The sequence below is a fragment of the Struthio camelus genome, chromosome Z (assembly GCF_040807025.1).
Source record: "Struthio camelus isolate bStrCam1 chromosome Z, bStrCam1.hap1, whole genome shotgun sequence".
NCBI classification, from domain to species: Eukaryota; Metazoa; Chordata; class Aves; order Struthioniformes; family Struthionidae; genus Struthio; species Struthio camelus.
The window spans coordinates 13,392,284-13,464,372 of record NC_090982.1 but is presented as its reverse complement, the minus strand read 5'-3'; the positions used below and the strand labels follow the sequence as shown (position 1 = coordinate 13,464,372).

At 40.7% G+C, this 72,089-nt stretch overlaps 2 protein-coding genes across 13 annotated transcripts; both read right to left on the bottom strand.

Annotated features, from left to right (window-relative positions):
- Nucleotides 1-12,202: 12,202 nt before the first annotated feature.
- On the bottom strand, nt 12,203-33,603 carry FKTN (fukutin). Of its 10 annotated transcripts, none has more exons than XR_011137904.1 (12): nt 33,526-33,603; nt 33,240-33,423; nt 32,011-32,070; nt 27,287-27,490; nt 24,838-25,115; nt 23,343-23,475; nt 21,587-21,716; nt 20,337-20,470; nt 18,751-18,878; nt 15,020-15,128; nt 14,419-14,699; nt 12,203-14,320 (listed from the first exon to the last, which is right to left on the bottom strand). XR_011137904.1 is itself a non-coding variant. In XM_068928305.1 (11 exons), exons 2-10 carry the CDS (start codon nt 33,342-33,344, stop codon nt 14,486-14,488), a joined length of 1,386 nt encoding a protein of 461 aa, XP_068784406.1. In that variant the 5' UTR covers nt 33,345-33,423; nt 33,526-33,603; the 3' UTR covers nt 12,203-14,345; nt 14,458-14,485. The 10 variants fall into 10 exon arrangements, 5 of the variants coding, with proteins under 5 accessions (XP_068784406.1, XP_068784405.1, XP_068784410.1 ...); XR_011137903.1 differs by having other exon boundaries at nt 14,458-14,699; XR_011137900.1 differs by lacking the exon at nt 15,020-15,128 and having other exon boundaries at nt 12,203-13,005; nt 14,213-14,320; nt 14,458-14,699.
- Nucleotides 33,604-33,896: 293 nt separating this feature from the next.
- On the bottom strand, nt 33,897-70,111 carry FSD1L (fibronectin type III and SPRY domain containing 1 like). Of its 3 annotated transcripts, XM_068927933.1 has the most exons (14): nt 69,975-70,111; nt 65,251-65,346; nt 64,171-64,302; nt 58,100-58,201; nt 55,111-55,133; nt 52,582-52,703; nt 49,481-49,690; nt 49,059-49,157; nt 47,428-47,554; nt 45,304-45,336; nt 41,280-41,377; nt 40,593-40,844; nt 40,155-40,243; nt 33,897-38,342 (listed from the first exon to the last, which is right to left on the bottom strand). In XM_068927933.1, the coding sequence occupies exons 1-14, from the start codon at nt 69,987-69,989 to the stop codon at nt 38,220-38,222; spliced, it is 1,521 nt and encodes a 506-aa protein (XP_068784034.1). In that variant the 5' UTR covers nt 69,990-70,111; the 3' UTR covers nt 33,897-38,219. The 3 variants fall into 3 exon arrangements, with proteins under 3 accessions (XP_068784034.1, XP_068784035.1, XP_068784036.1); XM_068927934.1 differs by lacking the exon at nt 45,304-45,336; XM_068927935.1 differs by lacking the exon at nt 45,304-45,336 and having other exon boundaries at nt 41,280-41,374.
- Nucleotides 70,112-72,089: the final 1,978 nt, after the last annotated feature.

Genomic DNA, 72,089 nt, shown 5'->3' with positions numbered 1-72,089 from the left:
CATGGGGGTAGTTCAGCTGGGCCTATCCAGAGCTGCCGCAGAAATGAGTTGGGCAGAAGGGTCCTACACATGCAGGAACAAAATGTTTCACCTGTGCTCACCAGTACCAAGCTCTGCCGGGAGCTAACCTGACCCTACTCCCTGCTCTAACATCACCAAAGAGCTTCTCAGGCGACAGCCCGCAATTCTCCCCCAACTCCAGGGGCAATGCAGTGATGTGAGGACAAGCACTCTGAGCGCTTGTGAAGTCTCGCGCCCAGTCTTATGTCTCCCCACAAGCTGCCACGCGGTCTAGTTATCCAGGGATTTGGCTGAGGTGGCAACTGTGTGAAGAGCAGTACGGCCTCTCCAGGCCATCCACCTGCTCAGAAGAGGAATCAGCCTGTAAAACAGCTCAGCCACAATCATCATCCAAGAACCTCACGTTCAGGAGAGCAGTGAATACACAGCAGGCAGGCTAAAAACCCCACGGATATGGGGCCAGAGGGGCAAAAGCGAGATCCAGCAACAGTTTATAGATACCGGAGCAAGGCCACAAAGGACGACACTTTGCAGAAGAAACAATTCTTTGTGTAACAGCAAGTCCTGGGACTGTGGGTTGCCTCAGGATGCATGTCTGAGTCCCTGTCAGGTCTCAGCCACCTCAAGCAAAATGGCTTTTAAGATAGGATGACTTAAGGCCTGGTTTCTTCTAAGAGTGTATATACTTAGAAGGACTAAGTTGTTTCTGCTCCTTGCCCACAAAGTCAGGCAAGGACAGCAGCTCCAGAGGACGTGCAGAGATTAAGCATGTGAACATGTGATGGTGGCTCAAGAGGCAAAGTGGGGTGCTCAGCAGTCTGGGACAGCCTAGGACACATGGACAGTCTCACTCCATGGTGAAGAAGTGCAAGAAAGAGACTCAAGCTGTGTTGATCATGTCTAAGGATTTTGAGTCAAGAGAGAGGAGGAGGAATACCCCAGCCCTTCCAACATACTTGAAAACTCTGCAATGCGTAACTGCATTGATCGGGGCAGAGTCAAACTGCCCCAAAAGGCAGGAGAGATGGATGAAATCCAGGTCCTGACAAGGCAGGAGTAAGTTCAGCTGCTGGCTTCAACAAAGCCAGATCTGTGCCCTAAACGTCCACTCACAATGAAGAGGTGAAAATCCAAACGGAGAAGGCTATGTTTTAGTGCAAAATGGAAAGAAATTAGGAAGGAAATCTCCAGATTAGGACAAATACCAGGCAGCATGAACTCGATCCTCCCAGACACATTCACTTCAATACCACAGAAAGAGGAAGGACTTGGACGTTTTTCCATCGTACATAGGGAACCCTATAGGGCCAAGCAACTGTAAGAGTCTTGAGTCATCCAAACAAAAAAAAAACTAGATTCAAAAGAAGAAAAAAGGCACAATTAAATTTAATCCTCCAGTAGAGCTGCTCCCATATAATCACCCAAGACTAATTGCGAGCCTTTGTTTCCAGGAGCACACTCCATCCTTGCAGCTAGGAGGTCTGGAGATGCTGCTGTTCCTTTACACATTCACTTGCTCCTGCTTTATTTGTCTAGGGGTCTCTGAAGGCCTGCATGGCAGCTGTTGTTCACAGATATCACCTAAACAGATTTGCAGTGCCATTTATCTTTCTCACTCCTATCAAAAGCAGCGTGAACAAATCATACTACATAATGGTCTGGTTAAATGGGGAGACTGCTGCAGAGTCACCATGCCTGTTGGCTTCTACAATTTCTCCTCCTTTTCGGACGGAAGAATGGGAATCCACTTCTGACTTTCAGGGAAGATGCAACAGAGCAAAATCTGGGAAGCACTAGATGTGATTTTGCATGTGCTGACAGCAAATGCAAACTCATCTATGGTGTTTTTTGAGGTGGGGAGCTGCAATACAGAGATCTGCTCTTTCATTGTATGTTACACTGATAGCAGGGTTCACACCTTAGTGCCACCTTGAGACAGTAACTGCTGCTGAATGATGCTGATGTGACTTGGCTTACATAAAGTGCAAGGTCAGCTAGCAATTGTACCTTCTGAATGTAGTATGTCACACAAGACACCCAAGTCACCATATGGTAGAGATATCTCCATGCTAGAGATATCGCCAAGATATCTCCATGCTCTGATGTAATTCATATCCCTGGATTTAGCAGTTAACTAGTGTCCATACAAGGGGATAAACTGCATGCCTGGATCCCCATACCCTCTTGCTTTGAGGAAGGTTCATCTCTTTTGCAAAACCAAAGCATCATACTGGTATCTGCCCAGATGCCAAGAGAAAGGAGAAACTAACAGCACTTCCACGTGCTGCATTCGTCCAGCATTTCACTATGCTGCATGCTGCGGGAATCTTGCTTGGTAAAAAGCCTTACTTGTTCAAGTGCAATTAGCATGGTAAGGTCCCATTGCACTGATTGCTGAGCATAAACATGAAGGAGATTGACATTTGCCTCCTGAGCAGGGGAAAAAAAAAAAAAAAACATTCAGAAGGGAAAGAGCGAAAACAGACACAAGGGAACTTGCACTTGGTGGAGAGAATTCAGGCCCCTTCTTCCCTAGGCCTTGATCCTTTAGAACAAACCCCTCTTTTTTTTTCAAAGTAAAGGGCAAGATCCTGGCAAAGAGCATCTCATGGATGTCCCGGGAATGGAGAACATCTCTGCTGATCACAGACACAGAGAGACAGCAGCAGCATCTGTTTGCTCGATCCTGTATTCCCAGAGATGGACTTCTACATATTTTCTCCAGAGCTCAGCCAGAACAATAAAATTTCCTCACAGCTGCTATCACTCTCTTCCATGCTTTTGTCCCTGGAAAAGGCAGATCTATTTATCTGCAATCCATTCACCAGGTACACAAACTTGACCCACAGGAAGTATGGAAAACACATATACAGAACGAGCAGAATGGGAAGAAAAAAGCTTCCCTCGAGCAGCGGGCACTTTTCTCACCATAAATCTTAAACTTACAAATAGCAGCCGCTTCTCCCCAGCACATGCACACCAGGCAAAGCTATGGAGCAAAAAGCATGCCAAGGAAACACATTCAATGTCCGGCCCCAGGTTCACTTTGGCTTTGGATAGACAATGTTTAGAGTGAGAGTGGGTCTATGAGTGAGGAGATTTTAAACACAGTCTTCTTAACATAGACTTTAAACATAGTCTTCTTCTCAGAAGGATACCACACACCAGTGTGTGTGTCCTCTTTTCGCTTGCCAGTCCTGCTCCCCGTACCCTCCCCCAGACTTAGGCTCTGTGCGCAGCTGAACAACTGTTTCAAAATACAGGACAGTTCAGTTCTGAAGCCCTTGTGTTATTTATGAGTTTGGAAATCAGAGCCATTCGGTTCACTGCCAGTAAATGGCAATGACTGGAAGGAGGGAGGGGTAGGCTTGTGTTCAGCTCTTCATTCTCTATTCATTGTGAGAAGGGGATCACTCCAGCTAACTGGCCCACGGAGATAAGGATTTGAGACAATCTGCATTAGCCTGATAAGCCAGGTTTGCATTGCAGAAAGATTATTTGTTAAGAACCTCAGTAAAATAAAATACTGTCAGAAGGCTTATCAGCACAACTCATTTCCACTCACACCCCTCTGCCTACCCCTCCCCGGCCCCGCTGACATTTTTTTTCTATAAATAAAGCCTCCTGCTTGCATCTCAGCTCTCCAGGATGGAGCATAGACTGAGGAGCAGTGGGGGAGGGCAGGGGAGGTAAAACAAGAACAGCCTGAAACCTCCCATCTGCAACTGAACTGAACTGTGGTCCTGATCCCGATATTTGGAAGGGTAGCAACGTCCACCTAGTAGGTAGTTTGATTTTGCCCCTTCTGGTGTAAACCAGCAAAAAAGTTGGCTGGAATCAGCAGCCTTACCTCTTTGTACCTGTTAAGGATCAGATCAGGAATAATAAGGTTATCCATGTTTTTCTCTGTTTCGTGTTTTCCCGCTTTCCTCACACACAACATCTAGTCTCTAATGTGCAAGCCGCTCTCTTTCCTCTACAAATCAGCATTGTCAGAAGGCTTCTCTTTAGTCCGGAGTTTTGCTATAAACCAACCTCCCTGAATAATGGACAGCTATTAGAACAGCCCCTTATACTCCCCCTACTCCCCTTTCACCTCAACAGCTTCTACATGAGCAAGGACAGCACCAGATGCCATCTGATCTGTCAGATCCATGCCAGGACAATTCTGCTCAGGCAGTGCTAAGTTTCCAGGAGGCGTATACTAATTTCTATACAGACCACGGGCATTACTCAGATATCACAGAGCTAATTCAAATTAAGTCCCTCTCCATTCCATGAGAATACACTCTGCGTCCTAGGAGAAAGGCCCCCACTAAATACAAACTATCAACACTGCTCTACATTTTTCCAGCCAGAGTAACTACAAAGTCATTTAACATATGTGATCTGTCATCTCCAGCTATCACTGCTGCACACACTTTCGTTAGGGGACCACTGGCAGAAAAACCCCAGCAAGCCGGCAAGTCTACTAGCAGGGCTTAGCATTTCTCCCTTAATGCTTGCTAATGTCATTGTAATACACCAGTTAGTACTACAAGTATAAACACCTCTGTTTTTATGCATTTAAGGACTCCAGACCCCTCTGTAAGCACTAGTGAACAAGCATGCAAGTTGCATTAGCTCCATTTCACAAACGGATAAAGAATCCTCTGCTTCAGATCTGTTCATATGTGAATTCTGGTCTTACGTGGCCCTGGTGACAGAGCACTGGCTCTACTTCAATATAAATTCTGCTGGAAATCCTTGTTTTAAGATGAGAAGTAGTGCATGTGGCAGTCTTGCCACCACTCCAGATAAAAATTAAGTCCCTGCCAAAGCGTCCAGCTCCAGGTGTCAACCGGCTCCATGTCAGTCTGTCCAGGTGAGATATTCCTGAGGGCTGGTTAGCACTCAGAAGGCTCTGAAAACATACCAGGGAAGCTATGGAAGACAAGGATGATCAAAAAAGAACATGCAATGCTATATTTTTGGGCCCTTCAGTGGCCTGCTCAGGAAGTACTGCTGACCATTACTCCTATGTTTGAGCAGTTCTCCAGCACAAGAGTGAAAGGAAGGTCTGAGGAGGGCCAAGGGGCAGCAGAGTGACTGACTGGCTTTATTAAATGCTTGTAACTAAGTGGCAGTAAAAGACCAGTAACGAAGACATTAATGATGGCCCCAGCACATAGTTTCTTAGCACTTAGTTTGCTCTCAGTAGCTCAGAGCAGATACTTTTTTTGAAGTACCTGCAACGCATTACAAACGCAGTTAGCTAAGAGAAGTTGCTACAGCAGGCAGTCAGAGGGTGCTAAAGGCATCAGCAGTGCAAGAAGGTCACCGGAGACAGCTACAGACTTCACATCCTGAGGCCTCTGCTGGAGATGGGGCTCCAAGCTACAATACCGATAGCGACCCCTTGGTCCCAGGGATGTGGCACGCCTTGGATAGGCTCACAGAGCAAAACATGAACACCCAAAAACATGGCAAATTCTCCTCTGACTCCCAGGCAAAAATCCTGCCCATACCCCTTTTCCCTGTCTTCGCTAGGATAACAAATCACAGAACTGCGCATTTTCTTGCGAGGTGGGGATCAGAAAACTATGCTCCTAGGCTGGTGTTTCTAGTCAGGGTACAGGCTATATTCCACTGCTGAAAAACAAGCCAGGCCCCGGTGGCTGGCAAGGGACTACCACGAAAAATGCTTCCTCATCTCCAAAATAATCCATCCAAACCCACTGCATCGCCTTATATTTCACAGTAGTATAATCTGTACCAGTGTAACTCATCCACTATAGCCAGGAATGTGGGTTCAAATTACAGGCATGTGCATGGTTTATTCCCTTTCCTGCTAAAGAATATCTGCTCTGGTATAAATGCTGCATGCCAGCATAATTACAGGCACAGTCGGTACGCTTGGGAATACTGTTGCTTAGTTCAAGTAGTACCTTTTCATGCATAGACAAGTCCTCGGGATTTCTGTGTGTTTGCTGTATAATACAGCTGGAAAGGAATGTGTAAAAATAAGTTTACATGGAGTTCATGTTTATAAATAAAGACAAGCAGTTTCCCGAGGAGATAATGCACCATATGTCTGATCAGTCATGGAGCTGAGCCTGGGGCACTTCTCCTATGCAAAATACATATATTGGCTTCCCACAATAAAATAATAATAATAAAAAAAAAGCTCTAGCCTGGCTCCTCTCTTTACCAACTGTCAACTTTGTAATCTGCTCTCCCTTTCCATGTTTGTCCAGAAGCCCCTCTTTTTCAGTGCAGCTGGGAAGGTTGTTACTAACGGGTGACCAAGCCTGAATGCTGACAATGTGAGATGATTACAACTGTCCAAAGAGCAAACACACAGACTTTTCATCAGAAGATGCTCCTGCTGCCCTAACAGGATTCTGCGATACAGCCCCAGACAGAGGCAGTGATAAATGGGGGCTAGTGTCAACTCAAGAGGAGAGGCCACAGAGTTCAACAGTAGCTCTATGGGGAGGCAGCTATACTCAAGAGTTTTGACTTTCCTGACCAGAGGTGACTGGGTAAAAGGAGCTGTAATTGGTTTATTTATGTCAAGACAGGCCACTTAGCTTATTTTTGAAGTGGTAACAACAGTAATTGCTGAGTTAGTGAAAAGCCTGAACCGTGAAGCACCAGGACTTTTCAAAGGGTGTATTTTGTAGCATTCCAAGACAGCAGACCAGTCTAAGGGCCTCTAACATAAACTGCAACAAAGTCATCGTAAAACATCCTTGAACTGCAGTGGATTTCGGAACAGAATCTAAATCTATGGAACATGGCTCACCGTGCCCGAGTATGTTGTTTCCCTCTTCTGTGCAGTTGCATGTCTCAAGTTAGAAAGCCATACCTATCGGTAACCTTTTATCCTACTGCTACCTGGCAAACCTAGACCTCCTGAAATCAGTGCTATTAATCACTCTTAGGAGAGCAAACAAAGTTTTCAAACAATAGCAAAGCCTAGCGCGTTAATACTAACCACATCTCCCGAGATAAAGATGTTCTGCTGGGTGTTCTCAGCAGCCTGCCACAAGAATCAAAGAAAATAAGGCTGAAAAACAATTCCTAGACTCAATTAAGAGTAAGATAAGGGCAGGAACACGTGCAACCATGTCATTCCTGTACGTTCTTGAAGACCACGAGAGACGGAGACTATGCCCCTCATCAGAATATTCCCCGCTCCTTACAGTTGGAAAAACTTTCCCTACAATCCAGTCTGGTCTTCCTTGCTGGAATTCAAGCTTATCATTTCTCGCACCATCAACCAAGGGAACAGACCGGAGTATCTGCCATATGCAAACCACAACCTCAGTAGCCTCAACAACCTCAGTTCTTTCAACATCTCCTTGCAGATTGTTCTCCATAGCCTTCCATTTTCCTCAGGACTTTCTCCAACCAGTCCACCTCCTCCTAAACATGTTGAGGCCCAGCACTCATCCCTATACTCCAGCTAAAATCCTGAGCATAACAGAATTTTATTCTACTCTTCCTGAAGACGCTAGTACTTTTTCTACATCCCAGCTTATTTTCTTTTGTCACACCAACATCTTTTGTTAACATGTATTCAACTTATTATCAATTACAACTCTAAACTGCTTTCAGTTTCAGAGCTAACCTGAATTTCTCGGCACAGAATGGTACTGTCAGATGTGTTACTGCTCTGAGTGATACCCACTGTCATATACCCCTACAGTCTGAAATACAGAAAAAACACGCCAAAATATGCAGCATACAAGCATTCATGTTCAGTCTGTATTCACTGAGGATTACTGATACCATGGTTTTCCTGAAAAAAGCACTCTCATCTTGTTTTTCACAGTTTCTAGATCACTGAATGTACATAATTCAAATTTCAGACTGGGTTCAACACCAACAAACATTCCGTCTTCTGCTCGTGAGCTAGAATTATGATACATTAGCAATAAACAGGGCTACACATGAAGTGTGACTGAGCCTGCAGCTACCTGGATAACATATTACTTCTTGTATTGTGCTTCTCTTATTAAGAGTATTTTTAAAAAAACGCTATACCAAGTTTCCCCAGCAAGTGTTAACTATTTATTTATATTTTGGTTACCTCTACATTGTGCTAGGCAGAAACAAATAGTAACACAGATATCATTTTGAAGAATTTAAAATTTGGGTATCTGAGATACAAAAAGGCCCCCTCAAGGAGATACATGTGAAGAGCTTTGCCCAAAGACAAAGACCCAGGCAGTACCAAGAACTATTCCACAACTACCACAGTCTTTCCTAAGATGGACAGTCCAGACGAGTTCCAGCCCTGGTTAGCTCACAAGCGAAACAATGACTTTGGAAATAATATTCGCATATCCAACCGCCCCCCTCAGTCCCTGCTGCAAAATTTCCTCATGCGGAGGGTCCCAGGATAACAAGGAAGCTGGCTGGGTTCAGGCTGGGAAGCTGGGCTGGGAGCATCCAAAAAGGCACAAGCTTCACCCAGAAAGCCACAGTTCCTTTAACTAAAGTAACCCACTCTCTCCTTCAGACGAACCCACACAGGGATTTTACTCCACATCACTGAAGTCATCTGTTTGCTTGGAGGCAGGTTCTGTTTAAATAGGTAGGAAAACACTAGCAAGACCTTTGGATGCCAAATTCTCCCAAGAAGTTGTGTTACGAATGACTTTGACTCACAGTCATAGAGCTACGCTGTTATGTAAGAGACAGAAGAGACTGCTGGAGTACTAGCAGAATCGCTCAGGATTTCATCTTGGGACCATTTCGAACATAATCTTACAAAATTCAGCCCTGTGGTATCACTTACTGTGATTATCTTAGTAACTGTGTCTTGGGCGGGTAGGCATGTAGATCATGTTTAAGCTTATTTGCAGTGTCTTCACAAATTACTGCAACTTGAGAAGTGTAATCTGTAGCACATTCTTAAAGCATTCACTCAGTTTTTTTTATTTTAAAATGATGCAAGAGCTGTTCTCTAACTACTCAATAAACACCACTTTGATGAGAGTAGCTTCGTAAGACTGCAATTCAGCATAGCCAAATATTCATTTGGAATTGTAAAGGTTTTTTTTTTTTTTTTTTTAAATTTCAAATAAAAAGATTTCTGCTCTACAAATACAGTAAGAGAAATCCAGCACAGATCCTGAAAACAGTAATTCAGTCACTGGCCAAGTTGTCCTAGAATCTCGGACACGTTTTCTTTACATCACACTCATTAACATTCAAGCTAATTATTATGATAATAGAAGGTATTCAGACATTTTAAGGATGGAAGGGGAACACTATGAGCATGTAACACGCTCTGCAAAGCACCAGCTGTGAAATTTCACACAGTAATTTCTGTATCAAATATTTAACTTCTGTTTTAAGCTGGAGGAGGGATTTATTTCAGGAAAACACACACACAGACGCAAGAGCGTTCATTTCCCTTCGTCAAAAGCAAACCTTTCATTGACACTTCATTTTTTCAAGGAGAGAGCTTTCACCCACGCCCCTTAATTACAGCTCTGACTTGAATGATTCAATAATATTCATTCAGCTCATAACTCTTGTACTCTGCTACAATCTAAATTAATAGGATATTTGTGTATAAAGCTGAGCTTCAATAGAGAACTGACACTATTAGGCAAACTAATGCTATTAGACAAGATCATCAGCTGATGTAAATCAGCTGTTGGTGCATATTTGCCATAGCTGAGGATCCAGATATTGAATGTGAGTGCTATAAAAGGTTCTTATCTGTGCCTGCCAGTCCTTGTATTTTATTTTGCAACTCATATGTGATATGAGTACAGAAACAGAAAGAAAACAACCCCAAAACTGAGTTAGTTGCACTGGAATTTCTTGAGCTTAACTTACGGAATTCTTCAATGAATAATAAAGGACAGAACTAAGCTGCAGGAAGTCATTACACCCTGAGCCAATCTTTGGAATTAAGATATCTGTCTTATTATACTTACGTTGCTCCTTGATCACCTCATTCACCTAGGAGATTCCATTTTGTAGCGGTGAAGAATGACATCCAAAGGCAGAAATTGTTTTTCTTCTGAGGTCACAGACTGAAGACACATGCAAAGGATAGAGAATTCTAAAGCAGCAAACAAGCAAACAATACAAACTGTTGTTAAGACCAGGAATCAGCATCTCACACACTCCGTTTCAAGGGAGAGTGCGTAACACACCACCTACTACTTTTTTATCTGGACAGCACGGAAAGATCGGGACATAGCTTGACGATTCTTTCCTATCTGTATGTCACGTAGTTTTGTCTAGCTTCCATTTCAGACTTAAAAAGAAGAGTAGGATAAACACATAGAGACTTCCATCTGTCAGAAGATTTATTCCATACAAATTAAAAGGGTCAGCATCTCCCTCCACTTGCTTATTGCATGGCCAAGCCGTCGTCTATTCTACACCGGCATTCCTCGATTACTGACCTGCCGCAGTTTGGATCAGACATACCCTTCAAAGGAGCTGCACGCTTGCTGCGAATGACCAAATTCTCAAGTGTTCAAGATTGCGCACTTCCTACCATTTCCACAGTAGGGCAGGGATTCACCATCACGCCCAGTGGGAGCTAACTGGGTACTGGCTACGTGCTTCTAGAAATACAACCTTTCTTAAACTCGTACACAAACGAGGATTCCAACTCCAACTCTTTAAAGGTAGAAAGTTATTAAAAACTGCTGAAGAATCATGGAAAACAGGAACATCCTCCAGCTGGAGGACAGGAATAACGACAGGTGAACCACTCTTGGCAGACGTTTGTCTGATACGATCTTAGAGACCAAAGATGAAGGTGTCAGACGCTTCCCTCTGCAACGTACTCCAGCATTCTAAGCGCACACCCAATCTCAGTTCGCCTTCCTGCAATTTACCTTTATCTCCTGCCAAACATGGAAAGAGAAAAGTCCATTCTTTGCAACTATCTTTTACAGATTTAGAAAACATATCACAGCTCCTTATGTTTTTTTCTCTAAGCAACCTGATTTATTTAGTTTTTAGTCGTAGTTATTCCAGAGCTTTGAACGTAGCGATACCCTCTTTTGGGCTCACGAGCATTCCGGAATAGGCTCATCTCTCTTTAAGTTTGCTATAGCAAAGCATATATGTCTAAGTATCGTAGGTTAAAGCCTTAAATGTATACAATTACAATAATTTAGACTTGCCCTCCTTTCCATAACATTTTCAAAACAAAGGTGGTTTGTAAACTACAAAGGTAAAACAGAACTAGAATGCATTTGGGATTCTGCAATTCAGGAAAACCTAACAGGAAACAAATACCTAAACCTGAGCGTTTCTTTGCGGACATGCTAGGACGTGTGCCTTCTAAGAGCATCAAAGTTCTACTAAATTTACACCAGTGCTTGAAAGGCAATCCTGCAAGAAGGAGATTTGCTGCTGCACAAAGCACAGCAGGAAACATGCAAAAATGCAATGTGTGTGTGCAATTACAGGATCTTTTTTCCCCCACATACGGGCACCTGCTTTATTCCAAGTACCTTTCTGTGTATTTTGACGACTAAGATTTTGAAACCAATAAAAATGTAAACAGGAATATTCACAAGCCTAAACATCCTGTACTTGAGCTTAGGCCTCTCTAACGCAGCATCATTTGTCATCCTGATCACAGTAGCACATGTGGGTCTGCAATGGAGAACTTGATTTCAGCAACAAATGTTGCAGAACGTATACATGCTATCTTTCACAGTTCAACTATTTACTTTTTTTTTTTTTTTAATCAATTTGTTCTGGTCTTGGTTTTCCATCTTCTCCTCCTGATCTCAGAGAAAGCTCGCATTTTACTCTGTGGAAAAGTCAGGCAAGTAAAGCAGGAGTCTTCTCAACAGTCAAAACAAGGCCCAAGAATATTGCTGATGAGCAGTAAGATTCTGATAAATACGAAGATTCAAGTTTTATGCCATTTTGCATTCTAACTAAGCAGAAAAACATTGAAGGAAGGGGACATTGGAAAAGGAACTTCAAAGCAGAACAGTTTAAACAGATCAGTGTCTTGAAGCACAGTTTTGCAACAGGAGCTGCAAGACCAGATGAATGTTAATGAACATATAAAACGCTCCTCTAAAAGCAGAGCTTCCAAAGTGAAGATACTGGGGAGCACTCCAATGCAAGTAGAATCAAAACATGACATGATAAAACACCGTCATTTGTGCACACTAAATCACATTAAAACTTGGTATAACTGACATATTTCATCAAATTTATTAAAAAATGAAAAGCTTACGATAAACAGTCTATAAGCAGTGTAAGAAACAGTTCAAAAAATTTCTGTGTGTTATTTTACAGCAACTGCAACGAAATGTGTTAAATACTGCCCAGTACGACAAAACAAAGGATGAATCAACATTCTGAGTTGCAAATTAGACTTTCACTCTTTCAATCCATGTTAAATATATATTTGTAGTGTCTGAAGAGAAAATATTTTAATTTGAAGAATAAGTTACACACTGTTATAGTGAAATATTCAAGACATCCTCTCTCTTAGGGGCATGCATTTTTTCTGTTAGTCTTTCCATCTACAAGTACAAAGTCAAAAAACTGTCAAGATTATAACTGAGTGAAAGAGAGGATACTATCAGACAAGTTTTATCATATCTGAAAAACTCACAGGCTTATTGTACATTATTAAACAAAGAACTTAATGACAACAGAATTCTGAATACTAGAACCATACGGACATTGGCTTTTGCCATTTTAAGGACAAAACATGAAAAATTCTACCTGAGAAATTATCCCTTACGATGCAAGGTTTACCTTATCAAGTGAAATGACATCAGCAGAATTTTACATCTCCTTCTTCTTAATTAGGGAAAACTAACAAAGTTATCATACCACTTGAAGAGCCAGCATGACAAGTCTTTGCCAGAAGCTGAATAATTTACTCCAGTGTTTCAATGGCAGGAGAATTCTGGAACACAGGACTGGCCGGAAAACATATGTGTCACTCCAGAAGGAAAATAGCAAGGAAGTCCCAGAGTGCACCTGGAATGGTACAGTAGTAAACCAGCCACATGGCAGTGGCTATTTCATTTTTTCAGAAGTGTATAAATTCAAATACACAGTTGAAAACTGCAAGTCAACAGAATGAGAACCACAGAATCACTATTGCTACCCAGGTACAGATAGAAAAGCTATGACTCAGCCTTTTGCTCAAGTAAAGAGTAGTTACAGATTTTTTTGTATGAAAGCATGAGAAACATTCAGTATCTGGACACAGTTCACAAGCACCCCTGGGTCTGTACCATACTTCTAGTAGTCATAACCCACTAGCAACTCGAACGCTCTTGTCTTTCCTGCACAGGGGTCTGGAACAAACTCAAACACACAAGCTCACGCAAAGCTACTATCCCTCACCAAAACACTGAACAAAAAAGCTTATGTCACTGACCAAAAGTGCAAGTGGTAACAAGAGGAGACAGAGTCGTCGGGCTTCCGCTCCCTTTCCATACAAAGCCTACTGTTATGCTAATACTTTACTTGCAATAAAGCTATCGCAGATTTGATGGCACGGCTAGCATTTGTACACACTTATCCTTACACTCAGAGGAAAGAGCCATGACTCTCAAAAGATCTCTCCTCTGTGATCCCAAGTTAAACAGGGAACATTAGCAAAATCTTCATTTCTATCCATTTGTAAGAAAGCACTCAGAGCTGTAATTTCCTAAAATCAGCTCACAATTTGTACGTTAGGAACACTAATTGGGACATCAAATCTAGAATATTTGTTTTTTCATGTGAAATACATCCCTGCTGTGTGCACCTTCATGTTCATAAAAAAAAAAAAAAAAAAGAAGAAAAAAGGAGGTAACATTCCCTGCCATATTTGCACGCAGCGGTTATTTTATGAAAAGAATAACCGTTGTTAGAAAATCTCCGATGCAGATGGGACTTTCAGTTCCTCCCCCCATTCATTTAACATTACACTGTTTCCTAAAGTTCCCTACAACTAAAGCAGGTCACACAGGCTCTGTGTAATTCAAAGAGGTTCCACTCCAAGAGCAGCCTGTTACATATAGTAGGGGATAATTCTGTCTTTGGAAGCTGAAAAATTCAAAACACCTCCTCAGACAAAAAGAGGCCTTGTCTGAGATTTTTCCATCCTACCTCTCTCTTGAGCTTGAGAAAGTTTTCATGAACTCTGGAAAGTCTAAGCCACTTGGCCAAGGTTTTTATTTAAGTATTCACTTGCCCATAAGTTTACTGCAATACTTCTTCTCTATTCCCTTTGAACCTCTTCCTTGCAGCTTGCTTTCTCTTCAGTTCCCACATCCAGCCTTTAACTTCTTCCTTTAGCGATCTGGAAGGACGCATGATGAAGTTAACTGTTAAGCAAAAAAAGGTAAGTATCTCCTTAGGAAAGAGATGAAACCCTATAAAAGGAACGTATCTTAATACCTTAGGAAGAAGGGAAATTACAAACTGTTGCAAGGATACCAGTCACGTTCTGTTAACAGCCACGGGATCAGTAGATTTGAATGACGTCATCCCACTCATCAACAGGCCAGATACCGTTGTCCTGAACGTTGGATGGTGAGCTCTTCCAGTCCCACATCTTCACAGGAACCTTCCAATCGGGGCCATAGTTGGCTTCCACATACTGGAGGGTTTCACAGGGTACATGTACTTTGAGTTCTACAAACTCAGTCCAACACAGAGTAAACTTTGGAAACAGATACCTGTATCATAAGAGAATACAATCATTAGCAGAAGATTGAGATACACATCTGTTGAAATCTATGCAGAAGGCAAGCACTACAGCAAGTCATCATCTTACTTTTATAGTTTCTCTCATTGCACAGCTTGCTGTCTATGATAGAGATACTTACTACTTATTAGACAAAGGTGTTATCAACAATAACCAGTTAATATTTGCCATGCGTTCTTAGGGCATCCTTGATGCTATTGTTTTTTTTTCCCTATACTATTCTGTCCCCTGTAGGAAATTACTTGGTTCATATCTCTACTCTTCCACTTATAAACTAGGTTTAACAATTACCTTATTTAGAAGGGTGCCTTGAGCTTCAACACATGTAAATTTTGGAGGGAGATTTTGATAAAAGCAGCATGAAAAACATTATTATGAGTGAGGCCTGGAAATAAGAAAACTAACAGGAAAAAAAAAAAAAACAAAAATTAGAAAAATAACTTGTTTTAAACAAAAGTTTCCACCTTCCTTCAATCTGACCAAACAAAGCATGTTTGAACATGTCGCCAAACTCAAGAGCACCTGCAAAGTATTAACACAGTTGCCACCCTATAGTTTTTGAACCTGTTCGGCCCATTGAGATTAATAAAAGAAGTTATTCTACCTCACCCACTTTCTTCTGCATCTACTCTCTTCTCTGGAAGGGTCAACAGGAGCCATATCTGTATGCCACTAGTGGAAACGCACAGATAAATTTCACAGTTTCATCAAAATGAGGCCCTACAGGAGCCCAGGGTCAGAGTCCGCTCGTTAAACAAAATATCAAATACCAAAGCCTACGTCCTGCAGAGTATCACTCCCATTTCTGAAGTTGTGAAGTCTTGCACAGAAAAAGTGATCTTAACATTTCCTTTAGAATTATCACATGTTAAAAAGAAATCACAAACACTTACCCCTTTGAAAGGGAAGAGGGTTAAAAGATTTGTATCCCTGCATGAACTAAATATCCAACAAGTTCCTTTAAGTATAAAGCTAAAATTATTTCTAAAGAGTGAACAGTTTCAAAATATAAAACTACCTTAGTTTTACGCCTTAAATGGAGAAACAAGTGATCAAGCACTTTTGCATTTGTATCCAGGGACTACTGATTAGCTCTAAACTAAACAAACAGGCAAAAAAAAATGCCAGGTACCAAGGCAAAAATAGGGTAAGCAAACTTTATCAGTGGTTTTATAATCATGAAATAGATATTTAGCTGTTATTAAACCAAGAAATCATTCAGGTTATCAAACAGAACTAAATTAGAGTGGACGTGCACAGCAAAGCCCTGAAATGATATATCCTCAAGACTGAACTCTGAATAATCAATTTTAAGGAGAACAAACGAGTATTTTACATAAACCATCTATTCTGCCAATTAAAAAGGTAGCGCAAAATTTCACCATAATAATTACTTAACTATGATTAAAATCAAGTTTTTACATTCACTGAGGAGAAACATAGCTTCCCGTTGATACCTCTCACCACTGGAATTGTTGCCCATCATTTGCTCATTCCAAGTGGCAGGGATAAGGCTATACACTCCTATGCACATGCACTGCTCATTGTCTTTCCAACATCCGTCTCATCAATCTTTGGACATAAAAGTAGTGAAAATATTTTTTGCTTACATAAAATCCTTTCTCTTCCATATTAAGACTTTCCAGAATTAACTGTTTTTAAGAATTAAAGCAGATAGTGCAGTCTTCTTTCACAGATTTGATTTTTATAAATGCTTATTCTCTGCTGAAGAATGCACCCATCCAGCATAAATTCTGTAAATAAATGGGAGCTCTCAATTGTTGCTACTTTAAGATAAGATAAGAGTATGCACATTTGCTTGTGTATCTGCAATGTGGAAGAAGTATTCAGATGCAGAGCTTTTAGCCAGACTTTGTGGTTTAGAAAACAACTCTCCAAGGAAACAGAGAATAAAAATCGTTAGTGGAAAAATATTTAAACTAAATGAAAAAAAAATTCGTCCTTCAGACTTTTATCTAGTAAGATGTATAGAAAATACACGTCTACAAATACTTAGCTTCCTGAATAAAATGTTCCTTTTACCCTTCATTTATTGAAAGTATAAACATACTCTTGGAACAGAGTTCCCATCCTTATCTGTGATGATACAAAAGCAATCAGTATCTCTTCTGGCACCATATAAACACCAGGTGAGATTCCTTCAGAATTGCTCACAGGTGGATTTAGGATTCAGCACGCTCAATCACTTTTCTTTTAACTTCACCTTCCCCCAAAATTTTGAAAGGACTGAAGACTAAGAAGAATTGAAATTATAACACTTAAACCAACAATATTGGATAATCACATCCCAGAGCTAAAGAGATGTGGACCTTTTTTTCTCTTTTTGAGAAGGTATTTGGAATAATACAGTAGGTATTTCAAATAGCTACGTTCTGTCAATGCTCAGTGCCTTCACAAGCAACCAGTAAGCAACCAGTTTTTCTTGCTTCCTTTTCCACATAGATTAATTACAGTGAAGTACACCTAAAAAATCACCAATTCAGGATTAATTCAGGATTCCTTAGACTAAGCTACTTTTAAATAAATTTCTCATTGAGCTAGAAAGCCACACTTGTCAACTTGGTTTGAAAAAAATTACTGCCAAAAATAATTATTAAGCTGTGACTGTTTTATGAATGCCAAAGTTTCATAACAGCTGCAATATACCAGGATACAGGAGCTGTAACTGTAGCACATGTACACAGATTCAAATTCCCTTTCTGTTCTTATGCCTTGGACTGGTCATATCAAGAGAGAGAAAAAAAAAAAAATCTCTCAAGTACCCAATATCTGATGCTAGAATGCTATTTTGTAAGAGGATGACAAACTCCACCAGCATGGGAACAGATGTGGCAATTTACATAAAACACATGCAAAGAAAAGGAAAGGTATTTATTAGTCAACAGGCTTCCCTAAAAGATGTCACCAAAAACCCTCCATAACCTTGTATGGAAAAAACAGACATTAAGCCTGCTTTGGAGAACTGTAAGAAACTGTTGTGGTATTCCAAGAAACAACTCTGCAATATGCCACTTTTTCTATTAAAGAACTCCTCCTTCTGTCTATTTGCAAGTGCGCTTTTTGACTCTGGTCATCAAAAATACCTTGCCCAGTCTTTGCTTATCCTTTCAAGACAAAGATAACTAAGACAAGGAGTCAGACACAATCACTGTCTGGGTGAGAGTGTTCACTAAGCATCTGTTACCTAGAAAAAGCAATGCACTTCAAGCAAAATATAGAAGATCATCATGTCCTATAAGAACTCATCAAGGTCCTCACCTAGTCTGCAATTTGTCTCTTTCTGGGTTAAGGTGGATGACGGAAACCAACCTAATCATCAAGATCTACACTGAGTTTGCTGAGTAGACTAAAAATCTATGGTCTTTGTTTGCTGATTTAATACTGAAAGGAATGAAGCAAGAAATGTGGGATCCTATTTAAAATTTCATTTTCAGAATGGGAACAAAGTTATCTGCAGTAGTCATCATCTGCACAGCTGTCATAACATTACCATAGAAGTAGTACTGCAAATCATTATCACAAAATCCCCAAACCAGGGGTTTTACTTTGCAAGGGCAGCTGAGGCTTTCTGCCACAATGCTCTGTCATCAAATCAGACGCCCGAGGGCTCCTTTTTTTACTGCGAAATCAGTATTTGCAACTAACAGTTTTGAAGATTTCTTTTGCGTTTTATCTCTTGGACTTAGAGCTCGTCACACTCCAGATAACGTCTGCTTGATGCACTGTCAGGCCACTATTGCTTTAGATTTCACAAGAAAATTGACATTTGACAAGTCCAGCCCCCTTCCAGTAAGGCACAGGTAGTGCTGTTCTCTTCCACTTCTGCAGCTTCAAAGCACAAAATCTCCAGTGATTCCCCTTTGACAACTGCCTTTCCCACCAAGAAAACAGACTGCTAACTGCTAGCTCTAGAACTTCGCTAAACAACAACACACAACACAGGATGCCAACAATAACTTGTTCAACTCCTTTCCTACTAGAGGTACAAATCCAGTTCATACTTGAATTTCTTGCCCGATTTGGCCTGAGTTCCTCCATTCCATATGTGGTTATCCTCTTCATAGAAGAAAAAAATATCAAGTTTCACATCACCTTCTCCCTGGAAAGAGAGTTCCAAGCTGTCTTCTACCTGCAAGACAAATATATATACTGTACATACTCATAGGAACACAGAAAAAATGCAGGACTACTTATGCTAGCAGGTTTCAGAGAACAAAGTTATTGTGGTCAATGTTGCAGAGCGTCTCCTATCCTAACTGAAGAAAATACACCAACTCAGCAATTTCTTTTTTTGATGCCTTGAGAAAACTGGAAATTTTCTTCACCTCAGAAGGGACTACCCTCTCCATCCTTACTCTAGCCCCAACAGCTCTAGCACCTACTCTGTTCTTTGCCACAGAGCCAACACATAACTCCTTATTTCGGATCAACTGCAAAGTCCCTTTGTTTTGGCAGGAAAGCCAAAACTTAGAGCTTTCTGCAGAAATTTTATAAGAGTTATGGAAAGAACGACAGGAGTCTAAAGCAAACTGTTTTCCATGCACATGCTTGAAATAAAATACATGAAAATACAGAATGATGACCTTTCCTTGGCAAGGAAACCTCTAATTGGGAATCATTTATACCTAACCCCCTCAGAAGAAAAGATATCACTGTGTAGGTTAAAGATAAAAATCAAGAAAGTGCTTGAAGAACAAAACTCTAGCTAATCCGAATAGTACTGTCCACTTAATAGCACAACAGATCAGCTTCTACAGCTGCATTTGCTATGCTTGAGCACATGAACAGAGAGCGATCTACCTTAGGTTCCCACCTTTCTTCATACAGCTCACACAGTACCCTACCACAATTCATGAAGAAACTGCTAAAACCTAAGACTGTAGTTTGATAAAAAGTCCTCACACAAAAGAGCAGAATAACCTCAGTGAATAAACACATAATTAGTAAGTGCCTTTATTTAAAACATCTCCTCTCTGGTAAAACACCCACTAGCAGCAATTAACGATGTAGCTCTTGAACGGAGGCTGAACCTTCCTATCCCCGTAATTTTGCTTTTTCTCTTTACCCTTCAGATTCCACTCTCCAGCCTGTGCTCTAGCAAAGCTAAGTAAAGGTCCATATAAGCTCACGATGGACAAGCCCAATGCCCACCTTAGGCAATCTTTCCCTCTCTGCTAGCTTTGCATACAAGGCTACACAATCTCCGTGCTTATCACCACTCTTCCCCTACGATCAGGCTCACTCAATATCAAAGATTAAATCTTCCCTTGATTTTTTATTTCTCTAGCACCACTCGCACAAATTAGACCCCTTTAAAATTAAAAATTTCTTCTGAGGTAGAATTCAGACTCTCTAAACAGGACAACGGCCGGCCATTAAAAAAAAAAAAAGTGTTCTGCATAGTCACACACTATCCGAGAGACCACACAAAAGTCAATGAAATTATCTGTTTAGATAGATCACTCATGAGTAAATATGCAAGAGGAGACCTCAGACATCCAATTCAACGGAAATGACCTGCAGCCACATTCAGATTTATAAACCAACCAAAAGGATGCGTGAAGCAAATTGTTCATTATCTGCCTACCTTGCCAAATTTGTGCTTCAGTGGTAATCCTGCTTTCTGAAATGCTGGAATGATATCTGCTTTGTAGTCCCTTATGAAGACCCCCAAATCCACGTCTTTGCTGTAAGGAATGATATTGCACTGTCTATACCAGCCTGAGGGGGGAAGAAAGGGGGAGGGGGAAATTAGTTAGTTAATTCAGAAACATCAGGCATACACAGACGGAACTAAAGCAAGGTAAGGCTGAATTGACATAAGGTCACAGGTCAAGATCCTTCAAGGAGACCATAAACAAGATTTCTGCCTTTCTGTAGTGTCAAACTGACCATATCGAAGAAAGCAAACATTACGTACTTGTAGTCAGCTCTCTCCTCCAGCAAGCCAGGAATGAGAGAGAAATTTCTAACACTCTTAAAGATAAAATATTTTCAGTGTTCTACACAAAATGGCTTTGAAGACAAAATATTTTAGATCTGGGTTCAGATCTAATCAGCAGCGAACAGTTACAAGGATACAACTCTGCTTTTAGTTTGAAACAATTATTTTAAATAGTGTGTGAGAGGTAAATCACCTTTTAATTACCAAAACAAAACAAGGTAAGATGCACAACCTTTCACTTATCTCATTAAAGTTGTTTTTTCTAACTGTCCATTCAGAAAATGATTGTCCCTAGGACTAAACAAATACAAGTCAAATGCTCACATTTATCAACTTATATCATCTGCTTCAGTAATGACAAGAGTCTTTCTCCTGTAATTAAGACATTACTTTCCACTTCTGCAGAACTGAAAACCTGCAGTATCCACTCTAATAGGCTGATGTGTAAAAGGCTGTGTTTTAAAATAAATATATGTAAATCATGTTTAAAAAGTCAGTGATAAACATCAATTGGCGTGGGAAGAAAATCAGGTGACAGTGTTTAGGGATACTAGAAAAATGTGCCATCCCTGTATTTGCCAGCTACCGTCTCAGTAAATTGTATGGCACAATTTAGGAAGCTACTGATTACCTTCTAAGCTGTGATAACACAACACAAATAAGTGCTAAAAACACTGAGCACTTCACTTAAATTTTGCTCAGCACCTCCAAGGGTCAAGATTTTAAAGGAAAAACATTTGGTCAAGAGCAAAAAAATCTTATTTTAACAGAGCTAATGTGGAGCACCTTCCTCACAGTTAACAGATATCACCTTACAACCTTGTATATTTAGCTGCTAACCTCAGCTTACATCATAAAAGCAATAGGTGATGAAATTTTTAAAAACGCTTTACCAAGGCAGGTTCCACTGCTCAGCCAGAACTTTACTCCTAAGTTATTTAGTGTCAGGGCAGCCAGACGCAGCAAGGATTTTGCCTTTTTTCTGAACTCCACTGCATCAAGAGATGCATCGTCAGGGTACAGCTAGAAAGCAAAAGAACAGCAAGCTATTTATTGTCAGACAGCGAACACGTCCTTTCATTTTTCAGTGTCCTAAGAGAAAAAAAACCTTTAAAATTTTTACGTAACTAATATCTGCGCATGTATACAACTCGGTTTGACAGCATGCAATGGAACGGCAGGTTAAATTTAAATTCTGAAAAATCACTGTTCAGCTTTTCCAAACCAGCAGAATGCAAAGTCAAACTAAAATAGTGACAGAATAAGTGTATTAGACACTGCAATTCTCAGGGCTTGCCAACACCACACGTGAACCCTAACCAAAGCTCCAAGGGGACAACAGAGACAGATTTAGACAGGTTCTGAGCATATCACAAGTTTATTTGGCGCCACCACGTGTTACAACTGGATACGGACAACCTCTGCCATTTATTACTAACAACCTGAAGAGAAAATAACACCTGTCTTCAGCTACAAAAATCCTGCTGCAAGACCTCCTGTATTGCAAAGCTAAAAACAGGATGGAAAAGCCTAGGCAAATATTACCCTATCAAACACATGAATGATGCACCAGACACTCAGCATCACTACTGATTTCACTGGGAGCTCCTCAAACACAGTTGAAATGAGAACTTAATTATCAAAATAGATGCCAACTCATTGTTTCAATACTAAAGCTCCAAAATTCAATGTACCTTCTGAGGGACATTTTCTCTGCATGGGGTAGTGAGTGCCTGGAGGTCTTAAGAGCTGAAGTGGAGCACACTTACAGTTTCTGGACCTTACAGGTGAACTGATATCACACACGTAGCCCTGGGTAAACATGCATGCATGGGGAGAGAGACTGGAAAAGGATGGCTTTCACATGCAGAGGTCAAAGGAGAAATCCTTGCCCTAAGATCTCAAACACCTGAAGAACGGAAACTTTGGTGTCCTCTTTTTTACCTTTCCCATGGAGCGAGAGGTCATACAGATTCAGTGACCTGATTCTGACTTTGCAGTCTTAATTGTGGTAACTCAATTCTGTATCTCAGTCCTTGCCAAGTTAGAACAAAAAGCTCCCCCTACTCCAGCAGGAAGTTTTCTACTATCTGCTAAATCAGACAGCAATACTCTGAAAAAGTGTTCTAAACAGTGACGAAACTATTAGCTTACATGGTCAAAAAAGAATAGAAAAAAGTAATGTCTGAATGAATATACCATTTCACATAAACAGAGTCAGAAACGTGGAACTGCAGCGGATGGTTCAAAGGAATAAAGAAACATTACTGAAAACTTTGAGATTTTCCACAAGTAATATTTTCAACCACAAAGACACACAAGATCTTAATGTTATTTACATGAAATCTATTGAATAGGAACAAATGTGAGAGAACTACGGAGAGGTTGGTTACCTCTTCTTTACACAGTCTTGGACCATGCAAGGAAATACCTTCACAAATCAAGAGGAGAGACAGTCTTTCCCAGCCACCGAAAAATTTTAGCTTTAGTATTTACTAATTGCTGTGGATTACATCTCAGAGCCTGTATTTAAATTGATATATGCAAAGAGTCCCTTTCAAGCCAAACACAATGAAATGTTTGTAGGTTTAGGTTTATCAATGAGCAATTTACATTACATCTCAGAGACACTACCTGATTACCACTAACCTGAAAGAAAGCCCGAGCTTCTCTGTACCTACATTCAAGAAATCTAGAGTGTGATATCTCCTCAAGAAAACTGGACGGATTTTTCGGAATTTGAACTTTTAAGTCATCAATGGAAACGAGCAGTAGTTCAGGCCTGCATGGAAAGAAACGTTACTCCACTTAATTCCTTTACACATCACAAACCATCTTCTCCCCTAGCTGAAGTTAAAAACTAAATACACAGTACTGCCAATGATTCCTCTGTCCGAACATACCTAAAACTGATTAGAGCAACACAAGCTTCAACATATTCCCCAATGCATTTGCAAACTTTAAATCGCGTTTTAAAAAAAATTAAATGCTTGTAAACCTTTACCCAGCATTGCAAATCACTGGTTCCATTCTCGACTCAGGACTTGCACTGAATTTGTTCAGAGTTGTTATTCAGTGTATTTGAAAATTCAGGCTGTTTATCTGGTCGTCTAAATGCAGATGCACTTAAGAATCAAATTTCAGCCTTCGCTTTGAGGTCACTTGCTTTAAAATATAAAAGCTGTTCAGCCTTCACAATGAATGAGATGTGAAATTTAATAGTTTACATAATTGACTTTAAATGTTGAGGTACACAGCAAGTAGTACAGATTCATGGTTCAGAAGGAAGAAAGAGCGGCCTCAATTTAAAAATATATATATAAATAGATTTATTTTGACCTGTGAAATGTTTGGCTCTTTCTCTTTGGTTTCTTATGATATACACACATACCCTATAAGAATATTATTCTTTAAGGTTAGTGGTATGTGTCTGGCTTAGAAAATAGTGACAAGATTTCCTTTGTGGACAAGTCACACCACCAACTCTAACATTTGTGCAAGTCGGGAGTCCTCTCAGTGCTTTAAGGGTAGGGGTTAGATGCAACAGTTGGCACATACCTTTGTGTTAAAATATCACTTCTCTTTATGCATGTTCTTTAATATTGGTCACTTAGACCATTAAACGGATTTCTACTACCTCCACTTTTCCTTTGATGATCAACATTGGAAAAAAGTCTGTACTCAACTTTTGGCTACATGTCATTACAGAAAGCTTTTTCAAATGGCTGCTACTTTAACCTCAAATATCACAAGCACAACTCATATCCTGCATGACATTTATTTCAGAATACTTCATGCGCAAGATGACAGTCAGCAGACACTTTTAAATGTTAGTCAGATGTGTCTTCTGGATATCAAAATATCCTAATGCACACCAAACATATCAGCTGTTACTACATTTCTTGCTACTTGTACCTCATCACTCTCACTTCTGCATTTATAGATGGTAGGAAACTCTACTTTTCAGGTAAACATTTGAATTTATCTTTACACATTTCATTTATCCACATTTTGAGAGGTAAATTATTCAGGAGCTGAATTTTTATAACCGGAACTTTAGAAAAGAGAGTAATTTTACATACAGGAGAAAGGAGTTATCCTGGAAGGGCCGCTATGGTTTTTTCTTCCTCTTTTGTGAACTCACTTTTCATATGCTCCAGGGTAGCGACCAAAGTGGAGTTTCCGGAAAGGCACAAACTTTCTGTCCATATGTTGCTTGAGCCTCAAAGGACCATGCCAGAGGTAGTTGCCACTCCTCTCATAAAAGACTACCAGGTGAATAGCATGAGACGCCAGTTTAAAGATGTAGTGCAAGGGAATTTCAAACCCAGACAGGTCATCCATCCCATCCAAGCGGGGGTCTTTGTTTAGAATCTTTAGCCATTGGAATCCCATTTTCTCAGCAGCTCTAAAAAGGTCCATCTAAAAATGAGAGAGAGAAAAGCTAAAGAGAACAGAAACAAAAACGGAATGCTAAATGCTTATGTATAAACTAGCATTATTCCCAATTTTCATTGTCTAATCAGAGGTAAGCACAAACTACTCCAAAACAAGATCTTAAATATCAGCTACAACACCTGCAACTGCAATCTTCCTTTTTCTTTTGTCCCTCAAATTATTCAGTAAAACATGAAAATAAACGCTGTCAGTCACTACGTTGAGTCAGTTTCTCAGTCACTACCTTGTGCTCGCTTTTGTAGCATCAAAAAATACCTCGTTGCTGAAACTCTTCATTTGATACAAAGCAGAATCCAAGATCTTTCGCACAATTAAATTCTATTTTCAGTATTCTAAGAAAACTGTCCATGCGCACAGACAGCTATCAACAGATTTCACTCCGATTTTTTAAAATATATTAATGGTAAAGTCAGTGACTCACATTACTAGAGCTTCTGCTACTCAGTTACTCCACATTTGCCTGAAAATCTCAAAGCCATGACTTTTACCGTCTTTATGACGTTGTATATTCTGTTCTATGCAGAAGTGTTTAAGTAGAGAAGTATACACTTTCTAGGAAGCATTCAAAGCAGAAGTTTCTCTCCTGGATTCAGTCTCAGTCCTTACTTCTTTCAGGTAATTTTCTTCATACATGCACTTTGCCTCCCTCCACTTTCTGCCTGCTTCAACCTGGCTAAACAGTAACTTGCTCTAAAACTGATCATTTCAAGAAATGCATTTCCTCACAGAGTTACACGTGCTCTTTGTCACAATACCCGTTCTTTTTAGCTCATATTTTACATCTTTTAATCAAAGACCAAAATCAAGATTTCCCATGTTTGGGATAGGCCTGCTCCTTCACAGATTACCTGTAGCTTCAAACTGTTCTCAGAAGTTATTCTTGCGTTCAGTTTGGCATGCCTGAAGTCCTTGAATAACGATACCACTAATGCATACACAATTACTGAAAAATCTTATTTTACGACATACACAAATATTAGTCTAAACATCATCAACCACTGAACATTAACATCAGGGTAACAGGAAAGCCAACAGACTTCAGTATTTTCATAAAAAAGGTATCGCACACAGCTTTTAAAAACTTTTGGTTATCTGAAATAACTCTTCCTAAATCCACCTTGAAGTGTATTAACCAGGCCTATCAGCTTCTCCTCTGGATGCTACAGATAAGGTCAAGGAGCCACAAAGCAGGAGGGAGGTGGAACTGTAACAATGTTCCATTGTACACACAGCCTCCTTCTCAATTTAAATCCTTAACTGCTATGGGAAAAACAGCTGGTTGATCAGCTCCTGAGTGCCACCACAATTCACCTGAGTGGGACTGCTTCAGTGAAATAGTATTAGCCCATTTGAATGTTCCTTGCTTAAAGAAAAAGATATCAGTGTCATCTCTAGTTTGTATATATTCATATCTATTTCCAGGTGGCACTTAGCTGATGAAGTAATCTTGGATTCCATTTTAGCCTTCCTCACGTGCTATACCTCTGTTTTTATCCCATCCATCTAAATATCTCAGAATACTGAAGTAGAGGTCCTAACATGTTAAAAAATAAAACCCTGTAACTACAGAGATGTACAAAATAAAGTAGTCCTAAAAGAAATGTAAGCCTGCAGCCTGTCTTAGACTTTCCAGCCTTGTCAGATCAACTCCTCTGTTTTTGCTTTGATAGATCCCCTAACTAAAGATTTACTAAGGCTATATCTGCATCACGGACTTAAGGTTCCCTTCTTCCTTTCTAACAGGCCACTTATTTTTTTCTTTTTGAAGGTGCCCTCTTCTTACAACTGCTTAGGAACATTGCTGACTGCCTCTAAAAACTTCTAGTTATCCGAAATGACTCTTAACACGTCCATCTTCTAAACACTTTTCTGACTTCCTTCAAAGTATCAGGGTTGCTCTTCTCTTTTGATGACTCACACGCTTCTAAAACCAAGCAGACCCCTGCCTGAATACCTTTTACTCTTAAAAAATGAAAAGCAAAAAAAAACTTTCTCTACTCCACCCTTTTACAAGATTTCCACACAATATATTCAGAGTTCCTGTTACAAACATGCGAGCGTTATGTCACAAGATCCTAGAGCACCTGAATGCATTACAACATACAAATATAAACTGGAGAAGAAAAGGCACTTACTTCATGTTTCCACGTTTTGTCCAGTAGTGCAAATGTAGTAAAGTCTCTTGGAGCACAGAAATACTTGCATTCTGGGCTAGGGCCATCAGAAGAACTCCTGATCTGTTCAATGTCTTTATCAATCAGTCCCAGAACCAAAGGATCAATCAAATACACGGGTATATTTTGACTGGATATTAAACCTAGGAACTTCCTAACCACATGCTGTTCGATAGAGGAGAAAACTGAAAGTTAGAAACATTCTCTTTCAGAGCACAAAGGCTAGTACTTTAAAAGTATAGCGTCATGGTCACTAGGAACGCTTATCTCCCAATAGGACTCCCAACTCAGAATTCTAAGTGTGAGCTTCACTTCCACAAACACTTGGGGATACAGACATTTTCTCTTTCACAAGAACAGTCTGGTCTCAGGCCTTCCAAATCCCTAAGCTTAGAGGATAAACCTTGTGGAGTAGTGTATTTCTGAAAGTTAGAGAAGCACTTAGAAGACGGAGCTGTAGAGGACTTAAATAGAATAGAGATAATAGGTCCAGATAAGATACATCTGTCAGTGCCAAGAGAGCTGACTGATGCTATTCTGAGGCTGCTCTCTGACATCCTGAAAGGTCACAAGGATCAGGAGCTGCTACTGAGGTGTGGAAAATGGCCACATTCAAAAAATGCCATCTTCAAAAACGAGGATATGGGGAACTCTGGTCAGCTTAATCTCAGTCTCCAGGAAACTCCTGAGGCAAATGACCCTGGAAAGTCACATCCAAGCATACGAAGGGTGAGAAGATCATTAGGAAAGCCACAACAGATTTATCAAGGACATAACGCACCTACTCACCCCGATTGTCTTTGGAAGTCACTGGCCCTGTGGACAAGGGGAAAGCAATGCATGCTCTCCACCTTGACTTCAGCAAGGCTTTGGACCCACTCCCCCTCTAGGGCTCCACACCTAAAGGGAGGCGATACGCACTGCACAACTGCACCGCGAGCTGCATGCCGAACTAGCTCCATCAGCCTCACAGCTGATGAGCTGCACCGAGTCCGCCCACTCCTTGGTCACTCCTGGCATCTTCACCATCATCAGGATCGGCCTGCATTGCTTCACAGCTTTAAGACCGCCTGGCAGCGTGGCAAGGACTGACCCCTCAGCTACTTGGTGGACCGGACCAGACCAAACCGAGGGAGCACGCAATACGCTGGAGCACAGGCCCGCTCTTCAGAGGCACCTCAACAGGATGGAGAGGCAAGCGGACAGGAACATCGCCAAGGCCACCACAGCCACAACCAAAAACGCCCGCCTCTGCAACCGCGGAGCCCCCGGCACCAGCACTGGCCGCCGCACCCCCCGACCCGACCGCCGTTCCGCGGAAGAGCCGCTGGGACGCCCCGTCAACAAAAGCCTGAGGCTGCAGCACACCCCAACCGCCGGACCCGTGCTGCGCTGCTGCAGCAGCAAGACAGCGACCAGGACGTCCAGGGAAGACACCAGTCCGCTCGTTCTGCCCCTTCTCAGGCTCCGTTTGGAGTCCCGCCTCCACTTCCGGGCTCCCCAGCACTGCACGGACTCTCTACGCGCTGCAGCAAGTCCAGCGGAGGGCCAACAGCCCTCCAGTTAAGGGACCGGGGCACTGGAGAAGCCTGGGACAATTGCCTTTGCTCAGCCTCAGGAAGACAAGAGAGGCTGATCTGACTGCTGTCTTCAACTACATAACAGCAGGGCCCAGAAGATGGAGCTAGACTCTTCTCAGCGTCCGACAGGTTCAGAGGCACTTGCCATGAGCTGCAATACAGGAAATCCTTATCAGATGTTAGTAAAATTTTTATGCCTGGTCAGACACTGGAACAGGAGCCCAGAGAAGCTGCAAGATCTTCATCTTTGCAGATATGAAAGTTTAGCTCGCAAAAGACTGGAGTAATCCAGTCTAGTCAGCTCTGCTCTGCACAAAGGGCAGAACCTGCATAAATTATTGCATGAGTAACAGTGGTACGGCACATACTTAACAAGGACCTCACACAGCTTGACATGCAACAAATTGGTTATGGCAGATCCTTAATGCAGACAAGTAAGAGCTCTGCTATCTGAACATTTTCTATATTGTTCACGCTTTAGATTATCTTAGGTTCAACAGAGACATCTGCTGGAAAGGAGGAGGCTAGACTTTCTGGAAAAAAGTAACTGCCTAACAACCACAAAAAAAAGAGTGATAAAGTGCAGAACGAGGGAAACTTTACAGCCTTCTGTCTTACAAAATAGCTAAAAAAAAAAAAAAAAAAAAAAAAAACCACCACTACCATACCTTTAATTAACAGGAGCAGAGCAGCGCTAACTCTTCATGACACCGCTCTCAAAAATTTAAGTTCGATACAGTCATCTGAACAAAATAGTCACTCTATACCATGAGGAGGCAGGGCTTATAATTAGCAAATAACATGCGATAAGGCAATTAAGACTTGGAGGCAGCTTAAAAGCTTTGTACACATTTCCAAGTCAATCACTTGTCAAGACAAAAACATATATGAGGATTCTTATTTTATTGATGTGGTGAATGAGTGGAAGAAATTTTATCATAAAACATTTGTGGCTAGTGATATTTTCCATGGCTTTCCCTGAGGGACAAGCAAAGTCAGTTATGTGACTTATTATAACGCTGGAACGGGCGAGGAGAATTCCAAGATCAGTTATAGAACAACCTTGAGCATCATTTGCTCCATTATACAGAAAGAGACTTCATGTTATGCACAGTGTATCAGTAGTACCAACTTTGCTGCATATGAAGAGTGATTCAGTGAGAAGGTAGGAAGTGAATGTCAAAGAGCCAAATAATGCTATCCAGTCTTTGGATATCAGTATAGCCAGGGCACTCAACTATGCCCACATTGCAAAAAGAGTTAAAAGCAGTAGTAAGAAGATTCAGCGCCTGGTAAGAGGATTTATTACTCGACTCAGCGGAGAATTTCAGTCCAGCACATTTAAATGTCCATGAAATACAAAAAATTTACAGCAGTCAGAGCTGCCCTGCTATTAAAAATATAACTGAGGTATTCAAATGTAACAGTTCAAATTTAGTGATTTAATGTACAGTTCTAACGAAACAAAACAGATGTGGTTACAATAGCACTAAGGGGCTTTATGTTTGTTACATCTCACGGATTCTAGACCTGGCATGATAAGGGAAAGTGATGGCCAATTGCCCAGCAAACTGATCCTGGCCGTCTAACTGAAGGTCTAATCTTCCTCCTGTCATACTCTTGAGTCTGTTTAACCAGATTCCACAGGCCAATTTCTGATTCTGGTACAAGGCTTTGGCTTTCAGAGGGGTATAAAAATGGAAGTGAAGACAATGCATCGACAAACAGAACTTAGGCTACATGGAGCTGAAAGGCAAGTGATGTGCTAACCTTACTTCTGTGATTAAAATAAGCAGCTCCTGAAGAGCTGGAAGCAAATCCATGCAAAAATATCTGTTTATTTTTTTCTGCCACTTCTTCTGGAAAAGGGGTCCTTAAAGAATCCGTAGAAAGAGATGGTTATGACGTCAAGCATCTAAGTAGAAATCCATTCAAATAAAATATTTCGGACTCATCATGCAAGCATTTAAAGAGAGCTGGGAGTGGAACAGGTGCCTGGCAGGACTGTGGAACATTCCGCATTGTTACTAATAACCCTGTAAAATCAAGTCAAAGCTTAATGAGAACTCGGTCCACAGACTGGTATACTGGAAGCTCGCTCTGACCAACGCATGTCACGTAACGCCTTGTAGGCAGTCCTAAGGAGTTGCACTTCTAAGAGTGCTGAGAAATTCCTGGTGCCGGTAAGCAGTCCACAGAGTAGTCTGTCTGGATTATCCCCCAGTACAGCTCTTAACAAGAGCATCTTTCCTCCTGCTCGGCAAAAACAAGTCTTTTACATGGCTAATTTGCTAAGTAGCGACACATATCAGATTGCATCTAAAGCAAAGCGCACACCATTCTCCTTAACCATCTGTGCTGTTCTTGGGAGATCCACTGACAAAAAGACTTCTGTAAAAGCAGCTCCAAACAAATGCTAACTACAAATGTTATAACTGAGTTTAATGTTATAACTGAGCTTCTGATTCCCTGAGGCTTACAGGATGTTTTGGTTGCCTGCAAACCTTGGAGACGTTGCAACAAAAATTTCCGATTAGAGTTATCTAATGGCAGTCATAACACTGCTTCTGAACAACAGAATAAGGCAACCGGCAAACGCTGTGAAACACAACATTTTCCTGCTTGTGAGGAGATTTATGACTCAGAGCAAGCAAGTAACATGAAACATGAGTGGCAGGTCAAACAACTTGAGCAAGCAAAGAGGTATTTTGTGACCTGAGAACTGCAACTAATTTTGTTACTACGCTACTGCCTATCAAACAAGCTGCAAGTCAGGCAAGTCAAGCTTTTCAGTATTTGGTCCAAAAGACCACAAAAGCCGGGATCAAAACCTGTACCCCAGAAAGACCAGGCTTTGCTTCTTAAAACATGAACAACACTGCTAAGGACTGCACAGGAAAAGGCTGTAACCCTGTCCTGATGCCCTTTTAAGCTGATCTTTATAAACATTTCATAGCTTTATTCAGTGAGGAAAATATCTTTTAGAGCTAAGGATTATGAAATGCTCAGTGACAAGGAAAGAGAATTAGACCCACAGATTGCAATTCTGCCCGAGTTCTCTCAGATTTGCAAAGGAACCGTATGAATCGATGATGTCGTACATACCCATCTAGTGCTGTCTTGACCTGACTGCCTTCCTCTGCCTTTTGAAAAAACCGCTCCATTCTATCAAAGCCAAAGAAGGAAAGAAAAAGAAAAAAAAAAAAGGTAAGTTTAATCTGAATCACTCCTTAGGATTTCTTAAAAAGGCTTTTAGAGGCGCATATCCAGTTAGCACTTTATAATCATGACTGTGGTTATGCCTGCGGTCACTTAACCACAGTTTAGAAGGTGATGTCACAGCCAGCTGTTCTGGCTTAGTGTATTTAAAAAGATAGCATAAGTCTTGGGAACTTACAGATATGCAAGGATTGCCTGAGCAGGCCTCGGGTTTCTAAGTCAATATGCCAGTAAGTGTAAAATGGGAAGATGACAAATGCAAACAGTGTCAAATACCGTTAAGGGAAAAGATAAGAGGACCATTCCTCACTCTTTCCAGATGTAACCCTAGGGAATTAAATGCTAAAGTGAACAGATTGATGTCAGGAAGCCAAGGCAGCTAACGCCTCCGCTTTTGGCTTTTGAAAAATACAAACAGTTTCTCATTCACAGTCTTATTTAGTGTTCCCAGTCGGAAAGCACAAGAAAGAAATCACAGGCGATTTTGTCCTCTAGCACTAAGATTGCCTACGTTTATCAGGACCGTCCTCACCAAAAAAAAAAAAGGAAAACCAGGAAACATGATACCTACAAGATAAAGAAAACGAGGGCGTGCAGTGGCAAGGAGTTACTCTGTTGACTCTGCACTGCAGCTGCAAGCTCTGAATCCCGCAAAAGGGGAACATTTCGTTTCTAGTAACGTTTTCCCCATCAACGAAAGATTACCGTAAACTAATCACGTCATATCACCGCTAGGGGTGCGGAAGCAGGATTGGGCCTTCAACGCCTTGGAAACTGCGAACGCTGAACCACAGAGAAAACATGAAGATGACTGCTGAAAAGCTGTTTCTTGTTTTTAAGAGTACCGCAACCAAACAGGCAGGGAAGAATAAAGTCTCCGGCCCCTGTTTCCCTGGGGGGGAGGAGGATGCTGCAGGCAGCGCTTAGCTTGACTCCAGTATCAATAAAAGTCACTTAAAACGGAGCAGAGCGAATTAAACGCGGATCCAGGATGTTTTTTTTTTTTTTTTGGGGGGGGGGGGGAAGGAAGCGCTACGTCTGGCCGGGTGCCGCGGGCGGCAGCCGCCCCTGCCCCGGCCCCTGCCCCTGCCCCGGCCCCGGCCGCCCTCCGTTACCTTGGGCGGCAGGTAGAACTGGTAGTAGCAGAGCTGGCAGAGGAGGAAAACCAAGCTGGCCGCCGTGAGCAGAGCCAGGACCCCGTTCCTGTTGACCTTCTGCATCAGTCTTGGCCGCTGGCGGGCTCACCCGTTGGCAAGCACCTCGCCGTCTCTCATCTTCCGCCAGCTCCTCGCCGCTTCCCTAGGGGCAGGAAAACAGGGGTCAGACTCGGCGGGCCACGGGGTCCGCACCGCCCCGCGGCCCGGCGGCGCCTCCCGCGGGCCCGGCCCGGCCTCGCCTCACCTGGCCGGCGCCTCGCTGGCAGCGCCGGGCCCTGGCCGCGGCCCAGCGGCGCCGCCCGCACGCGCATGCGCCGCCGCCGCCATTTCCTCTTCCTGGGCGCCGCGCCGCGCCGGTCCCCTTCCCCCCCCCCCCCCCCCTTGGCTCCAGCACCCTCGTGCATCCGCGCGGGGCTGGTTTGCTTCGGTTTGTTTTGTTGTTGTTTTTTTTTTTTGGACTCTAGGTGAATCTACTTTTTATTTAAATCCCGCTTTCCAGTACCACCTTTATGCACAAAGAGGAAGATCTTGCACTCAAACGTACGTGCAGTCACAATGACAGACTCCCCATGAAAAAAAAAAATCAAAGCAAGAAACTCAGCCGTGATACAACTTAGATTTCAACGTTATTTATTAATACAAAACGTTTGCATCACATACAAGTTAAAGACGTCAAAATACTCTGCGGGCTCTAAGGCACCCCTGTAATTCAGTGTGGATAATGACAGGCCTGCTACGTGCAGCTACTTTCCAAAGAAAAGAGGAACGAAGCACTGATTACAGAATACCTGAGGTACAGTTAAAGCGATGGTTATGGAAACCCAGTGTGTAACTTGGTAAATAAAATGTGAAAGCACAAGATTTCTAAGCATGCCCAACATCTCAGCCAACGGATGATTACAGCTTTACCTTGTGCAAGGCACGTGCAACAACAGGTACACTGAAGAGTGGTGGAGGAAATTGTTTAGCCTAATATTGAAATACGCATAAAGCCTACTTTACACTGCTTGGGAAAAACATCATCCTCTCCTATCACATTTCTCCTTCTAACATTTTGTTCAAATCAGCTAGTGTAACAGTAAGCAAGGTTAGGGGAAAAATGCTAAGGAAAATTCTGAGGAAAATTTCTACAAAGCTATGTTTAATATTCATAACCTATGATGGTTACAAGACCAAAGTATTACTTAGATTTTTTTTTCCCCCTGAAGGAACCAGTTAGTTTGCGCAGTCTGTCTTAATATGAAAAGGAGGAACAATTTTTGGGGGGGAGGGGGAGGAAGGACTTGTGTAATACCTTCTACTACTCTTCCTTACAGAATGGCTGAAGGAAAACCTGTCAGCCTCTGCCTTCTGTATCTCAGGATTTGAGGAAATACTTACCACGTGGATGCTTTAAAATAATCTTTTCCAAAATTAAAGCTCCTTCTTTGAGTTCATATAGCTTTCCATAAAAACAAGTCAGTTTTCCACTACAGTAAGGACTCGAGAAAACCTCTTCAGTTCTTTGCAACAGGTTATTTTAGAAGTAATGTAATCCCGAAAGAACACAAATAATCATTTAACTAAGTAACATTAATAAAAATTCTTGTTTTGGTCATACAAAGGAAAACTCCTGATCAACCACCAGTCTTTGACTTCAGAGCAGGGAAAGCTCAGTATTTATTTCACCAGACCTGTTACACTTAATGCCAACTACCTGGCGAAACTACAGGCCTTCAGAAGGTCACGCTCATTCATAAGGAAGTGCAGTCCCTCCAGTCCCTGAAGCTATCTCCCAGAAAAGTAACTTCACAAGCAGCATACATCACTCTTCTGTAGCTGCAGAGCAAGTTCTTAACAAGTACTATTTTTTCCAGTTTACTTCCTATGAATAGTGCACCAGCTGCTACAAAGTATCACTAACATGTCCGTACTCAATTTGAAAGAGATTCTAGCGCAAAAAGTCTAAAAAAAAAATCTAAAGTGCTTAAGGCAATCCTCTTCTTCATATCCCATTTACCAAAAATAACGGGACTAGCTGTTAGCAGCAAAAATCTGACATCTGTGCAAACTGTTATATAATAAATTTATCCTTTAAGGTTAATAATACAAGTCACACATTAAGTTCATCTAGGATATCAATCAAACTAAACCTTGTGAATCAAATCACAGTATGAAATACTTCAATGTTCTTTCAGACTATGCTACTATAACAGTGTTAAAGAAAAAATTAATTTTTACACTTTGTGTATAATCAGATTTACCTTGCAGGTTTCACTACATCTTGCTAAAAGAAGTCTGTAATTTAAATTTTAAGCTCTTATGTAGTCCTGGAGTTTACTCACGGTTATTCATCATTCACTACACACTTCACCTTACAGTAAACATTCACTTTCTCTCCAGAAAGGGAAATGTAATAGGAACTGTAGCTGAATACCCCAGATAAACAGATGGCTGGGCAGCCTGAACAGGCACGAGTCTTTTTAGAGTTCTGTTTGTCACAGTCACCCCATGTAACAAGTCTCAAAACTAGAAGTATCAGCCTCAACTCTCCTCTCTCTAAACACCACCACGATCCAAGCACACAAGTCTCACTCCCTCACCTCACGCTGAAGTCATTGCAATTTGAGATCCTATAACTGTCAGTCAGGTGTTTATTACAGTTAAAAGGAAAGAAATGCAGGCGAAAGACTTAAGATTACTACACAGGCTATTAGGATAACAACATCTGCAGAGAGTAATATTTGTGATAAACAGATTCAGATGCTGTTCATTTAAGGACCACGTCACCTTCCAGTACCTTTACATTTCAAGACCCACAACACTCCACTGATCAAGGAGAGTGCAGCTAAACCGGGAATTGTTTTTACACTTTCCTCTGCAAAAGAGATTACAGCTAGCTTTGTTCATAATGCAAATGTCGAGTGACATTCAAGTTTCATGTATGAAATGAACAGTAAGGGCTCAACCTTACCACCAACCTCAAAATTTCTAAAGTAGGTACAGAAATTAAGATGCAATCTTAATTTTCCACTGAATGTTACTACCAGTTTATTATAGGCTGTTTCAAGCAATTTCGCTTCTGGAGAAGTTTTGAAAGACAAAAAGGACCCACTGATGTTAACAAGCTTTAACATCAACACGATGGTCATATTTTTATGGACACAGAATAAAGAACATTGACCCTGTAGAAAAGGAACCTGATTCATTACAGATACCGCTAGCATGACTTTTAAACAGTCTTCAGGTGAGAGTATGAAAAATCTTCAATAAGGAAACACCATTAATTCAAACATGCATCTGGAAATAATTTCCAGACTTCTTGATCTGATTAGAGGAAAGAAAAGAAATAATAGATAAAACACATGTAATTCTAATTGAAAAGGTTTAAGACCTTCCACAAAGAATAACATGCTATTTTTTTTTTCTAGCTTTCCCACTAATGAATCATTTGACCATTATTACTAAGTTTCCAACTAAGAATTGAGATGACAAAACACTCATGCCCAATTTCACTTGATCAAAAAAAAAAAAAAAAACAGCATATATAAATGCAGATCCAAGAGCAGGACTGATGTCACTTTGCACTTTTCTCTTGCCCTAAGAGAGAGGAAGGGATAAAGTCAGAGTTTCTGAACAGAAACTTTTTACAATATGATCCTCTAAAAGTCTGTCTCTTAAGTCCACATATACATAGCATACGGTACAAGCTAATACGTTAAGAGCAGAATGCCATAGATAAGCTACATTTTTCTTAGATGAATAAATCACACAACTTCTGGTGGTCTTTTGTTGTCCAGAAAGTTCCAGGAACCCTTGCTAGGGTAGTTAAAACAGGGATTGCTCAAATAAATCCCAGGGCCCAGATCACAGTCCATCACCACCAGGAGTGTAGACACCACCTCTGCTCAAGGCCAGCTCTGACATTGACAAAGCTGCTTGAGAAGTCTTAGCCAGCCTTGAAGCTGCTTGAGAAAAAGCTAGAAGCAGCTTTAGCAAGAGCTTCCTCTCCTTTCTGGAAGGCTGCCTTCAAGTTCATGCTCTCACTCACGGTCCCTGCCTCAGCTGCTTTGCAGTTATGCTACAGGAAGGCAAAGAATGGCTGTTCAACTTGTCATTCCCATCTGAGAAAGTCTGAACAGGGTAAACTGCCGATTATCAAAATCCCCCAAAATAAACAAACCCACAAAACTAGAAAGCCAAGAGATGACTCAATTACGAGCATGTTAGGGACAACACTGTGGCTTTAAAAGCACTTGATTTTTGGTTCTGAACCTCATATCCAAAGTATTACTTAGCTCAATAGTTGGCTACCATGAGTCTTCATGGACAAATGCGTTTTTAAATGCCTTTAAATTTCCACATTTTCTATAACTGTAGACAGACATGAGCTGAAGTCACTCTTTAAACACATGATACTTAAGAGTGATTCATGGGAAAGAGGAAGCTTTTTGTCAGAAGCACAGATTGCTCATGTCGTTTATCCGTGACTGCCCTACAACCTCTTACATGAACTAATGTATTCTTTAGAAATGTTTTTGTCATCTCAAGTTCTCTCTGGAAGCCCAGCAGTAACAAAGTATACAGTCAGATGTTGCATGTTAGGACAGCTAAGAAAATAGCATTTGTCATATTCTTCATAGAAAAATAAATTTTGTAACACAAAATGAATATTCCAAGTCCATAACAAAATACAAGTGCAGTATTAGAAAAAGTACATAGCTACAGCTCTTGATTTCCCCATCTACTTTCCAAATAACAGTAGTTTTCTGTCTGGCTCCGTGGATTCACAGCAGGCTCTTCCTAACACTTTAGTCCAAAACATTTGCACTATCACTACCCAGGCCTTTAAACAGCAGTGGGTGGCAAAGCCAGTTTAATCCAAGGCTCACAAGCTTTCGTGAGTAGCAACTATATAGAAAAAAAACGCTCAGCAATAGAAGTGTTTAAATGGACAAGTTATTCGGTAATATTGTTTAGACTGCCAGCTGAACCACTCAATCCATTTTCACTTTTCTGGAGTGTTTTCACAGCACTTGGCACCTGCAGTCCAGTACTCAACGTAAGCCCACCACACCAGATCTAAGGAAAGAAAAAAAAAAAATTAATGAATACAGAACTGAACTTCAAGGTATCCACATCTCTTTTCCTCCCCTCCCCTAGTAGAATTAACACGAAATCTAGCCTGCAACTACCTTCTCTTGCGCTCTAGCCACAGCATGCCGCAGAACATTCTAATCACGTTAAAGAATTTTGACTATGAAGTCTAAAATGCTTCACATATTTGGCATTATATCTGTCTGATCTTATAAACATCTCCAAGATTAACACCCTAAGACTTACCTCCAACAGGAGAACTTCTCCAAGAACTGATGTGCTAGCAGCAACTACTTCGAATGATAGTTAAAAGCCATGCTCACGTGTCTGAAAGCCAGTGCTTAGTTCTAGTGTGACATGATGGAACTATGACAAAGTACAGTACAGTACAAAAAATAAAGTTGCAATGCTTCAGACACACAGGTGCAAGCGACCTCTATTCCACAACTGAGTGAAATTAAAGTATGGATGTCCATGTTTATGAATACATTGGAATGAGAGCTGTATTCAGTAGTTTCCCATTTTTATTTTAAGCATTCAAGCTAAAACATTGCCTTTAAGAGACTGCTACCACATCCATACTAAAAACGCAAATAACATGCTATACGCTGTATAAGACTCAAAGTAGCAGGCTGAACTGTGGTGTTTCCCTGTACGCCTGAGGAACTGACTTATAAGTCAGCCTTAGCATTACCAGATGGATGACTAAGACACGTATTCCAACAGTTCTGAAGCTAATCTGTTCCCCATATTTTGAAGAAAAGATTAATAAAGCCACTTGCTTAGCAGCCTTCAAGTAAATAGCTACTAAAACCTAGACGTACTGTCAGCGTATCTAGCCTATAGCATACATTGAAAGGCATATTTCTTCTATAGGCAAAAATGCTAGGTGTTTGGATGCTAGATGTAAGGCTAGGTACCGTGGCAAGTTATTTCTTTTCCATTCTTCCTGCATACCAGGAGAGAAGAACGTCCACGTAAACTGCCTCAACGACGCTCAAGAACTACCATACTGTGTTTTTCATGGGCTGAATTGAGATTACTGAAGGCTAACATTAAAGCTAGAGTGCCAAGGCAGCTGAGCTGTTAGTATGAACTAGCATGTCAGTCTCTTCCATATCCCTAAGTTTTCTCAGACCTATACCCTGCTCTCGCCGCATGATTCACGTTCCTGGCACTACTTAATGTAACTAAGGTCTCTAACTTCAGTTACCTGTATCAGTGATCTAAATTAATAAAGGAAAAAAAAAAGGTGTAAATAATCCGTTTCTCAGAGTTCTGCAAGGTTCAAGTCTTTAGAACTGCAGCAAATCTTCACTGCTTAGAGCCAATATAAAAGTTATACAGACCAGTGAAATGACTGGCAAGAAAAATCCCACTGAGCTGTTTAGTATCTTGAAAGCCAGAATCTTCTGACTCAGAGGGAAGCACCTGGTCTAGCTCTATCTTATGACAACAGCTCTGGCAGCTTTCAGCATCTTGGGCTCCTAGCTGCACCAGTTTGGATCAGCTATTGTAGCAGGCTCATCAGCTATCAGAACATGTAATTAATTCACTCTGCAAGGATTTAATCACATTTCACTGACACAAGAGACATCTAGGTGGAGAGCTCCCCCTGTTGAAGGGAAGGGCTGTTAAAAGTACCATGTGAAGTCAAAGAAGAAACAGTCAATAAACATTTATATAGTATTAGTCAAACAAACTTGTGTTCCCAGTTTCCTCCTTTACTGAAAAGTAATAATTGTATTCTAAAGAGAATTCAGTGCTATAAATGGAATAAAATTTTCAGATACTGACCATGAAGCCTGGTAGTAATGGCTGGGTAAATTTTGTTCGGAAGGTATATAACAGTTGCTTTGAGTTTGCATTATAAAATGTGAGCTGACCTAGAAGAGGTAAAAAAGAAGAAATATTTACAAAGATCTGCCCAGCAATAATATCTAAGATTGCTGCTTTTCCAGGGAGAAGTCTCTAGAACACATTAAGTACAGATCTTGTCAGAGTCCCCACTATCGAAAAATTCTCAGTCAGTAGCTCTGTCACACAAACAGTAGTGTCACTTGGCACTACAAGCAGTATTACATAAAAGTGCTCAGTCCCTTATTTTTGTAGGGGACTATCAGTCTAGGAGTAACACTAATGTACTTACAGGCTACTTATATAGCCTTGTTATTGCTTTAACTTGACACTTTTAGTCAGATAACTTTATCTAGATTTCATAAAATCATAAGTTACCTCCATCAAAGTCGCAGTATACTCCTATTCTGTCTGGAGCAGGTATATCTAGAGTCCTGGCTTTATTATTATGTTTTGCTGAAAATGTGGTTTGCAGCCAGTTGTTGATATGGATGCACCAGCTCGAATTAGTCTTTCCCAGCTGGTCAAATTTCCCCAGGTTTTTATATGCTACTCCCACGCTGTAGGATTTGCAGTCCTTCTGGGCTCTCACCTCCCAGTAATGCTGTCCACTTTCAATAGCAGTGTCTCCTACAAAAAAAATATTTTTAGTCCTGATAAGTAAGTATACCTTAGCGTTGGCTTCTCTGCAGGCACCTCTGAGGTCTGCTCAGTTTCATCTCCTTTTAAGTTCAAGACTAAGAAATACAAAAATATCTAAACAAAAAAGTCTAATTTACTAGTAAATAGGAAGATACAGTTGTAAAGTAGAATGCAGAGACAGTTTTTTTTACTTACATTCACTGAAAAGAGCTATATCTAATATGAACCCACATTCAACAGCAGTGACCGTCAGTCACTAAGAGCCTCACAGGAGGGATCTTCAAAAGACTTCAAGACATTTGCTGTGGCAGGATATTCCAATGTTCACAGCCTTGAACGAACTCAAATTTTTCCTTCAGATTCCTACCTAAGCTGCCCTTCCACAGCACTACACACCTACTAGAAGTGAGAAGTTCACCTTACCCAACACTGTGTATGATTCACCAGTAAAACGATCTCTGCTGCCTCTCATTAAGGATCTTGAACTAAAAGATGTCCTCTTTGGAGATGGTGTACCACTTCTAAGGAGGAAAGAACGTGCAAGATTTGCATGCTATTACAGAAATGCAAACTAAGGAAGTTTTTCCAAGCAAGATTCAATCAAGTTGCAATAAACATACAAAAAACTACTGAAATGACAGCCATTAGTCACACTTAACACCTAGCAGTAGTGAGCTAGTACACATGCACAAGGAGAACAGAGAGGGAAGAGGCAACAGCCAGAACAGATGCCAGACAGCGTAGTGAAACAAGTCCAAAAGCAGTTAAGAACGGAAACAGGAGAAAAAAGGGCAGGTGTGTGGCACTGTTTGAACGCACGTCTGTATAAAGCTTAGCATTTTGCCTGTATCACATAGAAACCTAGAGAGTTCAGGTGGCTGTTTTTCTGCCCAAGACCTCTAATAATAAACCTTGTAGATCAGCAACAAGAATCAGGTAAGTATGAATCCACTGCCAGTACTCAATACAAAGATATCTAACTACGTTCACTGGAATTTAAGCATCAAGGAATGAAGAAAGTCACATCAGTTATGTGTTCAAGGTAGGTTTTTCAGCACAGGTAGGGCTTACATAAACAACGAATGAAATCCCAGGAAAGAAGTGCAACCCGAATAATAAAGAACTTCAAAAAGAGTAAAATAGTTTTATTACAAAATGCACACATTGAAGATGATACACTAAGCCAAAAGTGTCAAATCTATACATAATTTATAAGGAAAAAACAAGGTGAGACTTCTGATTTTTTAAATGCACCACAACCATGGTTTTATTCCTAAAAAGATCAAACATCAAAAGTATGAAAGGTAGGGATTTTATTTAGCTACATTTCTATTTCTTTAAAGACTACAGAAAATAAAATCATGTCACAGTAAATTGTGCTGAGAAGCACACAACAGCTCTTTTAAGAGTTGTTACCAAGTTTATGTACCTAATCCCAGTCTAGAAAGGCTTACATCTTCTAATCACACTTTCCAAAAGCATTCTCTGGAAGCAATAGCAAAATAAATGAAGAAACACCTTGCTCTGGAGAACAGTCTAATGAGGAATCACTTGCATAAGAGAACAATTTTATCCTAATGAAGTTTTTAAACAATTTATTTTACTTTGGTTACGGCCTCAAAAATAATACCTAGCAATTGAATCATTAAACAAAATTAAGGCACCTATTTGCAAGCTATAACGAAAGTTAAAGCTTGGTAGCCACGGAATCATCTCAGGTTTTTGTTTTTACAGACAATAACAAATTTTAACTTTCCAGAAGTGACTAAGCAGTCTACAGTTTAATGTCATTAACAAAGATTCTAAACAATAAGAAAAGCAAGAACAACATGGAAATGCACACGGGGAGTCACTTGAAAACGCTCACCCCTTCTAATTTATTACATATCAACCTTTGAAGCATTACCACAAAAATAAATGCTTTTTCTCCAACTTTGCTGAAGTGTCCAGGCCTGTTACGGGGAAGTTTAGTTTGCTTCCTTTCAGATTCATTCAACACAGACTTCAAGCTTCACAAAGAGACAAAAAAGTCCCTTTTTCTCAATACCATTATTACTACAAAGTGACATTAACAAAAAAAAAAAAAAAAAGTTGAGCGCCATAACTTTTTCACAGAGAAGTATGCTAGAATCTCTGGTTCTATCTACATGACTAAATTTCTTTTTAATTCAGTTACAGGAGCCTACAAGAAATCAATACTCTCAAACTGCTTGAAGTACTGTTGTCTACCTTAACACCCCTAATTTAGCATATAAATCTGCCGGTATTGATCAGAAGCCACACAAGCTTCTAAATTGCTTGCAAGGGTTACATGAAAATGGTAAGTGTATACTGTGCAACAGTGCAGGCCATGACAAGTGCTTTTGAATTCACAGGGAAAAAGCTGTAGTTTACTTACCAAAAGAAAAAGCAGCAAGCGATTGCATGGAAGAAAAACAGCAAAGGCAAGAATTAAAGCATAATTTAAGGGAAAGCACACCACTCACTGCAGATTCCACCCTACTTCAAATGCGCCACCACAGAGACCATTCACTTGCACTCCGATAAAAAAAGAAAGACTTTTTAGAGCAGGTACAAATGAGCTATGCAGAAAGCAGCGTGGCCATTTAAAGAAGCACGGTAAGGAAAAAGCAGGCGCTGGGCTAAATTTTTCCACAACATTATGAAGACGTGAACAGGTCTTCAACACCATTTATTTTGTTCAAATCATCAGTAAATGGCCACTGGGTGGACTCTCTCCATTCAAGTCTAACAGCCTTTAACAGTTCAGACAGTGACATTTAGCATTGGCTGGTTTGAAAAAATCGGTATATATTTTTCCATGGTAAAGTTTATCTTCCAAAAGAAAAAGGTAGAAAATTTCACAGAAATCGGTTCTGTGCTGATTTTCTAATATAGCACAACAATTTTCATTAGCTGCACTAGTAAATTGATGCATTTCTTCTACTATTCAGTGACAAAATATGCTAGTCTTACGACTAGGATTGTCATCTACAGCACTGCCGTTAATCATAGCTTTCTTACCCATTTTAGATAAGAGTACACAATTTAAGGAATATGCATTGTCTTTCAGAGAAGAAAGCACAAGAGACATTTGAAGTTACCTACAGGCTTTATTCCAGTCTATTAAACCTGTTTTGTATCTTACGCGCATCAGTGTCTTCCCAGGCTTTGAAAGTTGCAAAGTTGATGTTTAACATAAAAAAAGTACACTCCAGGACCATCTTTTCATCAAGCATGGAGCTAGCATGAAGTTTCCCCTCTAATGTAAAACATTTGCATAGATACTCTTACAGGGAAGAAAGGCCTTCTGCAAGAATGAAAGCTCATCTAAACCTCCTGCTAGTAAAGGGCAGCCTCAGAGGCAAAGCTGAACAGATGACTCTTCTACAGAAGTAAAGGCCAGAAGCAGAAATGTCTTTACTGACAAATACAGCAAGAAACAATGTGTAAGACTTTGAGTTTGTAGTGCACAGTGACATACTAGAAAGTTTTAAAACTGAATTTAACAGAACTAGGTATGCTTCCTGAGGTAGATGCATGCACAGGGAAAAATACCTCTTGAACTAAGGCACTGCACATCAATTTGTTACTACTGATCTCTGGCAAAAAATATGACTGAGGAATACAAACAGTAATGCCTAAAAGAAATGAAAAGCCTGTGCATTTGGTTTGGTCCTGCAGCTTCTAAATCACTGATACTACTGAAAGAACAAAAAGGAGGAAATAAGTGATTCTCCAGCCAGGAGGGTTTTGGGGGGTTTTTTGGTTGTTGTTTTTTGTTTGTTTGTTTTTAAAAAGAAAAAATATTAAAAAGTTTATACTGAAAACAATCGCACAGGGAAGAGTAGTTGAGTATTTTCACTGCTTTTACATACTGGAAACATTATTTCTCTTTTGAACATTTGAGTCAGTAACTAGAATTGCCACGAAGGTCAGCCTAGTTGAAAGTAAAACTCCATGCTAGTCGTCGATATTTGGTCTCCGATGCTTAATGGCAGATATAGCAAGACTTCAGTGGCAAGTAGTATTTTATTCAAAAATAAGAATTAACACAATTAGTTTAAACTCTCAGAAATAAACTCTCAACTGCATTTGTGAAAAATCTAGCATGACATCATGTGCCAGGAGACTCTAAGCCTCAAAGGCCTATAAGTAACACGCATCTTCACACTGAGACTTGAATATATAATGCACTATTATGGCAAATCAGGTCTCACACTCTAGTCACTATCCTTCCATGAACTTTGTTTTTCTAGCCACTGGAAAACATATACATCGCAATGAAACCAAAGTAAATTTCTAAAGTATATTAGAAGCACAGATGTTCTGCCTTAGTTACTGACAAAGGCTATTAGATTGCTTGATCTAGGAGGAGAGAAATAAAGTACTGAAGACTGCTGCAAAACTAGAAGCTAGGTCCTAGAAATAAGAGGTATGTTATCACCTTTTATTGCTCTTCAGTACAGGATTCTGGCCACTGTCAGACAGAAATAAGCAGTTATTAAACAATGCTTCTATTAGATAAAGAACATTACTCCCAGTTCTAAGATGCCACTAAAGTTTTTGCTATCATGCCTCTTGTAGTACATACCAATAGCGGAGGTATTTGTTCACAAATTACCCTAGTCCATGCTCCTTCTAACAAAAAGGCAAACTGGAAACCTAAGACTAAATCATGCTTAATCACCCCGATTGCCTTTCAGGAAGGAGTCACTGGCCCTGTGGACAAGGGGAAAGCAATGCATGCTCTCCACCTTGACTTCAGCAAGGCTTTGGACCCACTCCCCCTCTAGGGCTCCACACCTAAAGGGAGGCGATACGCACTGCACAACTGCACCGCGAGCTGCATGCCGAACTAGCTCCATCAGCCTCACAGCTGATGAGCTGCACCGAGTCCGCCCACTCCTTGGTCACTCCTGGCATCTTCACCATCATCAGGATCGGCCTGCATTGCTTCACAGCTTTAAGACCGCCTGGCAGCGTGGCAAGGACTGACCCCTCAGCTACTTGGTGGACCGGACCAGACCAAACCGAGGGAGCACGCAATACGCTGGAGCACAGGCCCGCTCTTCAGAGGCACCTCAACAGGATGGAGAGGCAAGCGGACAGGAACATCGCCAAGGCCACCACAGCCACAACCAAAAACGCCCGCCTCTGCAACCGCGGAGCCCCCGGCACCAGCACTGGCCGCCGCACCCCCCGACCCGACCGCCGTTCCGCGGAAGAGCCGCTGGGACGCCCCGTCAACAAAAGCCTGAGGCTGCAGCACACCCCAACCGCCGGACCCGTGCTGCGCTGCTGCAGCAGCAAGACAGCGACCAGGACGTCCAGGGAAGACACCAGTCCGCTCGTTCTGCCCCTTCTCAGGCTCCGTTTGGAGTCCCGCCTCCACTTCCGGGCTCCCCAGCACTGCACGGACTCTCTACGCGCTGCAGCAAGTCCAGCGGAGGGCCAACAGCCCTCCAGTTAAGGGACCGGGGCACTGGAGAAGCCTGGGACAATTGCCTTTGCTCAGCCTCAGGAAGACAAGAGAGGCTGATCTGACTGCTGTCTTCAACTACATAACAGCAGGGCCCAGAAGATGGAGCTAGACTCTTCTCAGCGTCCGACAGGTTCAGAGGCACTTGCCATGAGCTGCAACATAGCAGACTTCTATCTGTTATTAGGGTGTTCCTCTCCTCCCCAGTAGTGTGGCCTAAGAACAGAGGCTCAATGAGGTTGCAGATTCTTCACCCTTTGAGATATTCAATGCTCAGCCGGACAAAGAGTAGATCAGCCCAATTTGGTTGGCCCTGCTTAAAGTAGGGGGTTGGAACAGATGACTTCAGAGGTCCTTCCAACCCTATTTACTCTGTAATTCTGAACAGTAAGCACTTAGCGCCTAATGCTCGAGAAATAATCCAAAAAACTTTGAAAACACTTAAATATTTTTTCTAGATGAAAATACTTAATAAATATCTTTAAGCCTGCAATTTTTGCAGGAGTTATGTTCTATTACCAGTATCTTTTAGTATTGGTATGTTTTATTGTTACCTTATCCTCAATGAGAGCTCTGAGATAAACTCAGATCATCTCCTTTTGCACTATTTATTTTAACTTTAGCTTTTTCGAAAAGACACAACAGCCCACTCCTTCCTTATTTTGGATAATAGGTAAGCTGGCCACTCACCGGTATTGGCCTGCAACACTGCCGACCATAGAACATTAGAGCTGAAGATCAGTTAACTCTGACATTTGCCTCTTGCACAAGTCATTTAGCACCTTGAATAATATCCTAATATATTTTAAAAAGACTTAAATTCTACTTAATGTTTAAAAAACACTTTAAACGGATTCCATAATAAGCTTCTTCACGTCTTCATTCTTTTATTTCCCTTCCCTGTAACAAACATTTTTTCCAGAGAACAACCTCAAGTCAAACCTCCTTCAGTGTGCCACTGTTCTACCAGCCATATGAATAACCAGAGAGGTGAAAGTGTTTTGATTTTCCAGGGTTCTCCTTCCCTCAATTGCCAGACAAGGCATTCCAGGTAATACAGATCTTTACAAACCAAGTTAGAATTCTTACCTGCCTTTATTCTCCTTTCCTTTTATTTTTTCTTGGCCTTTGCCTCCAGTAGGATCCCATTCAACATAAGTATCTTCAACTTTCAAGTTCAGATGAGACGAAGTATTGTCCAAATTGAACACAAATGCTAGTCAAGACAAAACATGAAACAGTGAAAAGGTATAGTGTTCTCTCCCCTTGATGGCTGTTTATACAAAAAGACAGAAACAGTGGAAAACTTGTAGCACAGCACTACGCAACTTTACAGAAATGTCAGCTTTCTAGTTTGATGCTTATAACCAAGATAAAGAACCCCTCAAATAAAGGGCAGTTACTTATCTTCAGCTATACTTATATCAAAGCAAGTTCTCATCTTTATAAGGCAATGGGGCCAGCAATTAAATTCAACCAGCGAATCAGTGCTTCCTGCTATTTGCAGCCTATTCACAATCGTACAAATTTGGGGAATGATTTCAAGCTACGCTCATTTTTCACACTCGACAGCCCCAATTCTCTAATGCATTTACGGTTGAAAAGGATTTTTTGAACCTAGAGAATGTGAAATTGATAGGATAGTACATACAGGCATACAAAATTGAACTGCAGAGCAGGCTGCAGATATTAGAACAGTAGAGCGTGCGTGCAGCTAGCAGACTATTACCTGCAGCTAAATCCTTCATACAATGAAACAAAACTAACAGCACGTTGAATCACTAAGATATTTACAGCTCATTTTGTAAGTGTCCTAATACCAAATATTACAGGCAGCTGCTGAAAAAGTATACTTTAGACTTTGCAAATTCAAAACTCAACAGCATAGAAGTCTGAAAAAATAAAGCAGGCACATGGACCAAGTACAGAATTTCTATGGGCCAAGCATTAAAGAAAGTGAACTGGATTAAGTGTTAAAGGTGCACACACACACTGGAGTTAACATGGGCAGCATGATAACCACCAAATAATCAAAATCTGGTTGGTTTCTGATACTAGAGTAAGGAACGTAAGCAAAATGGAAGTACTGAATACAGTGACTGTTGCTTTAGAGTACTAAAAAAATTCAATTAGTTTTAGAAGTTACAGGACACATGCTCGTGCAGACTTCGTACAGCTTTGCTTTTAATGAAGTAGCATTTACTAGAAACAGAATTAGTATTTTAATTATCTCATGCTTAGCAGTCATTTTATCCTTTTTATGTTGCTACAATGAAACCATCAGGACTGTGCGAATAGTCAAGGTCTCTGTTCTGTTATAAAGCATCAGTTCAGCTTCAAGGATAGAAAGCATCACAAAATTGTTTTTAGTTTATTTACAATTGGATATTAGGAAGCTACCACTCTTGGATCAACTGATTTTAACACAGTGTCTTAATAACCACAGCAATGTGAGGCTGCTTATCTTTTAGACACGGACCATGATCAGAATCTATAGCTACAGCATCAAAAAATGCTTTTCAGCACCTTCTACTTACAAAGGGCCATTACCTGTCACATGCAAAGTGCCAATCACCAGCAAGCTGCACTAACTGCTTAATTTCCCCAAGTACTGCTGAAATATGGCCTTTAACATACAAGTTCAGATATGAAAGCAGGACTAAATGCATCTATGCACAGATTGTTCAGTACATCTCAGTTTATAGCCTTTCAAATTTTACCTTTCGTCTCCAGAGTCACAGGATCAGAGTATTCCCCTGCCACAGCCTTGTTGCAAGCCTGTACCCTAAAGTTCATATACTTTGTATCAAATTTCAGACCTAAGAAAGTGGAAATTTAGAAACTTGAATTAATTGTGGACAATCTTAACAAGACGAAAATCTGCTTCATATAGCTGTCTTATTTATTTCAGTCTGCATTAAATAAACTCAAATATATCGGTATGAACTTCATTTACCACTTTTTTTTTTTTTAACATAAAACCTCAAAATCAAAATATGTTTCAAAGCCTTTATTATAAAAAGCATTCAAGATTAATATGAAACAATGGAAGCTTCATTAAATAGGAGGGTTTTTAAAACAAAAGTTCCAAGCACAAACAGTTAGATTACTTTCTTGTTTTTGAAGTATAAACAATCTTTACCTGATAACGTGTATTCAGTAGCCTTAATATAGTCTACTAGCTCCCAGCACTGTTCATCTTTTACTCGAGGAAGTCCATCAAAGTTGGTTTTCCTGTACTCCAGTATGAAGTGATCGATTCTGTTGTCTTCTTCAGGCATTCTCCATGATACTGTTATACAGTTATCAGCAACCAGACATGCTGCAATATCTATCTCTGGAGCTTTAGGAACTGCAGAAAAGAAAAAAAGACAGAATATTAATTGGCTCTCCCTGGATTACAGAGGTCAGAACTTGCCTTCAGCTCAGCAACACATTCCTTTTAGGTGCTATGTTCCATTAGCAAAGTACGATAAGAGACTGAGCGTGTCACGTTCCAGTGTTTTGCAAGCTGTGCGTTAAGTGAAAGAAACGCACATTAGCTCTAGAGTTAATTTCTGTACCACATTTTCCAGACGTTCGTGTTTTGTTAGCAAGCTGGGTTGGTCCTCTTTTAGAGGTAGTAAGACGTACATGCTAGAACAGAGGCCTTACAACTGTGAGCCTACATTTAGGATAAGAACTTTATAAAGGAAAAACATTAAGGAGTTAACTTTTTTTGTTCTGAGTCTTTGGAAGGCATATGCATTCACAGCCCTCAAACAATACTATTACTTAGCTTTCTTCCTCCACTATAGACAACTGTAACAGTATAATAGTTTCCGCTAGCCAGTCAGCAGTTATCTGGTTTTCCTTCCTTCTCATTGTTTGTCTTGAGAAAACAGGAAAGAATGCCTAAGACGCATTTTGGTCTTTAAAAAGTTTTTTTATATCTATTCTCAAGAAATTGCAGAGTGCTTAAGTCACTGGATACATATATATATTTTTTAAAGAGACATTGTTGTAGTATCTGAAGTACAACAGGAAGACTTTTGTTGGATAAACATCAAAAACATCAAAAAATGTTTTTTGTTTACAGTTTTTGGAGGAAGAGTCTGCAAAAGCTTCTTCATTGTTTCTGCAACAACTTAAAACAGATAAGAAGCAACCTCCAAGTCAACATATCAGGCAGGAAAGTCAAGAAAATACAATACTGAATCGTCTCTGCGGGACTGGTAGGCCTACAGATTCATTTGTCAAATATCACCACATCTCACACTTAAATCCTTACTTGTGTATTGTTTCTTCTGCATAGTTATCATGTTCCAGTGACAAAGTGCTAAATGCAAACCTTTCACCATACAAGCTGAAATTACTGTTTCTTCAAGAGATTGACTGCACAGCAATTCTCCACTAAAATTAATGAGTCATTATAGTTAAGAGTCACGTTTAGGGATGAGTAACCCTATCAACTAGATTAAAACATTGGTAGCTACAGCAGCTTCAGAAGAAGCAAAAGCCTAGTTTGCTTTATGCACCATATTTAACACATTCTAGCAACTATTTGTTCAAATATTTTAACCCAGCACTGCTCAAGCGTATCCTTTTTCTCCAACTTCCTTGTAGCTGAAACCAAGCAGGAAGCATGTTCAAACTGGCACAGGTTTAAACGCTTGAGAAAAACTGTATAGAAGTGACTGAAGTTACAAGTCTCAAGTGCTAATGAGATATCCAAGTGCATTTGCTATCAAATTTCAAAATCATCCAACCATAACTTCAGAATATCAATATCATCCTCTCTTAGGCAAAAGAAACCAAGATGAGGACAAATATTTCAGAACATACACAAGTTTAAGCACCTCTTCCCATTATTTTTATCTGGTGCCTCGCACCATGACAGTCTTTCGTGTGTTTAGAATGACTAAGTTCTCCGCATCCTTCTGGCGAGCACTGTTCAAACACATAATTATCATGGCATGAAGCCTGTTTTCACCTTCCCGCAGGAGATCATTAGTATCCCCTGATGGGTGAAAGCCCATCAATGACCAGTGCAGTTCTATCTATTATAGGTTGAGCTGTGGTAAATACTATCAGGGTTCAGTAACAAACAGAGTAAGTTGATAGCTTGGAGTTGCATTAAAAGGCATCAAGCTTGATCCAGGCAGTTGATTTTGTTTCCAGATGAAAAGTCCAAATAATAATTTAATAGACTTTCTACATCTTAGTAAGGAAAATGCATGTATAACAAGGGCCATACTAAAGAATATCCTCATCTAAATAAAAGATTTCATTCATGCTTGTAGTCACATCTTAACACTTACTCATATTCCTGTCAAACAGGGGCACTGACCAGCTTATCTAGCTTGTTCCCATATGTACAGACTGCAGAGCTGTGATTGCCATCCAGAGGTCAAGAACAGAGTGGGAATTTCTGCCTGGACACACTGCTAGCTGACCACCAATAACAACACTGGCAATTCACTAAGCCTGTTACCATATACTGTATCCATATCATAGAACGTAAACGGCCAGAAGTGTAAACTGATACGGCCAAGTCCTTAACAGATTTGGAGAGATTAACATCCCTGCCAGCAGTATTCTTGCCAAGATATTCTTAGTAGGAGTCAAGGGCAAAGTGGTTTAAATATGAAGGAAATTTGAATGAAGAGACATATGCACCGGAACATTGAGTTTAATGGCAGTAAACTGGTAACAAATAGGAGTTTTGATAAAGATTTTGTTAACACCAGAAGTTTCACTGCCCTAGTTTATCACTGTCTGTGTTTTTGACCTTTTCACTGTCGTCTTGAGAAGTGGCATGCTACCTGAGAGCTTCAGGCATAACACTATTGCAGATTACTGAAAATGGACTCCGGAGTGTCACTAAAAGCTTCAAACTAGTAGATACCGCCTTAAGAAATGTAAGGTATCTCTAGGAAACATAGAGGAATCAATGCCTCAAGAACGTATTCAAGAAAAATTACTTCTTCCAGGACTCTCAGAAATTGCACAAGACAGCTAAAAATACATTGTATGGAAAACTCATTCTCACTTATGAGATAGATGTTTTTTGAAGTGCCAATATAATGTGAAAATTAACACAACAAAACCAGAAAACCACTTTAACCTCAAGGAATTCAGCTTAACATCAAAAATATAAAAACAAGTTTAGGCACCCTTAAAATTTGCTCATGAGGATGTAGGAGTTGTTACTACTTAAATAATCTGCTATATAGAAATGAGATGCCTCGCATACAGCTTTACCTGGCAAAAACTTTACAGCCTGCAGTAGCCGCCTCTCCAGGGAGAAGTCCACCATTAGATGAGTCATACTATCACTGACCTTTGGTTTCAGAGAAATGCGGAATGCTGAAGCCATTGTAACTCTAAAGTCAAGAGAAAAGCATTAGCAAAATGCAGTTTGCCTTTTTTAAGTACTGTAGTCACTTTCAGAGACAGTAATGAGATGGTCTGTACCATGAATTTCAAATTGCTAGCCAAAATACTGTTCTCTGATCAAAGTCCAGCACGTTAAATAATTATAAAAACATTTAGCAAAGATTCCAAACTACAAAGTTTTGCTAACAAGACTGCCTTACTAAAAGCATATGGCATGAGCTCCCAGTGATTCCATTTTACTAGGACAAAGATAATAAGAGTGAATGGAGAAAAGCTTTAAGCCTCATCTCTTCCACGGCCCAGAATTGGGTTCTTTTTCACTAGTCAAACAAAAGGAAGAACAATCATTTCACACAAAGTGATTCACTAATGTGAATTTCTAAAATGTCTAAAGCACTGAAGAATTAACCTCATGAATTATATACTCAGAAATTTGAAAGTAAAATCTTTGGATTAAAAATATAAAAAGACTTTCCCACTAAGCAGGACCCACCTAACTGCCTCCCAAGTGGGATGAGTTTAAGTGTTAGGTATTACTCAGAGGGCATTTATAAATACCCACGAAGAGGCTGAATATTCTGATTTCACATATACCTTTTGTCTTATTTGGGGATGGAGAAGTGTTAGGTTGCGGACACCATATCGTTTTGCATACATGCAAGTGCTGGATCAGTCTTACAAGAGACACTGAAGCATAAGACAGTTAAACACTCCCATTTCCACTTTTGAAATGTTGCTTAGTCTTTATTTTGACTACTTTTACAATAGCACCTCCATTCTGTATGGACAGATCAAACCAGAAGGAGAGCAAACCTCTTATCTAACTCCTTAACTCTTAAGATATCAGGCCATACAGCAGAATTTCAATAAAATTGAGACAGCACACAGGTCCTCTCCCTGCTTTAAAAAGATTCTCACATCGAAAGAAGTATACTCACCACAATAAAAAAAAAAAAAAAAAAAATCAACTGCAAAAACCTGTATCCACTTCACACTCATAGATCTTTGACATCTTTGGAACACCTAATGCTTATCACCCCCTGCGAGCTACTAAAAACTAAGTACTTCACTAGTATATAAGAATGGTTGCGTGTTAACCACAGTTACATTAAAGAACGGTGAAAAAGATCAAAATTTTAGGCAGAGATAAGGGGGAGGAAGTAATATGAGGCTGGATAGCAAAGATATGAGTGGGCTAAGAATGGTAAGAGTCACTACTTTCGGAAACAGAAGACAATTATGAGCCTGAAAGGAGCACAGAGGAGACAGGTCAAGCGATTTCCCAAGACAGAGCTGACTTTCTGAAACCCAGTATGGGTCGCTTATCAGATTGAGCTGTTCAGCCAGACTGTTAGGAGTAAACATTTCACCAAGGAAGAGTAATCCTTTGAATAGTCAACTACAGCTACAGCTTTTAACTTCTGTTTAGATGCGGAGATTCTACACCGCGCCAGCCAGAGCTGGTTCAACAGCATTAGACTAGAGCCAAATGAGAAGAAATAAAAAGATATTTGTTCCAGGTCAAAATGTCTGAAGATTCCTACCAGTGCCACTCTTCATATGATTTGCTAAGGATTAGTTATCTACCTACGGAGAAGCAAAGACTAATTTCTCTAACAGTCACTAATTTTACAATAAACTTCAGAAAAACTGGATGGATTCCTCCCTGAAAACCTGTAAATTAAAGGAAACTTATTTGGTCAATGAGTAGCACATGCTGGAAACACCCTGTGGGCTGTCTCAAAATATTACATAGAGCACATAAGTTTTCTGAATCAGAAGACCAGAGCCTCAGAGCATAATTACTACTGTTCCAAGTGAGGAAAGATGGCCTTAGCATTTATCGTGAAGCTAAGCTATAAGCTTAGCTTTCTGAATAATGCTTTGAAGAAACAAAGAAAAACAACTAGAGATAGTGAATTCACTGACATCCACCCCAGCGATGTCACTGGAAACATTTAAACAGCTACAAGACTTTATATTCAAAAGGAACATTAGCTAGCAAAAGCTCATCTTAAGTATTAAGAAAAGACCAAGGGTCTTTCATAATTTAAAGAGATACAGTCAACTGGAAGCATTATTCCATTTCAGTAATTGGGAAATAATCAACCTGAAGTGTTGCTGTTTCAGAGCTATATTTCCCTGTGTTAAAAACATCTTTCTCTTTATTAAAGGTATGAAAGGCCCACAGTCAGCAAGGAACAATACCAAAAGGTAAAAGGATACAGGTTTTCACTGTTCTTTCATAAGCTGTGATGTCACCAGGAACATTTAGGAAGGAGCAGAGAGTCAGAAAGAATTTGATTTAAGTTGACTGTGTCACTTTAAAAATAAATGCAGTTTCAAGAACAAGATTAATTCAAAGAGACAAAAAGTGTAGACTTGGTACTGTACCTATCTTTGATCTGTCTGGCAGCCTTGATGCACATCAGGGAGAAGAGAGAAAAGGTAGTTAGCGTTTCCATGCAAGTCTCAGAGGCAGTAACATGCAAGAAGACTGAGCATTACCTCAGAACCGTGGTGCTCAGATTTGAAGATCAAAATGAGTTTAACATGTGTATCAAAATAAATTTTCCCATAAAGCATGTTAACGGTAGTGGTTAGAACTGCAACAGTGGATCACCTGATAACAAATCTCAAGAGCCACACCAAATCAATTCCAAATTACTCCGCTTCCTGAGTATAACTTCTTTGTCTCTTTAGATTTCCCTGCCTCCATTAAGTTATTTTTCTTCACATTTCAAAAGAGCTAAATGACCAAGTTCACAAGTTTGAACTAGCACAGTACTTTATACAAAAGTTTCACTGAAAGTGCTTATGCACAGCATTCCTCCACACCAACTTGTCCAAGATGCATCTTGACGGGTGAGGAAAAAAGTGCGACTTGCGTTCATGTTTCTTCTGAAAGTTACAGTACTACCCAGACAATGCTTCCTAAAAGGTTCTCTCCTTATGCCTATATTCAAAAATCACAGATTACTGGAGTCTTCCACAGCATTTTAATGATATCACTGAAGCAGATGCAGAAACAGTGATAAGTATATTTCAAAGGTAAGCTTTCACTGGCATTTAGAAAGACGGAATCCCCCTCCTTTACCAAGAGGAACTGCAAAGGTAAAACCAAAAGTTACTGTAGTAAGTTAAGGAATGGCTTAGACAGACATGTTGATCCCCTGTTTGGGGTTAACATTGCTATTTGATCCACGGTGCCACTCAGCCAAACTACTTTCCCTTCAAAGAAAGGACAAGAAACATCAGATAAGTTACAAGTTTAAAGTTAGAATACTTCAAAATATTTTATTAGATACAAAGCACACTCAATGGACAGGAGGTGGGTGGGGAGGATCACAATTGCCCCTGCTGTAAAACCAATTCGATATTCTCAAAGCAGAAAAATGAAAAAAACATTTAGAAATAATTTAGCTTAAGAGATAATTTTGTCTTAACATATAACAAAGCTATTGTAGAAACTAATAGATTCTCCTATATGACAGCTGTAGACAAGAAAGCACTTCTCATAAACTAAAGTCTCCTTCATAATCTCTACATCTTTTGGAATAGGTGGCACCCAGGATTCAATGAACAGTGCCTTTCAAGATAGGCCAAATTCCTTTGAATTTACTTTGTTTCCAGGCCCGCGACAAGGAAGGTATCAGTCCATCTCAAGCCTGTCGCACAACAGTGTCAAACTACATCCTATCCAGCCACTAAGCCCTCCCTTGTGCTGGCATCCATGCTCTTTTGGCTTCAAGATGAGCTAATTCAGAGAATAATGCCATTAAAAAAAAAAAATCTAAGAAAAAGAGATAAAGAAAATGTTCAGTTTTATGCTAATTTCTCTTGAACTGAATTACTGCAGAAGCCAATTAAAATTGGTACCAATGAAAAGTAGCTGGGGATGGAACTGCCCTGTCAGCAGCAGTTGGTATTTATATTAGTTTAGAGGTAGCTTTAGTTAGCCAACAGCCAAGGCAGTATTTTCTTTAAATAACTGAAGCACGTTTCCAAGTTCAAGTTAATGTAACGCAAGTTTCAAATACTAGAGTGAATTGAATTAGTTTTTAGTTATCTTAAGCCTTAAATTCTAAATGTTAAAAAAATACTCCCCTAGCAAGAACTCAAAAAAATAATTCTTCTTAGAATATTTGATTGAAAAGAAGCATTAGAGATGACCTGAAAAACAACCAACTTACAAGGAATCCAAAGGAACACCTTGCATAGCGCTTCAGAGCTAATTCAGTCATCACACATCACTTTGATAAGCCAAAAAAGACAACTCAAACTGAAGTGCTAAGTAAAAAATTTAGTTTAGAAATGGTCATTCTTCAAGGCAAATGAACCAAAGCTGAGACTCAAGAAGCAAGCAAGACAGGACACAAATATGTTGTCAAAAGGTATAATTCACATATTAAGACAGCTTTCTGCACTTGTTTTGAAGTAATTTGTGTCCTTGTTCCAGCTAAAATGCAGAAAGACAAAAGTAATTGGGTCTTTGATTTGGTGTGGCTGAACTTGCTACTGAGTTTTGGTTCTGTCCTATACCGATTTATTTCACTCTCACTTCCTGCGTTCACTTACCTAGCATCAACACAGATTTGCTTAATACAGATGGTTAGCTACGCAGGAGAAGGCATTCCTTTCCCTCCCCGCCTCACTCCGAGTAAGAAAAAAAAATCTATTTGTTAGAGACGGAATATATTAGCTACCATGCAGGACAAATGAAGTCTGGCCTCACAGCTGAGCACATAAGGTCTCAAATTCTCCTGGTACCTGCGGTTTTAAGTGACACTGGTACTTAAACTGAAGACTGAAATAGGCTAGCGCAGTAGCCTCCTTAAACTGTGACTGAGCATAGGCTCTACAGCTTGCAATTCCTTTCCCACTGCAGACCCTACACATCCACAATGCAGCAACATATATCTCAGATTTGGTTCCACAACGGGTAAAACTGGAAATTGTCTATTACAGGTATTTCCAAGCTCATTTTGCACTTCTGATGGAGTTACTAGACCTCCAAGGTAGTACCCACGGATGCACAGGTACTGCAGGCTTTTAGTGCTAATTAAACTACAAAAAACTGACTGAACTTCAGGTCAGTCATGCAAGTTCTGTGGAAACTCAATCACATTACACCTTGACTACAGTTTACAGTTCTCTAAATACTGAAGCTACTTAGACCAGTTTGACAAAAGCTACTTTAAAACTGGTAAGACTGCAGCACTTAGACCCAGGAGAGGATTAACCATATTTTCATATGCCTCACCATCCTTACTCTTGGTACTCTTGATAAGCCTGTAATGCCAAGCTCTGCAATGCAAAGGCTATTTCAAATTGAGACAAGTATCAGCACCTGCCTTATGCACATCAGTTTAATGTTTTCTACCTTTGAAAATTCCACAGGGTCCTTTATGTCCAGTGACTGCGCAGCAAGTTCTAGCAGTTCTTCAGAACTCTCCAGGGCATTACTACACTGGCTAAGTTGATTCTGAAGCAAAAAAGAAAACATGAACAGTTTGGTGTATTTGCATTAAAAAGTGGTTTGTAGGCTAGCAACACTAGAACTACAGGGCTTCGCTATGCCTTCGTAATACTTAAAAGTTACCTTAGCTAAACAGGGTTGTCACAACTGATACATACGATGTTAACTAGAACGTTACTGTGTCTGACAAGTGAATGCAATACACACACAGCGCATCCTATGAAGTTCAGAAAAGACACAGCTGAGATTTACAAAGCCAGATTTGATTTATAAACCTATTTCTCCCAAAATCAGGATTTCAGAAGCGGCGACTGCTTAAGGCTGTGTGCACCTACGTTTATTTGCATTCACAGAACTGCACTACATTAGTTAACTGATGCTGTTCAGCATAACAATAACCTTGAAAACGAGGAAGGATACTTTATCCCCAGCCAGCTCTAGAACTGGTGTGAAACATAATCCTAAAAATGGATAGGCCAGTATAACGGACTGGGAATAGTGGAGGAGGGGGAACAGAGGAAGAAGGGCAGAAGAGAAACTTCTTTAGCCAAGATTACCCAAAATTGTCATTAAACTAACATTTCGGGTAAATAAAACAGCCCAGTGTTTCAATACACCTTCCAGTACTGCATACTATTGATATATCTGTAAAAATAGTTTTGAATACAATACAGGATGCCAAGCATATTGCAGAACCAACATGATACACATTCAAACCACAGTTCCGCCAGCAGCTCTTGTACTGCCATTCGACCTACAGTTAATTCTCTAGCCATGTAATACCTGTATACCCTAAAGTCTTAGGCCAAATGACCATTATGTAATTATTTGTCATTGAAAAAAATCTTTGAGGAAAAAATTTTGTCCTGAACTAGTCACTGTCTCAAGAGCAATCACATCAATTTCAGGAACAGACTGCACTTACGCACTTCAGAACTCTTAACTAGTTTTGGCATAACATTAAATATACCTCAAACTTAATGCTCAGGGATAAAACAGCAGCAAGGAAACAATCCAAAAGCTAGAAATTGATATACAGTTTCTAGAAGACTTTCGGAGCATGTGATTAACGCAAGTTGTCATTCATCTAACACAGCTGCTCTCCTCTTTGGAGGATATCCAAAGCTAACAAAGTCAGATATAGCATGATGCTGCCAAAATGTCCCAAGCAAACACCTCAAAAAAAGCAACAAATGCCAGAGGCATATCCAGTTTTCCAGAAATGACACGGTAACTAGATGCTTACTTTTGCATCTCACTGATACGCACCAGAATTCTGGAGGGAAAATAAACATTGTAGTGTTATTAAAATACGCGGTACTAAAATGAAGCGATGTACTTTCAAAGGTCCTTCTATAGGAACTCAGTATTTGGGAGAGAGAAGTCAAAATTAAAGACTTATCCTAATCAAGCATTATATAGCCCCCATTTTCAAGTTACCACATATTCTCAGCAATGGCATCTAGTCAGCTACAGTAGAAGCTAACTACTGCACAAGCGGTTTAAAGGGACAATAAATTAAAGAAGTCACCTCCTTCAAACAGGAAGTTCAGTTCTAGACCTAACAAAGTTTATCTTGGTTCCCGCATATACAGTTGGTTTTCAATCCTAATCTAAGATAAGGGCTTGAATAAATCCAAACGCAATACAACCTAGTATTCCTCTATTGGTTGGGTCTGTTAGCTTCACTGTTACAAAAAGCACTCTTCTGATAGATCTCTGGAACTGAGGCAGCGTAGGAAAATTCGCTCTGTCATCAAGTAAAGAGAACGTCCCTTGGACATATGCAGTTGGATAACAGCCTCAGCTGAAAGACAAGTAGGGCTCTTAATGACTGTGTCAGTCATCTACAACATTCCACTTGTCTTCATCCTCTTCTGAATTTAAGTACCAGCTCAGCTGTTCGGCACATGGATATCAGGCAGCAATTATTTATACAGCTATACAACACTGACAGGCTTTCAGAACTTGGTTCAATCACACCTAAATCGTAATCTAATCTGATAAAAAAAAATCAATTTTAGCTAACAGAAAACTTCTATACAGTCAAGTCATATAGCCATATGAGTAAGTGTCAAAATGTTTTCCAGTTCCAGAACACTTACTTGCAAGATGAATTTTTTTTTTTCCTCGACTATAAGGTAGAATAACTGATACTAGTCAAGCTGAGTTTTCACTGAGAGTTGTTCACTCAGAAGTATTTTTCCTTAAGCCTTTCAGTTCTACATGCCCCCATGGACCTCAGTAGGCCTGTGTCTTAAGCTCTGACCAGCTCAGGCACACTTTGAATGGAATTTCTAGCAGAGAAACAGATCCCCACCTCTGTGGGTCAGCAAGATTCAAGAAGCTGAAAACACTCTCGCGCTCAAGCACTTCTCCTATAGTTTCAAGTTATAATTTTCTTCACCGGGAATATGTAACAAAGTAAATAAGCCTGCAGAATAATTTGTAGGTTATTCCGCTTAAGTGAAACAAAAGGAACGCAAGTTTTATTGAACTGTACAGAGATTCAGTCATCATTACCACTCGAGTTCTGAAATTCTATCAATACTTGGGAGAGGGTCTATTCCCTTGCCTCTAGACTCTCCATCCAACAGCTAAGTCCTCTTTCTAGACTTCCCAGGACTCCTGTTCAACTTTTAAAGTGAACTCTTTAGTTTGTTCTATTATAACGAGTAGTTTACCAGTCTGCAAACGTCCCCCTTCAGCAGCAGCTGCCAATACCTCTTTTCCATTGGAAAGTGTTCCTCAGATTTTAGGTACCCTGGAAATTAATTCATCCCTCTGCACACACATACCCCTGGCACACCACTGTTTCAGGCTGCAGGCATTTGAACAGAAGACTAAGGTTAATAGCTCTTATCTGTTAGTGTTTTGCATCCCAGTTTCATGGGGGCACCTACCAAACACTGCCAGGAAGTCTGTGAATCAATACACACCAGTGCACTCACCAATGCATATTACAAAACTCAAGCTAAATTCAAAGCTCTGCCACCGTCTAAGTAACTCTTAATGACACTAGTCTTTTACAAAGAACAGCAATACTTCCTGTTCTACCCAATACACTAGCAGAAAGAATACTACATCAGTACCCGGATGAACATGGCATAAAGAATAAACTACCAGTGTTCTAAAATAAGTTTAGCCGTAGACAAAGCAGACCAACAACAGGTGACCAGGGCAAGGCTGGCAGAATTAACTTGGTTGTGGGATTAACAGACATGAGAGATGTCTAAACTAGTCAAGGTACAATAAAGTCAAGGATTAGAAAGTTTTAATGAAATACTGTCACTTAAAAAAAACATAACAGAAATAACAGCAGTTGCTACAAGATTGAGGGGTGGCACTTCTTCTAATCAGAATACACTAGAGACTAGGCAATACTCCAGCTTGCTAACTGTGAAACTCCAGAAGGCTCTAAAACAGACATAGCAGTGGGGCAGGCGCAGAGTGAAATTGCAAGTAGAAAAGTGAAATTGAACATAAACTAGAAGAACAAGTGGGTAGTCACACAGCTGTGCAAACCATCAGTTACACAAGAAACATTAGAGATACCTCAGTAAAGATCTATTAACTTCTGACTAATGCAGCTCTGCAGCAATGTCATGTTGCACAGGATAGAAAGCTTTTTTCTTTTTTTAAAATCTCACGTTCGCGCTCTGAATTCTGTACCAAACTCAGCATGGTCACTGAAGCAACATTCCCCTCTTACAAAATGGAACAGTACATACCAAAAAACCCTCCTTAAAAGTTCAATATCTTAGTTTTACTGTAGCACCTTTTTGCTGTTATTTGGGTCATCTAAGAAATAATAAATATTTAGCTTTTTTGAAAATGGCATTTAATGTTTTGGGTTTTTTTAAAAACATATTTCATAGTGAAGAAAGCCATACTGAAAGGACTTTTCCCCACTGAGTTGTATACAGATAACAAGACCTTTGATAATTTCAGAACGTATCAAAAATTTAGGATTGAAAGAAATTCATATTAATAAATTAGGAGTGATTAGATTTTCCAGCAGCTGAAGTTAACAAGAAAAACTAACACTAAAAAACATCAAGAGATGAAGTACGTAAGACGAATAGGACACTGCAAAACTGTAGAGCGCTTAAGATCCTGTACAGAGTTAAAAATAAGGCTGCACACGCTGCAGTGAAAGAGCGGTTTTAACATATGTATTTAACATGACTGTCCTATGTCAGTACATGTTGAAGCACAGAAACACAGAGCACAGAATTCCTAAAAGCAGGTGCTAGGGCTAAAAAGGTTGCATAAGCTTTATATTTTAAGTCATTAACTAATCAAGAGTCTGAGGTACAGAAGGTGCTCAAGAAGCATGCTCAGGTCACCCATATTTCAAGCAACAATACTGACGAGTATAAGAGATGAGGCACTTAAGAGTACCGGTCTGATTAATCACAAGAACTCTTAACTGGTAGAGCCACTTGCTTTCATCAGCTCTTCCATTTTTTCAGTAAGCTGAATACCTTTGTGCTCCAGGAGCTTCCTCCACACTTCGCCCTGGAGTAAGACACAGTCCTATTTTATAGATGGAAAAATCACAGCAAGAAGTAAAACTGTTTTGAAGGATACCATCTGCAAACAAAATTTGAAAACTGAAGCTCAAGTCCTACCCCACAACTGTAAGTACTTTAGACGCCTAGTATGAAACTTTCAAGCAGAGAGCACATCCCACATATCAGTCTTTTCACTCCTATAAACAAACATTAGCACTGCTACAAGAGAGCTGGAAAGCATGAAATAAAGCACTTAAATGCTTCAGTCAGAGGACTTGCAACTTTGCAGGAACCTTGGCAAAAAGGCTTGCATGTCACTACCTAGATGCACCGTTATTTCAGGGCAGAACTACAGAACAAACTGAAACATTAAATTCATCTTAATGTTCACCTCCAAGCTCTGAGGTGTTTTACACCCACAGCCTTTATGCACAGACATAAAATAGACCTTCCAAGGAAGCCTACGGAATTTGTTTTAGGAAGCAGTTCCCAAAACTCCTTCTTCAAATTAACCAAGTAATAGGAAATCTAAGAGAATATGAAGTTTTCAAGAATAAATATCTTCCTTACTGCTTTGTGTAAGTGAACAGAACAGGCGGAAATTAATTTCTTATACTCCAATCTAAGACGGATACCAGCAGACCTCTCAAAAGAAAATAAGCTAGAGGATTAGACTCTGCATGGGACCACAGGAGAATTTACATCTTTCAAACAACAATACTAGTCTTTCTGAAAGCTACAGTTAACTTGCTACAAGCTACTGGAAAAATTACAAACCTTACACCTATTCCAGAAAGCCACATTTTTGCTTCTACTTTTTTCTGAAACTTATGGCAAAAGATTGTCCTACGTTAATTTACACAACTATAGAATAATGAAGTTCCTATAATAGGTTTAGTAGCAGGCACCAATGTAACATATTCCTAAACAACTCCCTAGTATGCAACATCTTCCGGAGCGGGTATACAAGTCTCTAGAAGTTAAGAAGCGGAAGATAACCAGCTCTGTCAAAAGGAGGCTGGCACTTGTGCTTAGTATACCAGATGGCACTCCTGACTCCAAGTTTAAGCCTCAGCAAATTACTTAAACATGTCTTTCTGTTCAGACGCTGTTCTGCTCATTCTACACTGGAGAAACAAGCAAATTCCAGTCCAGATGCCATTTGTTAGTTTGATGGTAGTTAACACATCCAAGGCCTGCTCCTATGGCAGCTTTCTCCATCTGTAAGCTATGGATAAGACTACCTCCTTTCTGCATAATGTCAAGATAAATATGACAGAGACTCTGAATTACCCTAGAAGAAGGGACCACATAAGTACTTGGATCAAAAATACACATTTACCCCAATTAAATTTCTTGCAGGCACAACCAAAATCATCACTTATAGTTAAGACCTAAGCTAGCAGTTTAAAATTATTTTTATTTAGCAGTAAAAGTTTACTTTAGTTAAGTAGCTACCTGTAGAGCTTGAATTTTACGAGCTTCCTCTTGCTGAATAGTGTTGGTCATAGTCCCCTTCATCTCATCCAATATGGAATAGAGACCTTCAAATTCTTCATCCAACTCAGTGATAACATTAGAAGAGTTCGTCTAAAAGAATTGAAAATGTTGCAATTAGTATAAAACAAGACAGAGTAAGCAGTTCTTTTAGATAGAAAATCACGCTGTCTGCCCAAGCATACCATGCCCAAACAGGACCACTGCGCACCCTACCTTCTCATTGCTCCTCACTTTACCAACGGGAAAAAAACATTAAGAACGACCGGTACCTCCCAACTAGATTTGACATCAGAATACTGAGGACTGAAATCCATGGAAGACTGACAGTGATACACAAACTTGCACAGAACCAATGTATTTGGCAACACTGTTAAATGCTACAGGATCTTCATATCTCTCACCTGTTGCTAGATGCTTTTATAGAGGTAATTATCCAGTACCATAAAAACGGTTTCATTTGACACTATATAACCTACATTCAAGAAACCATCTGAGAGGTCTGTGGGATTATTTCCATTTCTATAGTTGGCTTGGCATTAACAAAAGACAACAAACTACACTGCCGATTGATAGGAAAGAAGCACCTAAACCTTGCTCTAGAGCAGAAGTTCTAACAATTAGATCCAACTTTCACATAAACCCAACAATCTGCAAGTACTAAAAAGGAAAAGAGCAAAGAATTCTCTTAAGTATCAGACAGTCTTTTTTTTTTTTTTTTTTTTCAATCTGTCAAACAGAATAGAACTTTTACAAAATAGACTATCTCCATCTAAGAGGAGTTTGAGGTCTTGCATAATAGAGAAGTCAAGTCTTACGATAGCTTTTCACAAAAAAAAAAAAAAAAACCACCAAAAATTACTCCTTCCAACTGGAGACCGATTTCAAAAATAATTTTTCTAGCTGGTTCCAACATGAAGATTTCCTTTAAACTTAGTTCATACAGCCCACCCCTTGTAAACTACGCACAACTTGCCAATTTTCAGTCTCGTAACGGCTACCTCGCCTCCCAGGTGTAACCTTGAGCCTTAAAATACATACCTGAACATTTTTTATTGTATGGTTCAGCATGTCAATGAAGTTGTGAATTTCATCATTTTTGTTTGCTAGAGTAGAGACAATCCTTTGCAGAGTCTCCTAGAATTACAAAAACAAGTAAGAAGCTGCAAAAAAAAAAAAAAGCTTTTTTTTTTTTATACTATCACCATTTCAACATACATGGAAGTGATTATTGATTATTTCCTACAGCAGTAAAAGAATTGCATCATACACATTCAAGTTATCTTCTGTTCTCGCATGAGAAGAAAATGCTTTGTTTAAGAAAAAAAAAAAAAAAAAAAAAAGGAACAAAGGCCCAAGAATCATTCTGCCCCAAGCTAGAGATCTCTGGTTGTTAGTTTAAGAGAAACCAGAAGTCTCTTCTCCAATACACTGCTCTAACCTGCTTGACATGTACTAACACATCTAAGTCATCCAAACCAGACCAGCTTTAGCTATTACCCTCTGTCCTACAAACTTCTCCAGATGATAGAACTAGTGCTTGTGCAACTGAGTTGAGAAACAAATGCAACACAGCAGGTAAAGAAAAATTAGTATTTTCTGTTGTCAAAAGTAGCTAGCATTAAACAACTAAGCTGATGTTTTACAGATCGCTTCTACATATTTAGTCTACAGAACAAACAGAATAAGTTTGTTCTACAAGTGCTAAGTTCTAGTAGATACTTCATATTTTCCATTTAAAAGTGACCTCAAAGACAAAAGCTTATTGATACTTGGGAAGAAGACACTAGGTTATCTTTAGTACCTATTTTAAGCATATTCCACTATTTCTGAACAACTGGAGGTAATAAGCAGGCAAAGTTAAGCTTATCAAAATGAATTTTAAATTAAATCCAACTACCAAGCCTAACTGCGTTAAGGTAAGTATTATATGCTAAGGATTCAACACAAATATCCCAATGCTTGGCACTTCAAACTAAGTCACATTAGAAAATTATGAAGTTCTGAGTATATCAGTACACATAAATAAAAACAAAGTACAAGGTGAGGAGGTCACTAAGTATTTGCTGTTCAGGCTGGTTGATAAGAAGTTCTAGAAACAGAAATCTGACTCTAAAATTCTGGGTTAACTTGCCGCTTCGGAAAAAGTGAAAGTTGTCTTAATTGTATTATTATTATATTATTATTATATTATTAACCAGTTGAGGCTCCGAGTTTCAAGTTGCTACTCTTATATTACTTGGCAACATTTAGGAATTCAAGGAGATGGGGTGAGCTTTTAAGCCCTCAAAAGCAGTCAGACCAGAAAGATGTTGCAGAGGTCCTCCCACAAGCCCTTTCATAATAACCGTTTACTATTTAGCTGCATTTGTTTACTAAAATGCAGGAAAAAGAGCCTTTATCCTTTCCTATTGATTTCTACAATAAATCTTGACACTACCTCCCTCAAGGAATTTTTCCACTAGTCTTAAGCCACGCTTCTACCCGTTTTTTGGCCCTTCATCAGCACTTTTAAAAGAACCCTCTTAGGATGTATTTATTGGCTCTCTGACCCATTGTTTGTTTCCGCTGTGGCATGCTTTAGCTCATGTACGAGACCGCTAACAGGAAAGTAAAGTTTCACTGCTTTTACCAAAATGCACTGTAAAACAATGGCATTTTGGAAAGATATAGTGCAATTGCTCACAACAACTGAAGTTAGGACACCCTAAGCAGAAAAACAAGACCAGGTGGTGTCTTTCCGAAACAGTGAGTGCAGCAAGGCTTCGTTATAGACTCCATTCAGTGTTCAGTTAAAATTGAACATGTTTAAAAACAACTTCATCCACGTTACACTAGCAGATGAAATACCATAATCTAACCAGCTGCTTCTACATTTACCACTGACCAGAAGCAATTGTTTCTGCGTGTCAGACAGCCCACAGTTAAGCCTTAGATCCTATAAGCATAACTGTCAATTTGGATGAACAAGAAAATTCTCAATCCTCTTTCAACCAGGATTTTAGGGCTTACTCAGTTCTACCATGTGGAAAAAATTAGTCGTCTTGTACATAGCTATAAAGCCCAAACGCATCATTCAGTACCACATAAGACTAAAGGAAAACATCTACCTCTGAAGAACACTCTCAAAGCCTTTATACAAGCAGTCTAAAATACTGCAGAAACTGGAAGATAGCTGTCAAACAAGGCTTCCCAAAACATCTGAAGTTAAAGTCAGCAACCAATCAAGGATCGGTAAGGCTCTTTAAGCAAGCTACCAATTTCTCCAAGCAAGAATTCCATTAAGTTTGATGTAGCTTGAAATGGAACAGACATCATCGACAAACAGATGGAAAAGGCCTAAAAATGCACTAACAGCACATAGAATATTTCTTAACCACCAAAGCACATAACACTACAACAGAAAGTCAGCTTTTAAGAACCACTAACATAATACATACATTTTCTTCCAGATATACCAAGATAAATATATGACAAATTCAAGCCACCGCATTGTTCCCAATTTCTTATAATGGGAGCAGTTAAGTACAATGACAGGCACACTAAGAAAATTATGCGTTTATAGAGCAGTTGAGGCTCACATGGTATATTACTTCATATGACAATGACTACTGCGTCAAGTTTAGTAAAAAATTATTGGTATTTATCCCCTGAAGGATACTTAAATTCACTTCCCAGTGATGGATGCAGTACTTTATCAAATATTAACTAGAATCCTATTATAAATAACTCTTGTAATTCTCTCCAGCTAGCAGATCTAGTAACCTACCCGGTGTTCAAGTGAGGTCCTGAAAGTCAGTTTCAAATTCACTGTCAAAACATTATGGCAAGTTTATTACACAGAAGTTGAAGTTTAAGTCATTTTCTCCTATCACTCAGCACATTAACAGCTTATAAAATTGAAGAGCATTAATCTCCTAATTTAAAACTTTTTAAAAATAAAAATATAGAGCATTTGTAAGGCAAGAGTGCTGATGTGCAAAGAATGACAAAGGTTAAAGAACAAAGCCCTACAGCATGTGGTTGCCTGGTAGATTTGCCAAGAGCATAAAGGTAAACAATAGCCCCTCCCTGAACAGCAAGCATTGTATCACTGTATAGCATCTGTGGAAACAGCTGGGCACCTCAAATGTTAAAGAGTACACTTCAGTAAATTAAACTATTACATCATTTCTGTTAAGAAGCAAGTTAAACTGTTCAAGACCACCCAAGTCTTACAGCTTGATGCAGATCTGAATTTCTATAGCAGTCTATTGCCTACGTCACACTAACTTTTATGAGTAGACCAAATTTCCAACAAAAGGACATACGTAGTCTCCATTAATTTAGTCTTCTGCGCTTCTTTCGCATATTGGAAAAGCCAGAGTTTGCAAGGTTACTTAAAGGAGAATACAGCTGACCTTGCTCCACGAGCGTCCATAGCTTCTACGCTCTTATTTACAACACGTTATTGGTCAAAAACTTCTTTGAGACCATCCTAGTTTTAACCAAACAAGTGATACTGGTATCAGCTTCAATTACAGAGCTACAGCATTTCAGCAGAATCATGGGCGGCAGCAAGTCAGCAGCAGAAGTATTACTCATTAAAAGAACAGTTACAATGTTACTACTGCATTCAGAAACTCTGAGCAGCACTGAAATTCAGTTACGTTCAGTGATGTCACTCAGGAACATCCATGCAGAGAGCATCCCTGTGAGACCTGCAGCCATCTCCTCTGTGACAACAAACGATAGACAAGAGTCAAGTTCATGTAGTATATGCTAGAGGTGCACTTCCTTGGAAGTTCACCTCTGACCTTCTAAAACACTAGCACTACGAACTGCCAGTAAGAAATGCTTAATTCAAAAACTAACATTTCTGATCAATACACTTCAAGCCATTAGCCGTGCCCATTATCCAGACCATCCACAAAACGATTTGCACGCACAGAAAACCAGTCTTCAAGGAGAAAGTAACTGAAGTAGTTTCAGACTGCTAGCTACAAAGCCGTAAGGCTGAGTCCAAAGTTTTTGCAGAGAGTTTATCATTTTTTAAAAAGGCAGGCACAGTCCCTTTGCCACGGGCATCTCTGCTCTTCACTGATTTCCCCAAGGAGCCATACAGTCAGTGAGGGAGGGAAGGAAGAAATTATATAGCACAGCAGCCACATGAAAAAGAAAACCTACAATAACGCTTCCATTAATTAGTTCCTTTCAGCACATTTTTGCATGAATGGGAAACAGAAGGGCCTATGTGTGCAGCATAATTACTTACGATAGGAACACACAGTATGAAAGAGTCCTATGCCAGAGCTGTATTTTTATTAAGTCGTAGCGACGTAAAGCCAGCATCCCAAAAACGCAGGCACTGAGAACTTCTCAAAACTCAGCACCGGGCCACGACGTCCTCCAACACCCCCCCACCACCACCACCACCACCACCCTCTCTACTCAGTAACACCCAGCACAATTCTTAAAACAGCCAAGAGGAAAAATACTTTTCCAGCACTGCTGTCCTCCTAGCAGGTACTGTACGACACCGTTAAGCTCCCGAGGCGCTGCACAGCCGCCTCCTGAACCCTTGCCCCCAGTCCTCGCTGAGGCAGGCCGAACATTTTGGGAACACGGGCCTCCTCGGGGGAAACGGCCCTGGCTGTAGCGCGCCCCCCCCGCCCCCCCGCAGAGCCGCCGCAGGGAGCCTCCTGCGGAGGGAAAAGCCGCCCTCCCTTCTCGCTCCCAGCCGCCCATGCCGCCTCAGCGCTTCCCTCCCCGCCGCCGAGACTCACTTTCTGCTCGTCCATGGTGAGGCGCGGCGCAGCGCCGGGCCGGGCCGGGCGGGCTGAGGGGAAAGCGGCGGCACCCCCCCGGCGCGCGCGCCCCGACCGTTAAAGCAGGGAACTGCCTCCAACGGCCGCCGCCCGCCCCGCCGCGGCGGCTGCGCATGCGCGCCGGCACACCGACCCTCCACCGCCTGCCCATGCGCTTCACGCCCTCCCGCCCCCAAGCGCGCGCACACACACGCCTGCCGCACGCGCGCCCCGCCCCGCCGCCCAATAGAAAGGCGCCGCCTCGCTACGTAGATTCTGGGCATGCGCAGAGGGAGCCGAGCGCCGCCGGGAGGGGGCGGCAGGTGGCGGTTGGGTCGGCCGGGATGGCTGGGGCGGGAGCCGCGAGTTCGAGTCCCGGCCCCGGAGGCAGCGCCCAAAGGGGTCACCGGGGGTTGGGGTGGGAGCGCGGGGGTGTGCGGCAGGGTCACTTCTTCCAGCTTCAGGTGCTCAGGAAATCCTCAGTAGAGCTGTCAGGTTCATGCTGTCACGGTTGCTCGTAAGGCAGTGGGACACTAAGAGGGGCTGTTGGTGGACGTGTTGCAGGGAGCTCTGAAAATCCGTGTATCACTGGCAGTGTGAGCTCCGTGACAGCCTCCACAGCTCTGAATCTACAGACTTTCCGCTCGCTTTTGTGCCACGCATCGCCAGGAAAACCCCCACACCCTGCAAGCAATTTCTTACAGGCAAGAGGCGGCGTCCTCTACCCTTGACGTTATTTATATAGCTCAGGATCCTGTAAGGCAGCTTTGCTTTATCTCAGAGCTCACTAATCCAATTTAAAAAAGAGGAAAAAAAAGCTCCACAGTGCTCAGAAGGAAGAGTAATTTCATAAGGACGACGTTTTGCGGAGATAGAGCCGCAAAACGTCTGCTGGGTTTGACGTGTAGCTCTGGAGTTTTTTAGTATCTCCACGAGGCTTTGAGCATTGCCCCCATATCAGAAGAGCAGCACTACTCACAGCGGGCGCAGAGCAACAGGAGCCAAGCGCTAACGTGGAAAATCACCTCCGCGAGAGCAGTTCTGCTGCCTGGTGGCAAAGGTGCTCTCTCTGTAAGGGTGCTTACGTGCCTGCAAGCCCTGTTTAATCCCGGTTTACGTTTCTTTGTGTCCAGGGCTGCGGTGGGGACCTTGTGGAAAGGCTGCTTCACCAAGCTGAGAACCTTCTGTGATGTGTGGACAGGCAGGAGAGAGGGGCAGAGAGCAATGTCGTAGAGTTCAATGAAGGGAAGGGCAGAGTCCTGCCCCTAGGCAGAAACAACCCCATGCACGAGTAGCTCGGCTGGGTGATGAGTTGCTGCGAGGCAGCTCTGCGGAAAAGGAGCTGTGGGTGCAGGCAGATGACAAGCTGGCCATGAGGCAGTAACGTGCCCTTGTGGCCAAGGCAGCCAAAGGGTCTTCTGGGCTGCATGAGGAAGAGCACTGGCAGCCAGTGGAGGGAGGTGCTCCTTGGCCTCTGCTCCACCCTGGTCAAGCCACAGCTGCAGTGCCGTGTCCAGTATCGGGCTCCTCTGCATGACAGACACGGAACTACTGGAGCGAGCGCACTGGAGGGCTCTGAAGATGATGAAGGGACTGGAGCATGTGTGTCCTGAGGAACGGCGAGCAGAGCTGGAGCTGTTCATCCTGGAGAAGAGAAGCCTCAGGGGTGATGCGATCGATTTGTATAAGTATGTGAAGGGAGGGTGTGAAGAGGCTGGGACCAGACACTTCTCCCTGGTGCCCAGGGACAGGACAAGAGGCAACAGGCACACATGGAAACACAGGAAGATCCGTCTGAGCACGAGTTAAAACTTCTTTCCTGGGAGGGTGGCAGAGCACTGGAACAGGCTGCCCAGAGAGGTTGGGGAGTCTCCTTCCCTGGAGATGTTCCAGAGCCGGCTGGACACGATCCCGAGCAATGTGCTCTAGGGCAGCCTGCCTGTACAAGGGAGTTGGACGAGATGATCTCCCGAGGTCCCTGCCGACCTCAACCCTTCCGTGATTCTGTGGTGGGGCTGACCCTCTGCTCTGACCACCGTTCACGTGAGCTGACAGCGCATCGCCTGAGGCTCTCTGGGTCCAGCCTGTGCTAAA

What these genes read in the sequence shown, in the direction of transcription:
- FKTN (XM_068928305.1), bottom strand. Translation starts at nt 33,344, where the DNA reads ATGCAGAAGGTCAACAGGAACGGGGTCCTGGCTCTGCTCACGGCGGCC. An exon ending in ACAAAACGTGGAAACATGAA is followed by an intron (nt 25,116 to 27,286) that starts GTAAGTGCCTTT and finishes TCTCATTTTTAG; the next exon opens with ATGGACCTTTTTAGAGCTGC. An exon ending in GAGCAGTGGAACCTGCCTTG is followed by an intron (nt 20,471 to 21,586) that starts GTAAAGCGTTTT and finishes TTCCCCCCTCAG; the next exon opens with GCTGGTATAGACAGTGCAAT.
- FSD1L (XM_068927933.1), bottom strand. An exon ending in GGAAAGGAGAATAAAGGCAG is followed by an intron (nt 45,337 to 47,427) that starts GTAAGAATTCTA and finishes TCTGTCTGACAG; the next exon opens with TGGCCAGAATCCTGTACTGA. An exon ending in GTACTGAAGAGCAATAAAAG is followed by an intron (nt 41,378 to 45,303) that starts GTGATAACATAC and finishes TTTCCTCCTTAG; the next exon opens with AAGTGGTACACCATCTCCAA.